The following is a 72,089-nucleotide window of genomic DNA, read 5'->3' as shown; positions in this document are numbered from 1 at the left end:
CCGACGCGTTTCAGGTTCGAGTATTCAATTTTCGAACCCTCATCAGGGCTTTGTTATTCGTCTGTGTTTTTCAGGCAGGGCATCTTTTCATCTATGACTCTTTAGGACGTGGCTTCAAGCTTATATTTCTCACTGCACAGCGTCTGATGCCTTGTGAAGGGAGGGGATTGTGGTCACACGGTCTGCCTTGGAACAGCTTGTTCGAGTTCTGCAAAGGGTGTTTCTTTCTGTTGCTCGCACGCCGTTTTTATGTATAAATGACCTGCACTGCTCGGTCAACGCCGGTGTTCTTTCCGGATTTTTCGCTGAGTCTCTGTCTAATCGTTGCGCACTTGGGGAGTACGCAGTCCGCCTTCACTCACTGCCACTGCCACAATCCCAGTTTCAATCAGCAAATCTCTTGCCCCACACCTTCTCCCCATATGGACCATCTTGGTGAACTCGTCTCTCAAACAAGGCCTCTTCCCAGAACGACTGAAAAGGGTCAAATCACCCATCTCTTGAAAAAAACAGCCTCTTGATCCAGAGAACCTGAACAACTACCGCCCAGTCTCCACACTCCCATTTTTAGGCAGAGTCACTGAAAGTTGAGAAGCATCCCAACTGGCTTCACATATTTGAATTAACAACCTCCTAGATTCTCTCCAATCAGGTTTCCGCCACAGTCACAATACTGAAACTGTGATCCTCCAAATAGTCAATGATTCCCTCAGAATCCTCGACTCCTGCAACTCCTGCATCCTGGTCCTCATGGATTTATCCACTGCATTCAACACTGTAAACCATCTGGACCTCCTTTGTGCTCTCGAACTTCGCATGGCATGTGGAGGCACTGTCCTCAACTGGTTCTCCTCATACCTATCCAATCATTCCCAAATTGTGAAAATGGCCAACTCACTCTTGAGACAAGTCAGCGAATTCTTCTCCACCTCTTTGCCGATGACATCCAAATATACTTGAAAATCTCTTCCCCAAAAAATGTTTCCCTGCTTTCAAAAACTCTCTTTAAAATTCAAAACTGGATGTCAGACCACCATTTAATCCCTTCCAGGCTGATGACGAGCTCAGCTCGTCATGAGTGTAACCTGCCGTGCGCTCATGACGAGCTGAGCTCGTCATGTAACGCGCTATTTTTGAAATTACCACGCACAGCGGGAAAAGCCGCCGCAGCGATGCGGTTAAAACTCAACACAACTAAAACAGAATTTCTTTGGATCTCACCTCTGAAAGTTAAAATGCCAGTACAGAAATGACTGTTGAACCTTCTTGCCCTGGATGGTTGCCCCATCATTGTGCACGATCACTCAGCATCAGTCTTGAAAATCATTTCATTCTTCACAGCCACATCACAGCCATGGCCAACAGCGCACAACTCCAACTTAGGCAGCTCTAGGGCATCAGACAATTGATTCCGGAACAAGACCTCCAAATAGGGGTGCAGTCACTCGTTCTCTCTTGACTAGACTATGGAATTTCCCTTCTCCCAGGCATTCCTAAAGTTCACCTAGGGCTATTGAGAGCACCACTGCATGCTGCAGCGCGATTCGTCTAAGGTCTCAAGAGATTTTATCACATTTCCTCGGTCATGCTAATTCTCCACTGGCTACCCATTGAAGCGCGGGCCCAGTTCACAATTGCTCTCCTTGCCCTCGGAATGCTGCACTCTTCCTCACTCTCCTATCTAAATGAGAAACTAAAAATCTCCAGAGCAAATAAGGGTTCCAGAAATGCTGAATCCCTGTTACTGGAACCCCCCCACCTTCAGTCAAAATGATACATGAACCAGTCCATCTTTGGTAGTGTCACTAGATTTTGGAACTCTTTGCCCCCCTCCATCCGTCAGACCACCTGCCTGGTAACTTTAAAAAAGAACCTCAATCCCCTCCTTTTTGACAGACATCTTAGTTAATTCACCCTCGACCAGACTTATGTTCTCACTTCACGGCATTCTGATCTGCCTTTGTTGATTGACCCCACCATCTAAATTGTTGCTGTGACTATGTATTTCCTCTGCCTAGTTGCTGTTGCTTAATCTTGTGGTTACTCATGCACACATTCACTGAAGTAACCATTGAGTTTAATTACTAGTAATGTAATCCGCTGGTACACTTATATCCTGCTTGTTGTAAAACGCTCTGATGCCTTTGGGCCGTGTCTGCAATTACATAAATAAATAAATAATAAATGTCTCCATTCTTTGCCAATCACGTTGTTCATCCACGTTTCTTACCATCATTGACGCCAAAAAACGAAACTCAGATTCCGAAATTAAACTCTGGGCTACAAGAGATGACCAAACTGATAAAATGCCTGTGTCAAAACGTATCAAAAGCAAAGGGATCTACAAGAAATGTGGTGACTGGATGCGAAAACCATGCCCTGCTTATCAACCAGGGGATAAGCAGTGCCCTGCAGGACCAATATGGCAATATGTTTTCTTCTCAGTTTTTTGCGTTTGCAGCCCAAATGGCTGCCGCCTAACATTGACCTCTCTTAGTTTTCAGTGCCCATTGAGACCACCATCTTTGTTACGGCTCCTGCTATAAACAAGCATTTGCAATGCAATAGGTCTCGCATTGACGCGAGTTTGAGCTTTTGACATTGATGAAACAATGCCTTTTATTTTTGTTTTCTTTTTAAAAACATAAATAATAGGCTTTGTTATTTACAATGCCAATAGGTTAAACTCGCGTAACTGCGAGACCTAGTGCATCGCAAATGCTTGTTTTCATTGGAGTCTCTAAATGAGCATCTTAATCATCTGTAGCTGCACGTTTATTCTGACCTAATTTCAATTATTCCTCAGCATTTCAGGCTTTTTGTTTCTTTGGCCCCCTCACACTTTTACTCATGCTGCATTTTCACACCCTACAACTGCATTTTGTTTCTCACTGGTTCCAATGAAGGAGTAACAACGAGCGTGTCGAACCAGCAACATGAGAAGAGGGACAATAATGTCAACGAGGGAGGCCGAGACGAGGGGCGAGAATAAAGGAGCGGACCCGGTTCCCTCTTAAGACTTGAGGTTCAGCAGAGGAGAGGACAAGGGAAGGAACACTAGGGGGTGTGCTGCGATGCAAGGGAGTGCTTGAGACCGTGGAGTAGTGGATCGAGCTGAGAGAGCGCAAACTGACCTAAATGTATGAGTGCATCACACTTACCTGTAGTAAGCACAAATCATGAGGAGAAATGCCATGAGTGCTAATAGTATCTGTAATTATATTCTGAATGTATAGCTAATGTAGAGATTTAAGTAGAAGTGGAACTAATACAGAAATGTGTGACATTATATGATTTTAGTAGATGTGATTATTTCTGAATCCATGTCGTGTAGCTGTTAAAATGTAAGATGGTATGTGGTTAAACGCAGAATGTGGTAGGCCTCAGGGCCAGAGCTAAAAGGGAAGGTGTTTCTTTTCACGACACAGATTGTATTAATGTTTTGGTCATTGCATTAAATGGGCCATGATTTATAGAGATGTTTACTGAATAATAGAATAAGAATATTAACATGCTTTGATTAATGAAGAAGTTGAATGCTATAATCATGATGAGAAATATTGTAGGCCTGAAATGTTTTAACATCGATTTGCACGTACATGTCTGGGCTGAGAAATGTTGCAAGCCTTTTTTGGAAGTCTATGAGAGTTGGGTTCTTGGCTGCAGATATCTGTCTGCAAAGGAAAAGGGGGAATCCAATTATAAATGAATGAATAGAGGTCTGTTCAGTAGACGGCCCAGACATGGAGGAGGGTTCCGGAATGTTTAAGGGGTATCAGCGGGCCGGAGAAGAGTCTGAGAAGCAAGGTCAACTCTAACGTATGAGGCCCAATACAAAGCATCATGGAAAAAGCCAGAAGCTACACCACGTGAGGGGCGTCTCGCAAGGGGCGTCTCAAATGTTGTTGACTGTTTTGTATTAGGGACAGCACCCCTGGGTGGAGTTAGAGCAGATACCTGAGGACCCTTTGGAGAGCGGATGGGTAGGCAGAGAGGGGTCATGACTGGAGAACTATAGGTTTTCACCAAGAGACTTAGAGTGAGTGACTTCCCTTGGGGGTCATTCACTGCTGACACCTTTGTTAGGTTGGGACTTGGTTAAGTAGGGATACCATCTAGAGCAGGGTAGGGACAGCCTAACCTGTGCGTTTTCCTCCAACTTAAATGAAGGAGAGATATGCGTCAATGCTGATAGCTTTATTATTCTTAGAACTTGTGTTAGTAATTTCCGTTGCTCGTCTGAGGGCTTTCCGAGAGCACATGTATGTAATTGGACCTGTGTATCTCGTGAATCTCATTCTGAGATGCCTGTATTTGCAGCTTATCATATCCTTACAATAAACTTTTGAAAGCTAGAAGTTGTTTGTGATCTTTGGGAGCAGAGTCCTTTATTGGGTGAACTAGCTTGCAGAGAGGGGCACTTTCTTCCTCCAAGACAGGCAACAAAGGTTCAGTCGACCAGATCGAGGTTTGGATCAATAGTGATGAGGTATCGATCAAAATCTCGCCCTTCCAGTTGGTAGCTATAGAGGATGGTTGCCTTCTTGAGGACGGTGACCTAGGCCAGGTTAGCTTACCCCAAGGCCCCTAGAGATCGATGATCGGAAGAACAGCCCGCTGAAGAAGATCCGGATGACGTGAGACAGAAAAGGCAGCAGTATCGGTCGAGAGTGAGTATAAAGGGTTATGCGTGTTAGATTGCGGTGTTTTGTATTGTATCTATGTTGTAATGTCTGGCGGAGTTGAATGTCTGTAGAGTGACTGTGGAACAGGTTGTGAGCGCGCGCAACCGGTGGAAATCTTAAGTTCAAGGAGAGCTTAAGTGGTTCGGGTGTATCGGACACCCAGAGTAATCGTCAACTAGTGTGAAGGGGGTCATGAGGTACCATTGATCACCCGAAAGACCGAGATAGGGGGAACGTAAGAGTGAGTGCGTGAGTAACGGACGCTGGTCGGAAGTTACTGTGTGTGTAAGCAACCTATCAGAGAGACGATAGACATTTCGTCAGTTGTGTTGACAATTACATATAGACTGTGGACGTACAGTCGAGAGAAGTGACCGCTTGGTCGGAAGTAGTCATTTTTCGGTGTATGAATGGGACGCATGCATAACCGGGAGACGAGTTGAGAAAGGAGGGGTGCTGCTGCGAAGCGGAGAAAAAGTGACGTCAGAAAGGGTCGCGACGTGATTGGCCGACCGGAGAAAGACCGCGCTGCGATAGGCCAAGCTAGCAAAGCCGCGACAGGATTGGTGGATTGTCATCAGGAAGTAAACAGAGTAGCGAGGCTGGATATTGTGCGCATAATTATGAAGTGTTTTAAATGGCTGAGAGCGGTGTTTAAAAAAGAGAAGCGGGGATCGTATGAAGGGGAAGAAGCCCCGCCGGAGGGTACGCCGGCTCGTTATATGGCAGTGAATGTTGGGCTGCATACGATCCTTTGGATATCAGAGTGGAGTAAGATTACTGAAGGAAATGAGGAACTGACGTTCCCGAAGTACGGGACGTTCAGATTAGAGGTGTTACATCGATTAAAATCAGTCATGACCTCAATGAGACCCTTGCCTAGACCGACCCAGTTTGAAGCTCTTGAAGCATGGATTAGGGCAGCGCATGAAAAGAATATGAACAGACGACAAGAAAGGGTGAAACGATCGGTAAGGGCAGTGCAGGATGCCAGGTGGGATGCGGATGCTAAAAGATGGAGAGTGCATAACCTGGAAATAAATAAACTGTACCCAGTGTTAGAGGTGCCCGTAAATAAAAGCCCCCTAGAAGAAGATGATGAGAGCGAAACAGAGGACAGCCTGATAAACAGATTACTGACAGACAGGCCACCCCCGTATAATAGAGCAGGGGGAGAGGTCGAGCATACAGAAGGAGAAAAGGGGAGCAATGCAGGAGAGCATAGACCGCTTCCCAGTTCAGAGTGGGATCCTGAGGCAAAGAAAGAGCTGTCCCAGCCTAGTCAGGTGCAACAGGTAGTCGGGAGGTTTGTGGTACAAAGAGCGCCGGAAACGGAAAGCGCCACATCCTACGCATTACCAGATGCACTACAGGTACCTGTTACCATAGGTCCTATAATATCGATATATGACCAAGAGAGAGCAAGAGGGGAAGAACGGGTACGGAAGGACAGAGAAAGAGCAGAGAAGGCAAGAAGGAACGATACGATCAATTCCCCAAGTCAGATGCCGATACCGAGAGAGTGGAGCACCCCGATGCACACAGCAGGGGACCCAGGAGGAGATCCTGGGGGCCCTAGATGGCCAGTGGATCTGAGGGGATCTGGACGAAAATCCTTTCAAGAGCTAAATGAGTACATGAAGCAGTGGGATGAGGCAGTGAAGGCTCAAAAGAGCATCATAGCTGCGGAAGCTGAAAGGGAAAGTCAGGACAGCCGAGCTCGGACTCACTGCGGGGCTGGGGAGAGCAGCCCGGAGTGGGATTGTAGAGAGAGAGATAGTAGGGGAGTCACCCATTGGGCCCGGAGTGGAGATAGAACGGACCTGGAAAACGGGGGCCCCGGGAGTGGAGGGGTGGCGCGCCCAATACTCAGTGAAGGGGAGAGGAGAGCGCAAGAGTACAGAAACAGCTTTAAGTGTCCACACTGTGTGCCCGGCACCAGAGAACTGAATGGGAGTTGTGAGAGGTCGCGCCATAGTCCCTGTGATGACGGAAATGAGCGCAGCCCAGGGAATATGGGGAACCAGGAAGGATCGTATCAGATACTGAGCGATACTAGGCAAAGAGAGAGTAGAGACCAGAGGGAAAATAACAGAGAGGTGTGCGGTGAGAGGAGAGAAGAAGAAGAGAGTGGGCAGAGCAAGAGTAGGGGTAACAGGCCCGTGTTCCATCACCTTCCAAGATCGGATGGCCGAGCATGGGACCTGGAGAGATGGGAGCAAGGGAGGGCACCCATTAACTCTCCCGAGCCCAAACGTAGAGCTCGAAGTTGGGATGGTAGGGAGACCAGTGAGCCCCCTTCGAAAGACATATTGCGAGCTGAGATAAAAGCCAAGAGACTCGATGTCGCCAGTTTAAGGTCAGACCTGGATGATATGGTAGATGGTACCCTGCCTTTAGAAAGAATGGAAATGTACGAACAGGATGAAATACTGTATATGGCAAAGGACATTACTCGAAAAGCGAGAGCAGTCCATGAGAAGTTAGTCGAACTAGCAGGCAAATATATGGTGGACTTGTCAAGAACCAAAGCATTACAGGGTAACCACAGGCTACATTATACAGATCGAGACCTAGATGAGAGGAGAACGATTGGGCTGAAAACGCACATAAGGGAACTGATCGCTGGAATAAGGACATGGAGGGCACTAGATAAGTGGGAAGAGAGGTGGTCCAAGAAAGGGACCGGCAGGAGAAGCACGCTTGGTATGACACCAGGAGGACAGCAGGGAATAGAAGCTTACCCTTTGCGTGAAGTCGCAAATGGGAACTATGTACATGTTCCTTGGAGTAGGGGAGATTTAGCTGCTTTTACCACCTCCTTCCCCAAATTACGGGAAAACCCAGTGGAGTGGTACAAGCAAGTGGAGAGATTTGTAAAAATCTCAAAGGTCCTATGGATAGATCTGAACACGCTGTTTGACATTGTAGTACCAGGAGATCTGTGGACAGCATGCAAGGTTAGCGCTGAGTGGCCCACAACGGAGCCAGAGAGAGATGCTAAGACTAATGGGCCGTCCGAGATTGTGATGGCAAAATTCGAGAGAGTGATGACTTGGCTGAAAGAGAAAGTGCCAATGCAAGACATAGATTGGGTCAGAATAGACCGAACAAGACAGGAACCCAAAGAGACAGTCCACGAATATTACGAGAGATTGCTGAAGGCGTTTAAACAGTATAGCGGCTTGGATGTAATGGATCCAAAAGACATAGGGCAATTTGTGTCCAAGTTCGTCCTGGGACTGAGACCGGATATTAGTTTAATGATTCAGCAACACTCGATTTGTTGGCAAAGTAAACCCCTAGACGAAATACTGAGATATGCCAGGTACTGCTGTGATGAGATAGACTCCAAGGCTAAGAAACTAAAAGAAAAGTTGATGGTGGTACAGATGCAGGCAGCAGGAAAGGGGGGACAGCAGCAACAGCAGCAAGGGACAGGTACAGGAGGAAAGAAGCAGTACAGTCAGAACAAGGGCAATGAGGAGAGTTCCACCTTTAGACCCAGAATAGATATAGCTGCCTTGAAGAAAACGACTAGGTGCCACCAGTGTAACGAGGTGGGGCATTGGAAACGCGAGTGCCCCTACAATGTAGAGATAGGAGAGCAAGAGATAGAGGAGGAAGAGGTCCAGAGCGCGCCTACAAGAGGGGTGACGCCATACCAAGGAAAGGTGCTCAAAGGGGGGGGGGCTCCTCCCCGAGCCCAGTTCCCGCAACCTCCTCGAGTAGGGACTATGGGTAAGACCTATAGACAAATGCCCCTGTTTGTAGAAGGGGAAGAGTGCTATTATGTGGACCCATTAACCGGACAGAGAGTGGAAAGAGAAGACTGCACCCTCGGGGCAGCATTGGAGGTGGACCAAAGGGGACCCTATGTGGAAGCAGAAGTAGCAGGGTGCCCTACGACATTTCTGGTGGACACAGGAGCCACTAGATCCACGATCAGATCAGCTGCAGTTCCAGACCTGCCCATGTCTGGAGAGACCATACAGGTGGTGGGGGTCGCAAACAGGAGAATAACCAGCCAATTGACAGAACCGGTACAGGTGAAAATAGGGAAGTACAGCGATGAGCACCAGTTTGTGGTTTGCGATTCAAGTCCTGTGTGTCTGCTAGGAAGAGACCTGTTGTGTAAATTGAATTGTACTATATATTGTACACCTCAGGGAGTGGAGGTATTGACCAATGATGATGATGCAGACTTCAAAGTTGCAAACTCAAGAATATGCGTGGAGCTGTATCCTACTTTAACAGTAGATGAGCTCCCCTGGGACTTGAGAGAGACAGTGGCACCAGAAGTATGGGATTTCACTGGGGAAGAGATAGGATTGGTAAAAGGGGTGGACCCAGTGAAAATTGTAGTGAAACCGCATGCTGAGTTCCCAAGAACACCCCAATATAAATTGACTCCAGAAACGATTGCAGGCATAAAACCCGTGATCGAGTCCATGATTAAACAGGGAATACTGAAAGAAATCGTGGGTAGTCCATGCAACTCCCCGATTATGGGTCTGCAGAAACCAAATGGGAAATTTCGGATAGTACAGGACCTTCGAAAGATTAATAACATAGTCGTTTCGTGTTGTCCAGTGGTACCGAATCCATCAGTGATACTGTTTCAGATTCCATTCCAAGCTGAGTGGTTCACTGTGATCGATCTTTGTCAGGCTTTCTTTTCGATCCCTCTGGACGAAGAAAGCCATTTTCTTTTCGCATTTAAGCTGGAAAATCGCGTCCTAACATGGTGTCGTATCCCTCAAGGGTATACAGAGAGCCCATCGATCTTTAACCAGCTTTTGAAGAAAAATCTTGAAAGTCTAGTACTGCCCCAGAAGTCAGTTCTGGTCCAGTACATAGACGACCTCCTCGTGGCGTCAGAAACAGAAGAAGCTTGCAGGGAGGACTCCATTGCTTTGTTAAATCACCTAGCTGCCAATGGGCACAAGGTGTCCCCGGGAAAATTGCAGTACTGCCTGACAGAAGTGCAGTACTTGGGACACAGAATAGAGAAAGGCAAACGAAAGGTGTCACCAGACAGGATAGAGGCGATCATGAAAATGAATGCGCCTAAGACACAGAGAGAGGTCAGGATGTTACTAGGGATGGTGGGTTATTGCCGACAGTGGATCGTGAACTTTTCACTGAAAGCAAAGCCCTTGCAAAAACTGACGCACAAGGAGGTGAGCGATCCGGTACCATGGGACAAAGACTGTTTGATGGCATTCCTACAGCTGCGAGAGGACCTGTGTCGTGCTCCGGCATTGGGAATGCCTGATTACAATAAACCATTTTTTCTTTACTGTTGTGAGAGAGAAGGTTGCGCGTTGTCTGTGTTAGTCCAAATCCATGGGAATGCCCGTAGACCAGTTGCTTATTTCTCGGCTACTTTAGACCCAGTAGCCGCAGCGTTGCCCGGATGTCTCAAATCCGTTGCTGCAACGGGTGTCAGCATTGAGAGATGTGAAAATATCGTCATGGGGCACCCGTTAGAGGTGTGCGTGCCCCATTCTGTTGAACTGTTGATGACCAGGACCAAAACACAGCATCTGACCAACAGCAGGCTCACGCGATATGAGCAAGTTATTCTTGCTGCAGAGAATGTGACCCTCAAGAGATGCTCTGTTTTGAACCCTGCTACCTTGATGCCACTCCCAAATGATATCGAGGATGATGATGAATGTACAGACCATGACTGCCTCGATGTGACTGAACTATGCACCAAACCCAGACCCGACATCGTAGATGAGCCACTGACCGACCCAGACGAAATTTTCTTTGTCGATGGCTCATGTGTAAGAGACGAAGTTGGGCAGTTGAGAGCAGCTTATGCTGTTTGTACAATTGCTGGAGTTGTGGAAGCTGGGTGCCTGGAAGGAGTACACTCCGCTCAGGTAGCCGAGATTGTTGCCTTGACACGTGCGTGCTTGGCCAGCAATCAAATTCGAGTCACCATATACACCGACAGCCAATATGGTTATGGGGTAGTTCATGATTACGGGCAGTTATGGTCTCAAAGAGGCTTCATGACCTCTTCAGGCTCTCCCATTCGCAATGGAGAGTTTGTGCGCCTGTTGTTAGAGGCGTTGCAATGCCCAGCAGGTATCGCAGTTGTAAAGTGCACCGCACATACCAGAAATGAGGACTTCGTTTCGAAAGGCAATAGATATGCTGATGAAGTTGCGCGGTATTGCGCGGAACAAGGGTACTCATTCACAGAGGTGGAAGTGGGTGGAATAAATGTAAGGTCTGAATTAGCCATGATACTGGAAACTGTTGATACTTGGGATGAACTGTCAAACATGCAAGAAAATGCTCCTGATATTGAAAAAGAAACATGGGAAAAGGCAGGATGTGTAATGGGTGAGTCCCATTTTTGGGTCTCAGCAGACGGCAGAGCAGTGTTGCCCAATGAGATGGTGAGTCCAATGGCTAGACTCATACATGGTCCCGTACACTTAGGGAGAGATGCTATGCTGAGAGTGTTTAGACAGACTTGGTACAATCCTAAGTTTAGAATAGCAGCAGAAGCAGTGTGCCAGCGTTGTGTAACCTGCCAGCAGCTGAACGTAGGAAAAAGAACACCAGTTGCACTGAGCCACATAGGAAGGTCTGGAGGTCCGTTCAATAGAATGCAGATAGATTTCATTGAAATGCCAAGGTGCAACCGCCTCCGCTATGTCCTGGTGGTTGTTTGTGTGTTCTCCAGATGGGTTGAGGCATACCCTACACGTAGGTGCGACACCCTCACAGTGGCCAAGTTACTGCTTAGGGAACTCATTCCGCGCTTCGGGGTGCCGGCCTTTTTGGAATCAGATAGGGGAACACATTTTAACAGCGAGCTTGTGAAAATGATTTGCGCAGCTCTGAATATCGATCAGAAGTTGCATTGCAGTTACCGACCAGAAGCCTCAGGAATTGTGGAGCAGATCAATGGCACGATCAAGGCCAGAATAGCCAAAGTTTGTTCCTCAACGACCCTGAGTTGGCCTGACGCCCTGCCATTGGTTCTCATGAGCCTTCGTAGTACCCCAGACAGAAGAACGGGGTTATCACCACATGAGGTGTTAATGGGGAGAGCAATGAGGCTGCCATCTGTCCCAACTACTGCACTGTTAAATATCACAGATGATATGATCCTGGACTATTGTAAGGGGCTGTCTGACGCCATTCGTTCTGTGTCCCTTCAGGTGCAGGCTGCCGAGGTTCCATCGTGCCAGGGCCCGTGCCATGACCTGTACCCTGGGGACTGGGTCCTGGTGAAAAAACATGTGAGAAGAAGCTGCTTGGATATTCGTTGGCGTGGGCCCTTCCAGATCATCCTGATCACGAACACAGCTGTGAAGGTGGGAGGCCTGCCCAATTGGATCCACGCGTCACATACGCGAAGGGTTCCAGCACCTCGGGAAGAAACAGCTCCTCTCTCGGATAGACGTCCAGAAGAGGACCGAGAAGCCATAGAGGGGGCTAGCCAAGCTGTAGAGGTGCCAGCGGAAGCAGGGAACGAGTCTGACCAAGCTGAGGACGGTCAGTACAACAGCGAAACGGAAGACGCTACAGAAGGGGAAAGTAGCTGGGAGTACGAGTCAGACACTGACAGGTCTGACAGAGAGCGAGAACAGACAAGAAGGAGAAGGAGTAGAAGGGCACGTGGAGAAGCTAATTGGCCGCAAAGAAGGAGCTCTAGCCTGAGGTCAACTCCAGAGGTAACCCTTCCTCCGATATCAGAAGACTCAGACCCAGAAGAAGGTGCTCAGGGCGCTGAAGCACCCGACCGAAGAAGGTCAAGAAGAGTGCGTGTGCCTAACAGAAGATACTCCACACCTGAGTGGACATATCTGGCGACAAATGTCTGTGAAACCGGAGACGGGGAGGATCCGAGCGGTGGTGGTGTCCAGTTCTGAGCCCATTGTCACCGTGGAAATACGACTGTTGGTACCCGGAGTCGAACAAGAAGGGTCACTAACATTCATGCTCCCCAGACCTCCCCGCCTCAGTAAGTTAAAACACATGTTCCTTTCAGAATTGCAATTCCCCGACTTTGGTACAACGATAACAGCACATGAAGAGCACAATCTTCGTTTGGAAATACTGAACTATGCTATTGAAGCTACAGGCACAAACCTGATAGTAGACTGTTAAAAGACTTTGTAAATAAAACAAGCAGAAAAAGAAGATTACCTAGCGCCCAGGAAGCAGAGAATTTTAGGGAACTTCCCTTGAGTTGATGGAGAAGGGCTAGGGTTGTCTTTATTGAACTGTTAAAGGACTTTTGCGAAGAAGGTTGTCAGCTTCCAGTTGTGTGGATTCTAAAGACAAAAGGATTAAAAGAGACTGTAAAGGAACGAGAGGAAAAGAACTTTTGCTAAGATAAGAGAGAGCCATATTGTCTGACGAAATGGAAGCCGGCACCCAGAACCGCAGAGCTAAATGTATAATAGGTACACTAATAGTAGGAGTGATAATATTAATAGCTTTAGTGGTAACAATTTCTTATGTAAAGGGACATGAGGAAGAGGCAAAGGTAACTGATGTGAATTCTGTAGAAACGCTTACACCTACTGTTGCTGGTGAGAAAAGGGAAAACACTCAAGAGAAAGCGTTATTAGCTGCAGAAGCCCGCAGGTTACACGTAGATGAGTCCCAAGGAGACTTTAGGTCAAATGCTTATGCTAAACTCTTATATGAATACGTGGATGCCATGGAGGTTAAGGATTGTTACGTCTGCATGCAGTTGCCGGCGTCTGTAGATGAAGGCATTAGATACCATCACCTCCCGCTGACATATGGCATTACATGTAGCTTATTGCTTAGTATATTTTATGAGAGAGATAGTTTCGAATACTATTTCTCCAATTATGATTCAGTGTTGCCAGAAGTCCCAAATTATAAGCAGATGAACAAATGGGACTACTGGAAGAGTGAAGACAGATTGGCCAAGTTCTTCATTCCTTGGATTACCTTAGATACTTCACATGCCCGTAGAAATAACCTGACATGCAAGGTGTCAGAAGTCGAGAAGAAGTTCATAGGGCAGGTGGATGATCGTTACAGGAGACAAAAGATTTTGAAAAAATCAGGACAATGGAAAACAGATTGGACCGAGGAAGAGAAGGCACACAAGAGAAAGGGTAGTAGTGGTCCAATAGCTTTAGATAAGACGCAGAGAGGAAAGCTATGTCTTCACCGAGCCAAAACGTATTATGAAAATGTATACGTGGGAGAAGTCGACTGTGAACATGCTTTCAATATAGAGTACTATACTAAAGATTTCCTGAAGGGAATGCAAGTGATTCCAAATGTGTATTTTGTATGTGGAAGAAATGCCTACGTGAGACTACCTGACAACTGGTATGGATCATGTTACTTAGCAATTGTCTTCCCCAAAATATATCATGCACAAGACTTAGTGATCATTGAGGGCAAGACATCATCGAGGGGAAGGAGAGATATAGGAGATGCAGAAATGGTTGGAGATGTCTTTGGAGCTATGTTCCCTCTTTTGGGAGTAATCCTTAATGATGTTAAAATTAGACGACTGGCAACAGTTGTCGACAGGTTGTCTGCCAGCACTGCTCAGTCCTTAATGCTGGTAGAAGGAGAGATGCAATCGATAAGGGCTATGGTTCTTCAGAACCGTCTTGCGTTAGATGTCCTACTAGCAAAAGAGGGCGGAGTCTGTAAGGCTTTGAAGGTCCAGGAATGTTGTACTTACATTCCAGACAATTCGAAGCCCCTTGAGAAAGTTATTAGGAACATAACTAATATTCACAAGGAGATCGAAGACTTGAGTAGAGAAAATGTCTGGGAAAAGGTGGGCCACGGAATGAGTGAAGTTGGAGGGTGGATTTCCACCTTAGGCAAAAGCTTTGTGTGGTATATACTAAAACCTATCATCATAATATTGATCTGTGGGATTATATTGTGGGGATTGGTGAGGGTATTCAAATGGTACAGAGCAAGAAGGTCAGAAAGGGCCCAAAGAGAACAGCTGCAGAGATTGGCTGCCATACAAGATAATCAGTACAGGAGCCTGAGGGCTCTGGAAGCGCAGAGACAAGTTATGCTACCAATAACTGCAGTTTAAATGTTAGTGATGACCCCGAGAGGTCATCAAAGGGGGGAACTGAGAGAGCGCAAACTGACCTAAATGTATGAGTGCATCACACTTACCTGTAGTAAGCACAAATCATGAGGAGAAATGCCATGAGTGCTAATAGTATCTGTAATTATATTCTGAATGTATAGCTAATGTAGAGATTTAAGTAGAAGTGGAACTAATACAGAAATGTGTGACATTATATGATTTTAGTAGATGTGATTATTTCTGAATCCATGTCGTGTAGCTGTTAAAATGTAAGATGGTATGTGGTTAAACGCAGAATGTGGTAGGCCTCAGGGCCAGAGCTAAAAGGGAAGGTGTTTCTTTTCACGACACAGATTGTATTAATGTTTTGGTCATTGCATTAAATGGGCCATGATTTATAGAGATGTTTACTGAATAATAGAATAAGAATATTAACATGCTTTGATTAATGAAGAAGTTGAATGCTATAATCATGATGAGAAATATTGTAGGCCTGAAATGTTTTAACATCGATTTGCACGTACATGTCTGGGCTGAGAAATGTTGCAAGCCTTTTTTGGAAGTCTATGAGAGTTGGGTTCTTGGCTGCAGATATCTGTCTGCAAAGGAAAAGGGGGAATCCAATTATAAATGAATGAATAGAGGTCTGTTCAGTAGACGGCCCAGACATGGAGGAGGGTTCCGGAATGTTTAAGGGGTATCAGCGGGCCGGAGAAGAGTCTGAGAAGCAAGGTCAACTCTAACGTATGAGGCCCAATACAAAGCATCATGGAAAAAGCCAGAAGCTACACCACGTGAGGGGCGTCTCGCAAGGGGCGTCTCAAATGTTGTTGACTGTTTTGTATTAGGGACAGCACCCCTGGGTGGAGTTAGAGCAGATACCTGAGGACCCTTTGGAGAGCGGATGGGTAGGCAGAGAGGGGTCATGACTGGAGAACTATAGGTTTTCACCAAGAGACTTAGAGTGAGTGACTTCCCTTGGGGGTCATTCACTGCTGACACCTTTGTTAGGTTGGGACTTGGTTAAGTAGGGATACCATCTAGAGCAGGGTAGGGACAGCCTAACCTGTGCGTTTTCCTCCAACTTAAATGAAGGAGAGATATGCGTCAATGCTGATAGCTTTATTATTCTTAGAACTTGTGTTAGTAATTTCCGTTGCTCGTCTGAGGGCTTTCCGAGAGCACATGTATGTAATTGGACCTGTGTATCTCGTGAATCTCATTCTGAGATGCCTGTATTTGCAGCTTATCATATCCTTACAATAAACTTTTGAAAGCTAGAAGTTGTTTGTGATCTTTGGGAGCAGAGTCCTTTATTGGGTGAACTAGCTTGCAGAGAGGGGCACTTTCTTCCTCCAAGACAGGCAACAAAGGTTCAGTCGACCAGATCGAGGTTTGGATCAATAGTGATGAGGTATCGATCAAAATCTCGCCCTTCCAGAGCAGATTGCTGTGAGAAATGAGGCAGACCGGGGAGTAGTGGATCGAGCAGATTGCTGTGAGAAATGAGGCACACATTAATGTAGGCGGGGTTGTAATTGATGTTAACAGGGAGACCGTGGGAGAGGTAGATGGTGAAGGGGATCGACTGATGAAAGTAAATTATGAGATCTGTGTAGGAAAAGGAGGGACAGTGCAAGGGGAGAAAACTATGTTAATACAGGGGGAGAGATGGGGAGAGGCCGCATAAGGGAGGAGGGACTGTCAGACAGCTAATCCCATTGAGCCCTGGGAGAGAGGAGAAGAGCACACCATACTACAGCAGGCCCTGGGGGACTAACGGGTGAGGGAAGAGGAGAGCCATCCACTGAAGGCAGCCAGAGGATGACCCAATGGAGCAAAGAGACAGACATCAGATCATCGACAGCCACACGATAAGACCGAGATGGAAGGAGGGGAGGACAGAGATCGATAGAGAAGGATGGGGCCGACAGCTCGAGGAGCGAAGGATAGTGAGATACAGACAAACAGATACAAGAACATGAGGGCGGAGGGGGGGATTGGCAGAGTAGGATTGGGATCTAAAATAGTGTTGGGCACCCAAGAAAATTGTGTCCCACATGCGGATTGTGCTATGCCGCAAAACACTGCTATTGTGTTTTAAGTATTATGAAGTTCTCTAAAAAAAGGCGTGATTTCTTAACTTCGCTGATACTTAGAAAAAAATGCAAATATTTCTTGGACTCTATGTACATGGAGGAGTTCACAGTTGGGAGACACACCTGAATATACATAGGGTCACTTCTGCTCAGGCCCCAGCCCGCTAAATCTGCATACATTAATGGGTGGAACAGCCAGAGTCCGGGAGCGAGATCTCCACCCCCTTGGTAACCAGCCTGGCCATGGCCTGTTCAGACGAAACAAAGCCTTAGGACCGGCCCCCTAGCGACCCATGATTGACGCACAGTAACCACGTGATGTTTCTTTAGGGTGTTTCTGAGAGCAGCAACGGGCACGACCAGCGGCGGCGGAGCGGTCTGTGAGGGGGAGCCGCGGGGCCGGGCGCAGAGGCAGCGGCAGCCAGACCGACTCTGACGTTCCAGCGCTCCGCCTGACTTCTAGACTCTGCGAGCCGGGCGCGCTGTGCCTCGCGGGCTACTTCCTTCCTGCTGCCCCGCTGATGATACGGGACGGCCCTACCGGTGGCAGTAGCCCCCGGCTTCCCGGCGACATGGCAGAACTACCGAGCTCATCGGGGCTTCAGAATTTATTAAAGGTGTGTGTATGCGCGGCGGCGGCGGGGGGGTGGTGGTGTTCTCTATGTGTGTGTGTGCGCGGCGGCGGGGGGGATTCTGTATGTGTGTGTATGTACGTGCGTGCGTGTCTGCTTACAAGGAGCCATGGGAGACAGGAAGCGCGCGCAACCTGATCCGTTTACGCGCGCGTGCACATCTCTTGTCTCCTGTCTCCCTTGGCTCGTTGTAAGCAGAAATGATTGCAATAGAGTCTTGCAGCGACGATCGCTTCGCGATCGGTTCGCAGGTGCGAGACCTAAAAAGGACACACCCAACCCCTGAGCGCTGATTATTTAGTGCAGGAGTGCGGAGGCAGTCGTCCCGCACGCATTGAAGTCGGCCTCAAGGAACGGTCATCTGTTTGTTTGCTGAGCGCTCCTGAGAAGTTATGGGGACGCTCGTCCTGCTTCATTTTGTATTTTGGAAAAACAACCAAGTATTTAGAGGCAAAGGGCGAGCAATGTTGGAACTCTTGGGAACTCATTGAACTACCCAGTGTGTGGTTCTGCTGTGATTGATTGAATAAAATTTATAACGCGCAGACAGTAACCCGAAGGCATCAAGGCGCCTAACAATACATATCTTGAATCTATAGACCTGACACCATTACAAGTATGCCTGCACAAAAAGATGTGTCTTCAAAGCACTTCTGAAGGCCTGGAGGGTTGATAGGGATCTTAGTTCCAATGGGAGGACATTCCACCACTTGGGCGCCAAGGAGGAAAAAGCCCTGCCACCCCATTTTGCTCTTCTAGAGCGAGGGACGGACAGAAGAGATTTACCAGAGGAACGTAAGTCTCTAGAAGGAAGGTAGCGGGACAGGATGGATCCTATGCCAGTGGAACTATTTTTTTAAAGAGCCCTGTAGGTCATACATAGGATCTTGAAACGCTGTATGTGGTAAAAGCATAATGTAGAGTTTATGAAGAATGAAACCTGTTTATTATAACAATCCTGAGACTGGATATAGGCCCACATGCATCAAAGGAAAAAAAGTGGTTGCAAACAGACAGATTCTCAGAATCTGCCCCTTTGCGACCGGTATTTTTGCATTTGGGATGCATCATCCCAAATGCAAAAATCGCAATCTAAGAAATCGCAAAATTGCGATTACTTAAATTGCAATTGCATTTAAGGAATCGCAAATTGAGATACCTTAATGCATTAAAGTAAAAAATGTAGCAATTTCGCTAATAGGAGTCGCAAATTACCATCAATTTGTACTTGATGGTAATTTGCAAAAACTTTAAAAAATGCACTAAAGTGCATTTTTCAAAGTTCCATTTTACACACACACATGCCCTTGGGGCATGTGTGTATGCAACATGTACTCATATGCAGATTTTAGGGGTGCTACAGGGAATCCTTTTGGAACCCTTGCACCCTTGAAATTGCATGCGCAATTTGCGAGTACCTATTGGGTATTTGCAAATTGCGAATGCAATTCCAATTCATTCCTCTGGGCCTCTGGGCCCATAGGAATGAATGGGAAGACATTCCTTATTTACGACTCGCAATTTGCGACTCGCAATTAAGGAATGTTTAGAAATTGCTATATTTTTAGCAAATTCTACATGCATAGCCTTTTGCGATTCCTTAATTGCGATTCCTTAATAATCGCAAGTAAGGAATCGCAGAAGTCTACCTTGATGCATGTGCCCCATAGTGACTAACGGTGCATTCGGTTGCATAGCAATTTGAGAAAGACGCAAGGCATGTATAACAAGCATTTGCAATGCAATAGGTCTCGCAATTGCGAGATTTTGAGCTATTGGCATTGACAATGCCATTTATTTATGGGTTTCATAAACAACACATAAATAAAAGGCATTGTAATTTACAATACCAATAGATCAAAGTTTCTAGAAATGCAAGACCTTTTGCATTGCAAATGCTTGTTGTCCACAAGCTACCTGTGCTGCACTTTCATGTTAATAGAGGCCACGCCCTGTCCTTTAGACTAGCCGTGTCTATAGAAAGGCCCGCAGCCGCTATTAAAGTGAAAGTGTGGTTGGGACACTTCTACCAAAAAAAGCATTTGTTTGTCAAGTTGACAAACATGCTTTTTTTTGTAAAAGTGCCCCATGAAAGCGCTGAATGCTGCAGGAAAGTATATAGTGCCTGCAGTAGGAGAAACGCATGCTCATGTGCAAGACATACAATGTAGTATTTTTTTCATAGAAGAAAGATGGCGAGGAACCGGAAGGACAGCAACAAGGCAGAGAAGGAGGCAGCCACGCATAGAAGTGCCTTCTTTTTAAAAAAAATTATTAATTTGGGAGGGGGGAGGGAGCAGAGCAGAGTTTTTTCAAACTCTGTGGAACTGCGCGTAGAGGCACTACACCAGCTCTGCCCACACTTAATATTAATATAGAGAGATAGATAGGTATCTAGATAGATAGATAGATAGATAGATAGATAGATAGATAGATAGATAGATAGGTAGATAGATAGATAGATAGATAGATAGATAGATAGATAGATAGATAGATAGATAGATAGATAGATAGATAGATAGATAGATAGATAGATAGATAGATAGATAGATAGATAGATAGATAGATAGATAGATGTATTTTTACTGAAAAACCAAAGGTTACACAGCCTTTATACTTAAGTTCAGATTTTACAAATACAAAACCATAGAAATTCTGCATTTTTAGTTACCCGAGATAACTATAACTTATGCCCCCCACAATGCACTGCTTATGACATCACATATTACATCACTCATGACATGGTTAGTGACATCACTCACGACCTATCAAATGACATCACTGATGACATAATCTAGTGAGTGTTTCAGAAAAGTTTCTGACATTGAAAGATGGATACTGACCTACTGCATCAGTTAAATTACTATTCTTTCTGTACTACTAATAAGTGTTAGTATTTCTAACATAGATCATCTGAAATATAATACCATTCATAAAGCGAGTGTACTATTTATGAGTGAAGTAGCTGACACATGTCTACGCTGGCACATGTCCCCTGCTGATGTGTGTGTACAGTAGCGCGGTGCAACAATCTAATGTGTTCATTGAGACTTCACTCCACAGTGATGGCTAAGTATAGTGGCGTTTTACGACATACTCGCCAATTTGCTTAGACTTCTGTCCTTTGTGATGCATGAGTGCGGTAGGAGTTTACAATACATTCATCTGTTCACTAAGACCTCTCTTTAGGGTGATTGCTCAGTGTAGTAGTGGTTTGCAGCAGGCTGACCTCTCTGCTGACACCTTTCTCCAGGAAGGATGAGAATAATTCTACTAGTGGTTTGTGACGCAGTAGCCTGTTCACTTGAAATATAATACCATTCATAAAGCGAGTGTACTATTTATGAGTGAAGTAGCTGACACATGTCTACGCTGGCACATGTCCCCTGCTGATGTGTGTGTACAGTAGCGCGGTGCAACAATCTAATGTGTTCATTGAGACTTCACTCCACAGTGATGGCTAAGTATAGTTGCGTTTTACGACATACTCGCCAATTTGCTTAGACTTCTGTCCTTTGTGATGCATGAGTGCGGTAGGAGTTTACAATACATTCATCTGTTCACTAAGACCTCTCTTTAGGGTGATTGCTCAGTGTAGTAGTGGTTTGCAGCAAGTTGACCTCTCTGCTGACACCTTTCTCCAGGAAGGATGAGAATAATTCTACTAGTGGTTTGTGACGCAGTAGCCTGTTCACTTAGAACTCTCTACTGGGTGTGTATTGTGGTGGCTTGTGTTTTACGACATACTCGCCAATTTGCTTAGGCCTCTCTCCTTTGTGATGCAGGAGTGCGGTAGGTGTTTACAATACATTCATATGTTCACTAAGACCTCTCTTTAGGGTGATTGCTCAGTGTAGTAGTGGTTTGCAGCAGGCTGACCTCTCTACTGACACCTTACTCCAGGAAGGATGAGAATAATTCTACTAGTGGTTTGTGACGCAGTGGCCTGTTCACTTAGAACTCTCTACTGGGTGTGTATTGTGGTGGCTTGTGTAAAACTGATGTCTGTACTAAACCTCTTTCCAGTCTGACAGATGGTGTTGTTGTGGTTTGTGATAGACTAGCCTGTACTGGTAGATTTCTTACTTTGGTCATTAGCATTTAGATTCGTGCTTTAGAAAAGACAGGACTATCATCTGAGAACTATCTCCAAGGTGACAAGTGAGTGTAAAAGTTGACAGGCATTATTACAGTGAGCTCTCTGCTGTACGTCTCTCACCTAACTCCTTATTCTTATTTAAAAAAATAATACATTATATTTTATGAAGTATATTGAAGTTTACTTTGCTGGATGCTGTCATCAGTGATGTCATTTGAGATGTCATCAGTGATGTCACTGACCATGTCATGAGTGATGTAATATGTGAGGTCGTAAGCAATGCATTGCTGGGGACGTAATTTATAGTAACTGCTCGATTTCCATTGTTTTGTGTATGTAAAATCTGGACCTAACTATAACGTCACTGGACCCGTTGTTTTTTTTTTTCAGTAAATTTATGAGTTATTTTAAAGTTCTATTTCCTAGCTATAATGTCCCTGTAACCTTTATTTTTCTCAGAGAACTTCTACTTTTCTAATGATATTTTCTAATTATATTGTCCCTGTAACCTTAGTTTTTTTGTGAATTTCACTTTTTTAAATATAAATTATACTGAAATTTGACCCATAAGTTCAGTTTACTAATATACACTTTCACAAGTTTATATATACATTTTATTCACACATCCATTCTTAATATATATTATTAAACCATTTTTTTAAAAACTAATGTAAGGCAATTTATGTATCTTTCTATGAATGCAACGCACCAAGCCTTTCTTTGTTCTAAATTAATTTTATGAATCTGCAGATCTGTTCCCAACCAAAAGCACACATTCAATACTAAAACAACAAAACATTTAATGCAAACATATGCTATTGTAATTTCTATAAGTGTATCACTGCCCATGTGTGTGCGTATGAGTAGCTGAGTGAGGGCGTGAGTGGGTGTGTGAGTGGGTGTGTGAGTGGTTGTGTGGGTGTGTGACTGTGTGTGTGTGTGTGACTGTGTGAATGTGTATAGGAATCTGAGAGTGTGTGTAAATGGTTTTGTGGGTCTGTAAGAGAGTTGTGTAAGTGAGTGTAAGTGAGAGTATAAGTGAGTGGCTCTGTGAATGCCTTTGTGATTGGTTTTGTCGGTCTGTGAGTGGGTGTGTGAATGGTTTTGTCGGTCTGTGAGTGGGTGTGTGAGTGGTTGTATAAATGGGTGTGTGAGTGGTTGTGTGGGTATGTAGGTGTGTGACTGCACATATGAGTGGCTGTGTGTATATGTGAGTAGATGTGTGAGTAAATTTGTGGGTCTGTGAGTGGGTGTGTGAGTTAATCAATCAATTAATCAGGATTTATAAATCATGGCTAATCATTCATTCAAAAACTTTATTTCGGTTTGTTTATGAACCATAAAAGTACAGAACACATTTTAGACATTTAATAAATACACATATTACATCCCAGTTGATATACATAGACTACAAATTTCCATTTGGTGGCGGAGTCCCATTAAAATTCCTAAGACAATAAGTTATATATTTACAAATTTAAAAAGTTAAAATACAGTAGAAGCTCAAAGTCTTCCTGGATGTGTTATCCAACAACAGCCCAGGAGCTTTGTTACTTCCGAAGCATTCTCCGTCTTATTAGCCACATAGAGAACAGAAACTTGGCAACGGCTGTAACTATTAGTGCATTAGTATCGGATTTTAGAATTCTAAAAAACTCTAGATAATTCCTAACTCCCAAGTGCAGACATAGCTGTATAATCCATTTATTCCTGCTATTACTATAGGCAGGACAGAACAAGATTACATGCATTAGGGTCTCATTAGAGTTTCCACATCCTGGGCAGGGGCGAGCTGGGCCCTCTTTCCATTTGTCTGTATATGAATGCAGGGGCAGTGTGCCATATCTAAACTGTAGATAGAACTTCTTTGCTAGAACCGGTTCAATCATATCTAGTTCCTTCTCAAATCTGTAAACATTCTTGTGATCTAAAAAGCTATCGGTGAGACTAGAGGGCCTGGCTGATTGAAGAGCTTCCTGTAGATTATGATGTTTTATGGTCTCAGCCAGGGTTTGTCTCGAGATAACTTGGCATGCAGCCTCAGGATTGGACCACAAGTTCTCCAGTCCAATCTTGGTCGCTAACCCCCTTATAAATGATAGCCACTGTATCCTGCCTGCACCCTGACAGGCCATTACGGTTTTCAATTCTTCTCTATAGCTCTCATGCTCCGGGACACTCCACAATCTTCGCCAATAAAGGAGCGGGCGAGAGGCAATTACTTCTGCAATTGGCCTCAGATTTAAATCCAGCCTTAATGGTATTAGCGGTGTGCTTTTTGGTAGAGTGAGCAGCTGCCTAATAAAGTTATTCTCAGTAACACCGATCTCATTTACTGGTCGGTGCCCCCAAAGTTCCGCCCCATAGAGGGTGGAAGATCTGGCTTGAACTTTATATATTTCTAGCGGGGCACTCACTAGTTTATGCACACAAGTTTTCTGCACTTTTAAGATTCCCCCCGCGGCCTGTGACAGCCCTAGGTTAGCCTTAAACATTTGAGTATCCCACCCCATTTTGTCGTTCAATGTCAAACCAAGGTAGACAAAGTTATTTACCCTTTCCAGGGGTCGACCATCCATTTTCGGGTGGGGGCAATTAATTGTGCTGGCGTTAAGCACCATGTACTTTGTTTTATCTATGTTAATCACCAGGTTCCTTTTCTTACAGAATTCGGTAAATTGGTCTAACACCCGCTGCATCCCCATTGGTGTTTTTGAAAGCAGCAGGGTGTCGTCCGCAAACATTAGTGCAGGGAATTTAGCGCCAGCTAAATTAGGGGCATCAATATATTTTGCGCTGGTCAGATCTTCTATGAGGCCATTTAGAAAGAGGGAAAATAGTGTGGGGGCAAGTACACACCCCTGCCTAACCCCTTTCTCAATTGGAAATGCCCTAGACAGCTGGCCAAATTTACCAAAGCGTACCTTCGCGCAGGTTCCTTCATGGAGTCTTTTAAGTTGATGGCACAGGTAAAGAGGGATCCCCATGTTGGTTAATATGCTCCACAATACGTTCCTATCCACCATATCAAAGGCGGATTTGAGGTCCACAAATGTTAGATACAGGCTACCCCATCCAAGACCACATGCTTCCAATAAAGTACCTGGAGCCGTAGTAATTGGTCGATGGTCGATGTTTTGGCTCTAAATCCTGCTTGCAGGTGGGAGAGAATATTATTCTCTGTAATCCAGTCCTGCAGGCGTTGTAAAAGGAGTCTGGCATACATTTTTTTTGTGACATCAATAAGGCTAATTGGCCTGTAGTTTGATGGTACCAGCGGGGAGCCCTTTTTATAAACCGGGATAATTTCGGCCCCCAGCCAGGTGCTAGGGAGTTCTTGTCCGTCCAAAATGGCATTAAATAGGACAGTCAAGTAGGGGACCCATATCTTCAACTCATCTCTATAAAGATCACCAGGAATCCTGTCAAACCCCGGGGCCTTATTAGGTTTCAATGCTAATACCGCTAGTGTCACTTCCGACGAAGTAAATAAAGGCGGGCACCAGCTAGGATCCAACCACAGAGGAAAACTTGGTAGGTCAAGAGTTAGGGAAGCAGGACTAGAGTAAAGATCTTTGAAGTAAGCACACCAAACTTCCTCAGCAATGTTGGGGTCGATCTTAGACTTACCCTCTGCCTTCCCGGTGTGAACCAGATTCCAAAAGGATCGTGCATCTTTCACAATCAGTGCCTGTTTGATTCCCTGCCATCTCTCGGTTTCCCATTCAGATTTTGCATGGAACAGGAGATCCTTATAAGCCTTCCTTGTAGTCATAATGGAAGTCTTACTGCCTGTTTTAAGAGCAGATACTAAAATAGTTTTTGCCCTCCTACATGACTGGTCATACCAGGGATTAGAGTCCCGTGGCTGCCGTTGGCTCTGGTTGGAGGATTTGTAAAAATTGCCTGCCAGGGTCTTCATTAATTCTTTATGAATTTCTACAGCCTTTGTGCCTTCGCAGAATTTGAGGCACTCTCATTCAATGCTAGCACCCGCTATAGCTGGGGAATTACACTATTGTACAGGAAAGCCAGATTTTCTAGTTAGGACTTAATAGTGGCCCAACGGATTCTTTTCCCACCCTGTATAATTCTAATATTACTTGATACAGCGTCAGCCTCTTGTGGCACCGCCTCAGGCTGTGGCAGATCCAACTCTACTACCAAAGGGTTGTGATCACTTTCCGAGCGTTCATGTACCTGGAAGTTACAAATCATTGGCCATAAGGACAAGCTAGCCATAAAATAGTCAATTATTGACGAATGGCCCATTCCATTATAAGTACACTTTCCTGGGCTATCCCCTGGAAAGCGGCCGTTACATGCTCTAAGTGAATGTGTATACGTTAGGGATGTGAGCTGCATGACCATAGGTGACCAGGATTTAGTTTGGTAGACATTAGGGAATGGAATCTGGCAGACGTCATCCTCGTCTGATGATATCTGAATGGCCCCCCCAAGTGGTTCATAGTGGCAGTTAAAGTCTCCCCCTATTAGCACCTTAGTCTCGCTAGGGAGACTATTCAGTAAATTAGTTAAGGCCTCTAGAGTCTGTGAGGTCCCTCCCACACGAACAGGACGTAAGTAAATGTTAATGATTGCCAATTTAGGTGTTTTTGGGCGAGCTAAGAGAATGCATAATAAGTCACAGCTATTAGTGCTAATCCTTTTAACAGAAAACCCAAGATGGACACCCACCCATATAGTCAGACCACCAGATGGCCTGCCTCTAGCACCCTTTATGGCGAGTTCAGTGTAGGTAACATACCCCATTCTATGGAGGGCGGTCGTAGCCCATGTTTCCTGAAATATACAGAGTCCATGAGTATCCACAAAATCACATCAATCAGTGCTGTCTAATTTTGTAGCCAAACCCGCCACATTCCATGATAGGGCCGCTAAATGTTTGCTTTGTCGGCTAGATGGCTCATTTGACTGGTTGGAAGATGTGGCAATTCCTATGATTGGGTCGCCTAAATCAGGGCACAATTGTCCCTTAAAGGAGTCATGGCTAAATGTGGGGGATTTGGCCATTTGGGAAATAGAGAGAGCAGTGGTAGATTTGGGTACTATAGACATCAACCTAGTCCCACTCTGTGCGTCCACCCACGCTAGCTCCCCTTTACCCACCTTTGAACTAGTTAAGGGAGGGGTGGTGGAAACGGGGAGTCAATCACAGCCATCGAAACAGGAAAGAACACCATATCTGTTAGAGATTTCCAATGGGGTAAAAGGGATCAAGTGCTCCATACTCCTGTTCCCAAGCAAATGGTCCGACCCCCCTGGAAGCATGCTGTGGCCACCAACAGGGACTGTATTCCAACCCGATATGTTCCCGGTAGGCAAGGGCCTAGGCGGTTGGCCCGTGTATCTATTATAGGGAGGCATGTACGCATTCTTATTGCGATGAGGATCAGCAAGCCCTACGGGGAAAAAAGTGGGAGTCACAAACGATCTTGGATAAAAATATGTTAGATCGAGTGGGACTATGGCAGTTTTCAAATTCCCCGAGGGCCCTGTTAATATACATCTAACTGCCTCTGGGTCCCTAAAGTTTATTACTACAATATCTCCATTGAGGTTTTTTTCCCTGCTGCCCAACCAAGGGACTATAAACCAAAACAAGCACCAGTATTGCCAACTGAGTAGAAAAGAGGGCCTGAAATGTGCCACACAACTTACTCAAATGATCAGTAAGTCTTTGGAACCATTATTTATTCCAGAATGAATCAGTAATTTTTATTTGCAATTTATATCAAACCATCATAGAACATTATTCACATATTTATATACATCATTATTTATACTCCACATAACATACGACAATTCTCATACTTGGTACCACTTTCAACCATACATACACAGCCTCGCATACATGAAAACAATTTTTTGACTTCAATTGCCACAAAACGAATAACCAAAAATTTGATTCAAAGAAAACACAACACAGGAAATCAGATAAAACAGTCTAGACTGACCGTGTTTTGTCTTTTTAATCCACAGCTACGTGGTCCTGATGAGAAACCCCGCTAATCCAATGGGTTTTCGAAACGCGTAGACCGTGTTATAGTGTAGACTGACCGTGTTTTGTCTTTTTAATCCACAGCTACGTGGTCCTGATGAGAAACCCCGCTAATCCAATGGGTTTTCGAAACGCGTAGACCGTGTTATACAACACGAGGATATTTTCTAAAAACAACAATTAATTTTCTAAATGTTTTATCTGATTTCCTGTGTTGTGTTTTCTTTGAATCAAATTTTTGGTTATTCGTTTTGTGGCAATTGAAGTCAAAAAATTGTTTTCATGTATGCGAGGCTGTGTATGTATGGTTGAAAGTGGTACCAAGTATGAGAATTGTCGTATGTTATGTGGAGTGTAAATAATGATGTATATAAATATGTGAATAATGTTCTATGATGGTTTGATATAAATTGCAAATAAAAATTACTGATTCATTCTGGAATAAATAATGGTTCCAAAGACTTACTGATCATTTGAGTAAGTTGTGTGGCACATTTCAGGCCCTCTTTTCTACTCAGTTGGCAATACTGGTGCTTGTTTTGGTTTATAGTTTATAGTGAGGCTTGTCCTTATTGCCCGTGAGCCCAGACCCAGTTTTGGTTACGGCCCAACCAAGGGAGGCGCCTGACGTGGACTATCTCTCCGTTAATGTAGTATGGGAGTGGTCTATTTAGTCCTAGCCAGTGGAGAATTTAATTTTTTAGCTGGGGATGCCCCTCCCTTTTACCTGCCTCTAAAGTAGGGACTCCTGTGAGTACAACTACGAAAGGCACAGCCTCGGGGGGTAATTCAACATTATGGCCCTGTAGTTTATCATTAATGGGCAAGCTCTACCTTCCCCTTCCCAATTGCTGGTTCGTGACACTGGGGTTTTCCCCTCCCTTCTGTGGTTCTCTAGCAGCCAGGGCTATAGATTTTGCCACTGTTGCCACAGGCACCTGGGCATGCTGAGATGCCGGAGTTTTCCGTTGGATATTACTGGGGGGATTATTAGCTGTATTATTATCCTTACTTGAGCTCTTGAGAACAACTGCTGCTCTCGGTTTGTTATTACCAGAAGGTTTATTGGCTCCAATATTGCCATTGTTAGGACCCTTAGAGGCAACCAGAGTAAGGGCAGGGGCAGTTGGAGTCTGAGATGGAATCGTCGATGAAGTGGTGGGCCTTAGGATGTTCGTAGAAGGCCCTACCCCAACTTTATCAACATACAATGCCTCTAAATTACCAAGTCGTTGTTCCACCCTCTTTAAAATGTCCAATATAGGATACTTAAAGGACCTAAATAGCTGATCTATGGAATCCCACGGGGTGCCAGAGAGTGGTAAAGCTTCTTGACAAAGGGGGAAACTACCCCAGCTCCACTTAATATGTTAGTATCGGGCAATATAACATTTGTGTCTAGAGGTGCTATTGCCGCTGGCACTATGTCAGATGGTGCTGGGGCCTTAGTCATAGTTACAACAGTGGTCTTACTTTTCAGTGATTTACCGAACTCAGAATGGCTAAGCTTACCCCTCTGAGGAGCACCCCCCGCCCCTTCTCCTTTTAGATGGTGGTGGGCCAGGGGGTTTGATCATGTGTAACATCTTGCCCTTCCTTTTAGTCAACTCCCTAGCTGGAGCACAAGACACATTTTCAACATCTGGACCTGTACAAGGAGCGCATAAAGACAACATATTAGGTGAAGGACCGATGATTGCTGTACCAGGAAGCGGTGGAGTGTCTCTGAGGAGTAGGGGAAAATTGTCCAAGGGCGGTGGATCTTCACTGTAGATATCAGTGTCACTATCCGGCAGGAGAAATATAGGCGCCAAATCAGTAAATGGTCTATTTTTCAGGAGCTCGATAGAGCGGCGACGTTCAATCCTGCGCTCAGTCAACAGGTTATCCGTCTCCAAATCCACAGAGGCCCTGGTAAAGTAGTTCTCCAAAGTACCTTTGCTGCCCCCCGCGGATATCGGTTTGTCACAGTTTGTAGACATACTGATGTAATCCTACCTTCCCCTTGAGAATGAAGACGTAAGAGGGGTGGCCCGTCCCGCTCGCGTCCCGCGAAGCGTGGAGAGTGACTGACAGAAATAGAAGAAATGGCAGTCCGGGGCCGAGCAGGGACTCCTGGGAGAGTGAGTCCCTGCAGCGCTACAATGCCCGTCCTGTGAGCAGCCCACACGCCTCGTGACAGAACGCCACAGAGATCAGTGCTGCCACCAGGCAGCGCGAGGAGTGGGGGCTACAACAATGCCCAGGCGAAGAACAGGAGCTGAAGCCGATCCCAGCAGGTACGGGCGGCAAGCACACACACGAACATGGCTAATCACCTAATAGGTAATCCAGTGTGTGAGGGGTTTTGTGGGTCTATAGGTGTGTGAATGGTTGTGTAAGTGGGTATGTGAGTGCATATATGAGTGGCTGTATGGGTCTGTGAGTATGTGTGTGTGCCTGTTTGGATGTGTGAGTAGGTGTGTGAGTGGTTGCGTGGGTGTGTAAGTGGGTGTCCGAGTGGGTGTATAGGTGGATTTGTAAGTGGCTGTGTGGGTCTGTGAGTGGGTGTGTGAATGGTTGTGTAAGTGGGTATGTGAGTGCATGTGTGAGTATATGAGTGGCTGTATAGGTCTGTGAGAGTGTGTGTGGGGGTTCTTGTATGGCTGTGTGAGTAGGTGTGTGAGTGGTTGCATGGGTGTGTAAGTGGGTGTCTGAGTGGGTGTATTGGTGGATGTATAAATGGCTGTGTGGGTCTGGGAGTGGGTGTGTGAGTGGTTATGTGGGTCTGTGAGTAGGTAATTGAGTAGCTGTATGGGTGTGAGAGTGGCTGTGTACACTGACTCAAAGACCAAGCAAAACACTCAAACACCCACTCTGTCACCCATACAGCCACTCACACCTAATCAGAGATCAAGAAACCACTCACACCCCCATTTAAACACACATATAGCCACTCACAGACTCTCAGAACCACTTATAAACCCACACAACCACTGACACACCTACTCATACACCTATACAGCTACTTATACACCTACTCACACATCCAGAAAACCACTCACACACCCACACAGCCACCAGACAGTTACTCACATGCCAACACAGTCAGTCTTACACACACTTACACACCCACACATCCACTAACACACCCACTCACACACCCATATAGCCACTCACACCCCCATACAGCTACTTACACGGCTACTCACACACAGACTGCAAAACACTTACATAAATTATAATAGGGTATATTTGTATTAAATGTGTTCTTATTTTGTATTGAGCCAGTGTTTTTGGGTTGAGACTGGATCCGTCATGGATCCACCTTCAACATAACTGACAGTCCCCTTATTGGGTTAAGGGTCCATAGTGGATTAGAAAAAAGGATTTGAAAACAAAAAGAATCAGTGTTTGGGAAAAGGGTTGGCTCTGAAAAGAGCCTTTGTGTTTATGGTGTGTAGATGAAAATTACATATAGAACAGTATGTAGTCTTTTAAGTTGTTGAGAATCATCCTGTTGGCTGGGAAATAGACTCCGGATTTTCAATATATTTAGTCCATGTCCAAGCTTAAGTTGTTATGGTATATAGAGCTCATTTTGTGGTCTTGGAGAAATGCAGAAACAGCTTTTTTGACAGGTTTGCTGGTTTTCTCTATCTGCGGACAGATTGGGTTGACAATGCTATTTCTGTCTTTGTCAAATATTGGAGAACAAAAAGGCAGTATGTGAGAAAAGTGACATTCATTTACCAAATGTATCCTTCATTAGGATTTCCAGTCCTACCCAAGTAATTGTACCTAGGTCATTGCCACCATAGTGCACAATCATGAGGTCTGGAGGTTGGCAAGCCACAATGCTTTCAACAAAAGGCAGAGATTGATGCCACTTTAACACTCTGGAGGTGTGTGTAGACCGGAGCAGTAGCATGCCACTACTGCTCCAGTCTACACACACCGTGAGCGTTCAGTGAGATTACAGGGATTGACAGCTTGGATATTGAAATAGGACAAGGATATTCGGCCAATGTGGCAATAAATCGAGTGTTGGAGGATATGGATTTATGGTAATTGAAGTGAATAACTCAGGTTTCTCAAATAATTGGTGTACAGCAGCGGAAAGGATAAGAGAAATTAGTTGTTTTAGCCCTGATGAAGTCATTTGGACAACTTTTCCATTGACAAAACACGCATGCTGGCTGTGTTGTGTACACTATTTGGAAAACTCTACTGATTTATCTGGAAGTGAAAGGAATGTTGAACAAGTCTTCGTGGAAAATTACGGAAATAAGAACACAATAAAAACCACAGACTTATATTTAATGCTATCTAACTCCTGTTTGATTTTGTGATTGGAAATCTTATTGTATATTATAGAGATACACAGTATGCCCAGGGAATCTTAACTAAAATTGTATTAATGCAATTGCTAGCAATTGCAATTTGACAGTCGGGGTGGTGGCTGTTAAGATTTCCTTTGATGCAAATTACAAAAATAGAACTAGAGGTACTTATCTATCAGAACTTGTGCAATTTAGACCTCATCGCCCATCTGTAGAAATCATGTTAATTATGTTGTACGATAAAAAAAGTATATTTAAAAAAACAAAACTATGAGAGTATATAAGCTGAAAGATATGTATAGCTTCTAGACACTACAGTAACAGGCAAAATAGAAGAGAAGTTAGATGAGAACATTAACTAAAAATATAGTGAGCAGCAAAAAAGAAATAACAATTGCTATACTGAAAATATAGTTATTATATTGAGCCTGTATGAATGAATGTGTTTGAAATTAGATGTGGCTGGTTGCTTATAGTATGTAATTCAATAATATATCATTCTCACCCTCTCACACAGTCAGACAGGCACTTACACACCTAGTTACAAGCCCACAAAAGCACTTATATGCCCATCATTCATATAGCCAGGCAGTGACTGATACTGACACTGTCACACATCAATAAAAAGCATTCAACCATATACTCGACATATAATTCAACCATATACCTAAACATCCACTTACATAGTCATTCACACACACATATACAGGCACTGTCACACCCACTCACACCTATACCACCATTCATGTAACCCACAATCAGACAGTCAGTTACACATGCACGTACACACCCATACACCGTTATATGCCCAGTCACCCACCCAGCCACTCACATCCCTATTTATAAAATCATACAGCCACTCACACACACACACAGTCAGACAGTGACAAAGGGAATAACATATCCACTCTCACACCCAAACAGCACTTATGTATCCACTACTAACAGAGCCACTTGCACACACAGTTACAAACCCAAACAACCAGTAACACAGCCATTTACCAATCCATACAGCAACTTACATACTCATATAGAAACCCATACAGTCACAAACACACCCAGTACACATCCAGTGACACACCCACAGAGGCACTGATACACTCACTCATATATCCATTATAACATATTTCCGAATGGCTGAGGACTTCTTTGGACGTGATAAGTCTTCTTCTTCTTCGTCCTGCTCTTCCCCTTCTCTTCTGTCCTCAGTAGAAGACATCCTGACTTTAGAACTATGTACTTTTGAAGGAAAGCCAAAAAAAGGATGCTAGTCTGTCTGCAGAGAGATGTGAAACCCAAATAAGTCATTTAGGGTGTGTGATTGCTGTGTGCATGGGTGAACATTTACTGTATCCAATGAGAAGTTGAGCTTGGATGTGCTCCTGAAATAGAGGCGGATCCCCGGTGGCATCACAGCCCATCCACGGAGTCGCCAAACTTATAAAATAAATATGTTGTGAAACCAGATAGGCTTCCAAATATTAATGTATGGCTATGGTTCTATGATGTAAATGTTAACATTTGTAGGGCCTGTATATGATATTTTTAACATTTTATCGACTCCTTAGATTGACCACGATTGTGTCACAGGAACTTATAACAATAGAGTACTCATATAGGCTCCCTTCTCAAAATTGCAGTGGCTCAGCTGAGCCACAAAATGAATTTAAAAAAAAGAAAACTTGGTTTATTACATTTATAGAAAGACTTCATAAGTTACCTTACCTTAATTTAATTGCTATTTTTAAAATGTATAATATTATTAAATGTGAAAATAAAATGTATTTATAAACTTCTGAAAATATATATTACTAAATCAAACTTATAGGTGAAATTGTAGTATAATTAATATTTTAAAAAATGGGAAATTCACAAAAAAATAAGGTTTAAAGGGACATTATAGTTAGGTAATGGCATTAAAAAAGGTAAAAATTCACTGAAAAAACAAAGGTTACAGGGAAGTTATAGTTAGGAAATACAAATAAAAAAACTGAAAAAGTAACTAAAAAAACAAAAGTTACAGGGACGAGATAGTTAGATTCAGAACAAAACCATAGACCACAGACCATGACATGAGTGATGTAAACTGTGAGGTCATAAGGAGTGCATTGCGGGGACATAGGTTATAGTTAGCTCAGGTAATTATAACTGCTGAATTTCTATGGTTTTGTGTGGGTAAAATCAAAGCCGAAATTTATCATTCCTGTAAACTTTTCTTTTTGTTGCAGGGAATTTCTAAGTTTTTTGTAATTCTGTTTCCTAACTACAAAAGTCATGTAACCTTTGTTCTTTTCAGTGAATATGTATGTTTGTATATGTATATATACAGATATATATATATATATATATATATATATATATATATATATATATATATATATATATGTGTGTATGTGTGTGTATATATATATATATATATATATATATATATATATGCACAAAACCAAAGTGTCCCCACTTAGGAAGTCGCACCTGGAGGGGTTTGGCCGCACTCACACCAAAGGTCATGGCAGTCAGCAAAGTACACAGCTTTCAACTTGCACAGAAAGCCCGCTATTGCGATCCTGAAGAGGAACGAGGGGGACCGGAGCCTCAGGTACATATTGGGATGTACCACAGCGAGCCTACTCAGCGTGTTCATCTACTTTAGAATTATCATGAACTTTTTACTCATTTGTGCTTATAGTTATGGATTATGCAAACACCCAACCGGGTAATTATGGGACTACAAGCATGGCGAATAACAAATGGACTACAACATCCAGATAGCCACGAGGCGCCCAGTGGGGCGGTGCTTATTGATTTAATAAATGATGTCCCACTAAAGTTTTGCTGCTCCTGTGCATCATTGAGTTGTTAGCCTACCAGTGAACAAGGGCGCAGAGACGCTTGAAACGCGTATGGTTAATGGGCTGAAACTAAGATGCGCGAGTGACACGCTGTGACTACTTCCACCTGGGGCATCAGTGTGCTTACCCCCTCGTGAGTGATGGCTTCAGTAGGGCAACCTTCATGTGTTTTATATATATATATATATATATATATATATATTTTTTTTTTTTTGTTTTTTGTTTTTAAGACCATTGACAGAAGGGACTTTGTGAAATGCACAATTGAATATCACAAGCTATTGGAGGGGTGGAGGGATGAAGGGATGCTAAATAAAAATGAGTTTGACTACTTGCATTGTGAGCACCCGATCATTCCAACATTCTACCACCTCCCAAAGGTGCATAAGAACACTAAAAATCCCCCAGGCAGGCCTATAGTGTCTTCTATAGGCAGCCTCCTGGAGAACACATCAAGATTTATTGATACATATCTGTCCCCCTTTGTCAAAGACTTGCCTTCCTACGTCAGGGATACTCAGGACTTTATAAGACAAATTGATGGCATCAAGTGGGAACCTGATATGCTTCTCATTACTCTAGATGCCACCAGCTTATATACCTGTACAGGACACCAGGAGGGTATCTCTGCAGTAAAGTGGTTTTTGGGCAAGAAAAATTTGAAATACCATCAACACAATCGCATGCTACTGAGGATGATGGAATTTTGTCTCCATAACAATATCTTTTTGTTTGCAGGAAATATGTACCGCCAGTTGAGAGGGACCGCCATGGGCACGTGCTTCGCCCCCAGCTATGCGAACCTGTTCGTAGGCTGGTGGGAGAAGCACGTGGCCTGGGGTGGGACCAATGAAATATGGCTGGATCGCATTATGATTTGGGCCAGATATATCGACGATCTGTTTGTCGTTTGGCGTGGGGACAGGGCCTCGGCTGAGGAGTATGTCGCCGGGCTAAACGACAACGATCTTAATTTAAGATTCACGAGCACCATCATACTACCTTGACCTAGAGGTCTTTGTAACCGGAAGCTCCCTACAGACCAGACTCTACCGGAAACCAACAGCGGGCAATACCGTATTACATGCGGCAAGCCACCATCCCAAGAACATGATAAAGAATATCCCATTTGGGGAATTATTACGCCTGAAGAGAAACTGTTCAGATCCCCTAGATTTCTCACAGGCACGGGATGAGGCGCTAGCAAGGTTCCAGGATAGAGGGTACTCCAAGCCACTCCTAACAAGTGCAGTGAGTAGAGTGGAGCTAATAGAGAGAAAGGATCTCATTAGAACTAAAGTCAGGGATGAAGAGCCCGAAGGGGTAGCTAAAATGATCACTGGCTACAACATGAGATCCAACGAACTGGTACATATATTCAATAAGAACTGGCATATCCTAGGGACGGACACCATCATGAAGAACAAACTACCACCTAGGCCATCTATAACTTACAGACGCTGCCAGTCTCTTAGTGATTACCTAACTAGGAGCCACTTTGAGGAAACCCCCAGAATTTCGAAATCTAAACCCATCCAGGGCTTTTTTCCGTGCATGCAGTGCAAAGCGTGCAAGTACAGTAAAAAGCGGACGAAATATGAAGGGAGACCTAACGATCCACGACCCGCCAGAGAGATTACAAAGTTCCTGAATTGCAACTCGGACTTTGTGGTCTACTGCCTGGAGTGCCCGTGCTCCAAAAGATACATCGGGAGTACAATTAACCCTGCAAAAAAACTTATCTTGGAGCACATGCGAGCCATCACGAACATGGATAAAAACTACCCGGTGGCACGCCACTTTGAAACCCACCATAAGAGCAATAGGGATCTACTGTCCTTTTACCTCATTGACCAACTGGGGAAAAGGGAGCGGGGTGGAGACAAAGTAAGGGCACTGAGGGCACTAGAATCCAGGTATATCATCGACCTCCAGAGTATTCAACCTAGAGGACTCAACAATGACGAGGAACTGTGGGTCCATCTAGAGTAACAAGTCTCATCTGTATCGGGTGGTGCCAACAGGTACACAAATACACTCCTGCTAAACCAAAGGAACTCATGTAGGGGATGCATTGTTTATCTCACTGTCATCCGAACTCCTCTCCCTCCTAGAACTGATATATTTTTTTATACATGATGAAAAACAACGTCAGGCTATATGCCCATAGTGAGTGGTAAAATAGGATGATGGGATTGATAACAGTGATTGTAAGCCCATACAGGGCATAATAAGTTGTGCAAGTGCAACAGAGAATAAATCAACAAAAAAAGTTTTATAGATGGAGGAGGGTGCCACAGGATGGTGTTCAGGAATGAACAAGAGACAATGATGTGGTATATACAATGAAAAGTACATAGGATTAATTATCATACCGGTTTAACTGTATACATTGTTGTAACAGGGATACTGGGAATAACAGAAGACATCAATGTAAATAATTTACCTGACTGTTTGCCCCCCCTTTTTCCTCCATCTCATTCTCCAAATATGAGAGCACTTAGACGCACGAATGAGGATTGTTCTTAGAGAACATTGGGTAACTCCATGTTGTCTTTTTAAATGTGCACATTCACTTGAAGCTCACTATTTCCCCAGTATTGTTTTTTAATACTTGTACAAGAATTACAACATTGCACGTTTAAAGATGGCCACCACAAAACTGGTGGCGAAGTTAGTCCTTTCTCTATGCCTAGGGAATGGTTGGGGATTTAATGGTGGCGCAAACGAAACTGTAACTGACACTGACGAAGCCTAAACGGTGAAACGCGTCTGTCGAGGGGGCACGGGGGTCTGCCAATAAAAACTATTGTGGTGAAACATCGACTTGGAGTGCCGTCTATTCTTCACTTGGGGATTCGAGTGTGTGTCAGGCATATATATATATATACATATATATATATATATATATATATATATATATATGCTAATCCTATGCTTAAAGATTTTGCTGATAAATGGCAAAATACTTTGTCCCTTTCTATCTTGGCGTGGATGGCACTGTGCTAATCCTATGCTTAAAAACTTTTGATAGAAAAGCAGACATTTAAGGTGAGCACACTTAGAGCGTCGCTGGTGTTAAGGGTGCTCTATATAGGAGCTGCTTTCCCCCTAAACTTGAGAACTACCCAGAGTTCTCTGCATAATTTATTCGTCATTCTATGCCTGATTTTATATATATATATATATATATATCAAAACAAAACCGTATCAGGCATAGAATGACGAATAAATTGTGCGAAAAAGAAGCAGGGAACTCTGGGTAGTTCTCAAGTTTAGGTGGAAATATTATTTATATATATATATTTTTTTCTTTGAGTTTTATATAGCATGAACTAGACCCGAAGATATCTGGTATCAGAGCGCTTTACATAGCACCAGTTTCATTACATGAGGACGATTTCATTTTTGCTAAGCACTGGGAGGGCAAGGGGAGATTAAGCGAGTTGCACAGAATCACAGGATGTTGAGCATCGTTGCTGAGACTCGAACACGGTTCCCCAGCTTCGACGTTGAACACTCTAGCTGTATGGCTACATCCTCTCCCAATGGTATATATCCATACTAATATTATAAAGAGAGAGCCCAAACCTTTGAGGCGGGTAATCTCAGTAACCACAGCACCAATCACAACACCCAATACAGCGTTGGAAAGGGCAGTTGCAGCAGAAGGACATAGGCTATGCAGACGGCCACCATATATATTTTTTTTTTGCAGAGTTTTATATAGCACAAACTTGACCCGAACTGAATCAGGTATCAGAGCGCTTTACAGAGCACCAGTAACGTTACATGAGGACACACATTAATTTTTGTTAGGCACGGGAAGATTAAGTGATTTGCCCAGAATCACAGGCTGTTTGGCGTCGTTACCAAGACTCGAACCCAGATCCCCATGTCCCAGGTCAAGCGCCTTAGCCGTTAGGCCAACTCCTCTATACATTTAAAAGGTAAAAGAACCGGGCCAGCCAAGTAGTCCCTTGTGGGCGTGTCTGTGTTGTGTTGTGGGCGTGAGCTGGGGGCGTGACTAATGCTGGGGGCGTGTTGTATGGCCATCACATCGTGGGCTGTGGGCGTGTGCTGGGGGCGTGACAAACGCTGGGGGCGTGTGTCCGCCCTTGCCATGTGAACGCAATTGCGCCGCATCAAGGGGCATGCTGGTGGTGTGAGAAACGCTGCGGGCGTGTGCTACGTTCCGCCCTTCATGCCATGTGGGTCGTATATTAATCAGAAGATCGTCTACTGTGGCCGCGTGCTGGGGGCGTGACAAACGTGTTCACCTGGAGGCCTGGTAAGTAACGTTACTGCAGCCTCTCCTGCGCGCTGTTACTGAACTCTCTCATTCAACGAAATTACACGCGCCTGCTACCATCAACCAGGGCTCCAGCCGGGCTCAGGCGGCGGATCAGTACACTAATTACACGCGCCTGATAACATCAACCAGGGCTGCACCTGGGCCTCAAGCGGGAGAACACGCAAATGAGCGTGTCTGCGGGGACAATTACTGCAGCCTCTCCTACTCGCTGTCACTCGAATCTCTCATTAAACGGATTTACCCGCGGCTGATAACTCTCTCATTCAACGACATTACACGCGCCTGCTAACATCAACCAGGGCTGTAGCCGGGCTCAGGCGGCGGATCACTACACCAATTACACGCGCCTGCTAACATCAACCAGGGCTGCAGCTGGGCCTTCTCCGTCCCTATTCTAATGAAACTAAATTTTTTGTCTACCGCGAGATTTTAAAATAAATTGCCCTTGCCAAATAAACACATTACACACATTCTATTTCATACCCGGACAAAGTCGGGACTGGCTGCTAGTAGATATATATAAAAAGAATAATTTAAAAACACAATGTTAGTGCATTCCAATTACTCGTGAGCAAGGAACGGACGCTCCGAAACGCGTAGAGTGGTATTGCCTAATAAATTATCACGCTGAAAGAAGATTAGGCAGAGGTGTTGTTTTACGGATTTTGAAACTACGCATTGGTGGATATATATATATACATATCCTATTGGTGGAGAAAAATAATTTTTTGACTTACCTATATCTTTTGTTCGACAAATCTTCACAAAGTGTTCCCAAAAAAGTGTCATAGTGAGTCTTGTTGTGCATGAAAAGTTTGGATGATCCATCAAGTGGGGGCCGAGAAAAAGGGGATGAAAATAAATACTATTTCCCATGTTAATTCCCATAGGAGCTTTGTACACTACTGCACCCACCCAAACCTCTGGACGGAATTTCCAAATTTGGAAGGAAGGTAGAATTTGGTTCGCAGATCACTCTTTCAGTTTTCCGATGTAAATACGTTTAGTAGTTGTTGGGAAATTTAAGAGAAAGCAAATAAGGATATCTGGGCAGAGCCTAAGCACAGATCTCATGGTGAGATCTGATTGGCTGTGAGTTCATCAACCAGAAATTAATGGCAGCCATCTTGGGACATCTGCTTCAGCTGTGTCTCACAAAAAAATCTTTGAAAAAATGAAAAGGGGGGCAGGGTAGCAAAAAACAAACGGCTTGCAGAAAGTGGATGTTGGACTTGGCCCTTTTTGCAGAGTCATCCCTGAAATTTGTGCCTCCCTACTGTATTTTGTCTGACCTGTTGTTGGCTGTTTTATGACTCCTGGTCAGTGCTAAAGTGCATATGCTCTACCTATTGTAAATTGATGTATGGATTAGTGATTCCATGATTGGCTGGTTTGGTTTGCTTGTCAGACCCTAGAACAGTGCACTGAGTGTGACCAGGGCTTGTAAACCAAATACTGCTGGTGGGCCTGTAAACGTGTGTCTCAGGTCTGCCATTGCAGAGCCTGTGTGCAGTCTGGTACTGCCATGTTGACTGGGCAAGTGCACCCACTTGCTAGTCCCTAAACCTTCCCTTTTCTGCATATTATTCACCCCTATGGTAGGCCCAAGGGCAGGGTGTCTTGTAGGTAAAAGGTAGGACATGCCCTGGTGTGTGTGGCATGTCCTAAGAGTGAATTACAACCATTTTTGATTTTCACTATTGCAAGGCTATCTGTTCCCCATAGGCCAGAAAGGGCAGTTTGGTTATAACAGCTTATAATCCCAACTGACTCAGGGAACCAGGTAGAAATTCGAGTTTGGTATGCCTGAACTCAGAATGATAAATTACATATTTTAGTGAAGTTGGATTTAACATTCTGTGTTTGAAAATACCACTTTTAGAAAGTAGGCATTTTCTTGGCTAACTGTCCAAGCCTGCCTCTGCTAGGTTGTGTATTCCTTGTCTGGAGTTTGAGTGACAGGGGCTGGGGGGTTCCAGGAGACAGGGTGAGTCAGGACAGTTCAAAGGAAAGAAGGAGTCTTGTCAACACAGTGCTCCAGGACTGGGTACAGGACCTTCTGCCTTCAGAGGACAAAGGATTTGCTAGTTTAAATATTGTGACCCAGACACAAGAACTTTAGATTACTTTTGGGAAACAAGAAGAACCTTTGCTGAGGAGAGGAACTAGAGATAAACTGAAGGAGGAGACTGTCCCTAAGCTGAGTGCTGTTAGGGGGACTGGCCTGCAGTGGTTGCCTGACTGCCAAAGAAAGGAGAAAGGACTTTGTGCTACTTTCAAATCAACTTGTAAAGGATCTCCAAGGGCTTGAGATAGAGCTTGCCTCCAACCCGCTCCCCTGCCTTCCCTTGCTGGGAATTGAAGTGCATGCTGTTGAGCTGGGCCTTCTGAGAGACTGCATGTTGCTTCGAGCTGGAAGCGCGACTCAAGACTAAGACTAAGAAGCGCGTCGCCGCCGCGGCCGTTCTTGTCGCATCACTGGACAAGAGTGTCGCCATCGCAGCAGACGATGTTGCATCACAGGAAAAGCGTGCGGCCGCCATCGCATCACCCAAAGCACCTCGCATTACCGGAGAAGAGTGTCACCATCGCAGCAGACGCCATTGCATCACCAGAGAAGCGTGTCCCAGGGCCTGTCGCTGCTCAGAAGATTTGTTGGGTCGCCGCACGGCCGTCGGGCGTGCACGCATTGTGTCACATCAAGGAGAAGATGCCATTTTGTTTTCATTGCACCAGATCTTCATCGCATCACGGCGCTACTGGTCGCATCGCCACGGAAGCGCAGTAAGAAACCGACGCATCACCTCCATACGCGGAGAAGAACCGACCCATCCCCTACACAGTAGTAGGGACCCAAAGCATCACCGTTCTTGCATGTAAGGAACCAACGCATCACCTTCTCTGCAACACTTTCGTTGTATATATAGCGTTACGCATCCAAAGGTACATTGAACTCAAAGTGTCGCATTTTACATCTAAAGAGAACTGAGCTATTTCTACCATTTTTTTTAAGTACAGTATTGTGGAATTTTGTCATTTGTGCTCTTGTGTTAAGTCTATTTAAAAATACTTTTTTTATACTACAACTTGTGTGGTGTCCATCTGTAGTGTGGTCACTGGGTTACTGTATGTGTTCACAAATGCTTTACACACTGCCTCTGAGATAAGCCAGTCTGCTCGTGCCAAGCTACCAAGGGGGTGAGCAGGGGTTATTTTAGGAGTGTACCCCCTTACCCTGACTAGAAGCAAGGGTGCCTATTTGGTCAAAGGTACCTACCTCCGCCAACTAGAGACCCCCAAATCTAACAGTGGAGTTTTCGTCTGTTTCCCGGCATGCAATTATGAGTGCAGGGAAACAGATTAAAACATTGCTCCAGCACGCAGGGAGCTGCATTTCCAGCAGCTTCCTGCGCACAAGAGCAAAGCCGGCTCACACAGGTGGCAGAGAGCCGGCTAGCATCGCAGGGGCCTTGTGGCTCCCCAGCGATCCTATTGAGAAGATATGGCAGGGCCCTGTGGGATGGGGTCCCTAGGACTGAAATCGGCCCAGGGAGAGTGTCCGCACGGCCCCTCTCCCCAATTAAAACAATAGTTCCCCAGAGCGCGTTTCCTCCCAATTTTGGAGACAAATACGATCACATCTCCACCAAAGAAAAAAACACTCACTTCCGTAAAGTACAAATCATCCAAGTGAGTTTTTTGCTGCATTTCCTTCATGAAAAGTTATCTGTTGGCATCCTTGCTTTTCTCAAGGGCAATATCTGTGATGGGGGTTCTTTCTTGACATCTGCTGCAGAGACCAGAATCGTATTGTAAACTTTTAAAAACTAGAAGTATGTAAACTTGCCTAGAAACCCCAGCCATTTGGCCCTGCCACATATACATTAGCTGTATACATCTTCCCACCATTTTCCCAGGATGATAGACATCTTACTAAAAGGCCCCTGAGGCCTTTTCCCACTGATTTTAGAGACCGGATCTTGAGACCTAGGAATACGATCGCATCTCCACCAAACAAAGAAGCACTTATGTCTGTAAAGTACAAATCATCCTAATGTGTTTTCTCTTCAGTTCCACCTTGTAAAGTTATGTGTTGAAGATGCTCAAGCAACGATCACATTGGCAAAGTTACAGATACATAAGGTCACTGGAGAAATTTCCTCAGCATTTATTTCACTATTGTAGTGTAAGAAATGCACTATTCATTTACCCAACGGGGTAGCACTAACTAATTAGCCAGTAGAAAGTACTCCATTTGGTGTCAGATGTGTTGCACAAAACGGTGGCGTCTTCTTAGAAAAATACGAAGGGCAGGATTAATTCTAGCATGATGCTCACAGAAGTTAAACCTCAAGAGGTTACAGTTAGGAAATACAACATTTAAAACTCTGAAATTCACTGAAATAAACAAAGGTTACAGAAATGTTATAGTTAGAAAATAGAATTTAGAAAATGTTAGAAATTCAATGATGAAACCAAAGGTTACAGGGAGGGACATTATAGTTAGGAAATAGAATTTTAAAAAACTTAGAAATTCACTGAAAAAAACAATGGTTACAGGGATGTTATAGTTAGGCACGCATTTCAATCACACAAACTAGAGAAATTCAGCAGTTGCAGCTAGATGAGCTAACTATAATGTATGTCCCCGCAATCCACTGCTTATGACCTCACATATTACATCACTCATTACATGGTCAGTGACATCTCTGATGACATCATCCAGTGTTTGTTATCTAAAAGTTACAGAGTGTTAACCTTATATATAAACATATATACTAAGGTAAGTTGCTGTGGTAGTGCCTGTATCGGTGAGTGAGTGGGTGTGTAAGTAGTGTATAGAAGAGTGAGTGGGTATGTGAGAGACTGTATACATTAGTGAGTGGGTGTGTGACTTGTAGGTTTTCATTTCATGAAACACCTATTAAGCATTTTCCTGTTTTTTTTGTTTTCTACTAAGTTTTCCAATGGTGCTGAACTCAATGTTGCTCCAGACACTGTTCCTCCTTCTCAGCCTGCTATCATAATTTCAGGACCAACGTTTTGTCCTTTGGTCCTGATGGAACAAAGAGTTGAAAACAGCAGAGATGTAGTGGTTGAAGCCTTGCTGCCAGTTGCACTGATCCTCCCTTATGCCCCTGATCTTGGATATGGGAGCAATTTGAGGTCTCAACTTCCTTACATCAGTCTTTGGTCAGAACAGCACAGTGCAAACACTAATAGGCTTTCCTCATGCATGAAAAGCCAAGAAAGTGTCATGTGTTCCTTGCATGGCCCATTGTAGTTTTCCCAAGGCTAGCCTAATTGTCCACATTTTATGCAGCATTTTCAATTAAACATGTTACTACATAAACATATTTGCTTTATGCCACACTGTACTTTCACACGGAACCTTGCATATGTTTTTGCTTTCTGTTCTTTTCCTAGAATTTAGTCTGAACACCCTAGACAAGGTAAAAAAACAATGCCCCTTGTTATTCTCTCTGGTCAGGCACTAGCATGTAGACATAACATGTGAACACAGCTGTTTTTTATGAGCACATATGTCTTATCATATATCTGAGTACAAGTGTGTAAGAAAACGCACAGACCGAGAGTTATGAGACAAGATCATTGGTGCAGTTAGGATGTAGATCGTCCATCTGTTTATGCTAAGGTAAGGGGTCGGCTACTAATCCCAGAGATCGTTGATATATAATCATTTAGCTACAATAGAAACGGGGATGGGGCTTTAGGATAATCTGTCTTATACCATGAAAGGATTTTTTATAGTGTATGTTCCAATAGCCATGCTAACTGTATTTTTTATATGAACTTGTCTTCTAATTATGGCACATACACCTCATTTTAGGACACTATAGTTTGAATAAATATTCTAAACTTCCTTTGTGTCTTTTGTTTAGTGCATTGTGGACAAGTACAATTGAGAGAGAGAAAGGGGTGTCCCGTTACCGCGATCCCTGAGAGGGTTGACAGTGTTGTGTTCTGCTGTGCTAACTCACTTGTTTCTCTTGTAAGGTTAGGAGGGCAAGTGAGGCACTATTGCTAGTCGGACTCGGGCTCATAGGTACTAAGGTAGTATGGTGACTCAGTCCCTACATGTCGATGTTCTATGGTCCAAAGAATAGTTCTGTTCCTGAGCAGAATCCCTGCACCAAAAGTATTCTTTCCCAGTTACCATGCAGGGCAACCACCTACACAAAATCCACCTACATGTACTTGTGAGATAAGCAAGGGTCCACTGTGGCACCTATTCCGCTTACACGCAAGAACAATATGCTACCATCAACTCACAGTATTGCAACTATGGTACCAAATGTGTGCATTGTGGGCAGATAGAGTGCTTGGCCAAAATTTTAAGGTTAAGTCATGATGGCACAGCAGAAGCACTTAACCAGATTTTTCTCAATTCTCTTTATTTGGCTATTTTGTATTGTTTTTATTTGCTCTGTGTCTATCAAATTGTTTGCCATTGTTTTGTTGTTGTGGCTCAGTCTTGCTACTTTTGTGTTATTGTTTATTTTTGGCCCACACTCCTCCCCCCAACAATTGTTTTGTCAGAGCGATCATATTCTCCCAAAGAACTTTCTGTGCAGTTATTCTTTTGCAGAAATCCTAAAACAATAAATAACTTTTCTAAAATAATTTTTCTTCAATTACTTTTCTAGCTTTCTTTCACTTCTTCATTCTTTTTTCAGTACTTTTTCCCATCCTACTTTTTCACTCTTTCTTTTTGTGTTTGTATTCAGGCCTAGGTATCGACAATTCACAAGCACCTAAACACCTCTACCTCTAACCCGCCAAGTGGACAGATGAAGGCTGTGTGTCACTATGGATGTATGGCCTTGAGTTCAGATAAGCCCTGTGCTCAGTCTCTGTTCATTCTACCATTGAGATGCAGGATCTGGCTAGTAGTAAGGTCCTGCCTCCAGCCACTAATGCAGCCAAAACCACTACGCACACCCTTCAACCATGCCACCTGTCGGTCTTACAGGCTGGTTGCAGGGGCAGAACCCACCATCTATTTGTTCTTATGAGTGGGCATAGGGCCAGTGTCCAATGACCAATGTGTTCTACTGAAGGCGTGCCCCAACAGTTATCTGCCTCTATGTTGTGGTGTACAATCTTTGGCAGTGCAAGGTTGTTCAACTTAGGCCAAAACCCTGCACCCATGGGCCTCAAATAGTCTGCTAAATTAGGAGATATATTGCTAGCCTGTATGGAGAAGAGAAACCTTGGCTTCAAGTCCTCCACTCCAACTTCAGTAATAGGTGAATGTGCAGCTCTTGTTGCAGACCTTCAACAGATGCTCGGGAATGGGCAACGCAAACGTTTGAGCAATATCCCCGCAATGGCATCATACATTCTCCATTGTCCTAAGGACTTAATCAACTGTAAATGCACTCTTCAAAGGGCCTTGGATGCCAGGAAAAGAGGTGGGAAATCAGCAGACTGCCATTCCATCACTACTCTGAGGATAGCCTACAAAAAGAAAGCGTGGGAGCTCAAAAGAGAGCACATCATAGCGGAGTGGCTCAACGTCTTTACTCTACTTGAAGAAAGGAACCACTACTGTCTTTAGAGGCATATAAATTTGTTCTGCAATCCAGGAATAATAAAAGAGAATGGAATTGCCGAACAAGTCTGGATGTGGTTTGTCGAACAGCTATACTCATCGGATTCATTGGTAGTGGAAGCTGCTTCAACGCCCGGCTCGGAACTAGACACAAGAGTGCAAAGTTTTGCATAATTCTTTTCAGATGAGGTTACTATTCACTGCTGTACTACTGTTCACTGCTTTTCTCCAGGCAGGAAGTGGAATGCCAGGCAATTGGAAACCTGCCTTGGATCTTCAGGCTGCTTATTGCCTGTTCAAGCCCAGTTTGCCAGGGGATCCCTCCTCATAGATTGTCCTCAGTGGGTGTTTGAGTGAATCTTCTGGTGCTCGCCGGACCCTGATGAAAAAAGTTTATTAGGTTCCACTGGCTCACCATGTCTGGTCTCCCATGTCCTAACTCCAACCGGGTCCTGGTTCTTCAGACTTGCCGCTGGGCTAACAGCACTGCCTTACATGCCTTAATCTGAGCGACTGTTAGGATCCTGTCCAGGACACCTGGAAAGGCCAAATGGCCATAGTTGAGGGTCTGGATTATTTTTGCTTTCAGGACTGTCAGCATGGATTCTGCTGTTAAGCCTTGAGAGTTAGGCCAGCAGGAAAATCCTTGTTATTGCAGAGCATGCTCCCTTTCCCGCTAGAAGGAACTTATAGCAAGGGCTTCTATGGACAACCTGTTTTAATTGGTCTGGAACACCAGGTTTTTACTTATTTATTGGTTTTAGAATGTGACATGCTCGTATCCATGGTATACAACTGACTGTTTTTGAGAATACACCCATAATAACAAAAAGTGGGTATCCCCATTCATTGACTCTTGCACTTTCAAGTGCAATGCCCACCGCCTTGTGGTGACGATTGAATCAGGACTGGTGCCCTCAAGTGATGCAAACAAGTATAGTGCAAAATTGGGATTAGTGCAATTTTCATGAAGATTCTCCCTCGAAGCATTGTAATGGTGAAGAAATGAATATACCTTAATAGAGACGATGACAATGTGTACAGGTAAGAACTGGAAAATGCCCCAAGGCGCTATAGAAGTACAGTGCAATAATGGGCTCGGTGCAACACTTACTGAAATTTAACTTTTAGGTAAAATTTAGTGCAATATAGGAATTAGTGAAATCATTATCATCGGCTTAACTTTGATATCACCGAGGCATGACGAAAGAGAGCTTGTAAATGAAGTGTGGAAAATCCATGGATTTGCATGTACTTTATACTTTTTTATCTGTGAAGATGGAAGGTGAGGGATGCATGGTTGTATATATTTTACTGTAAGGATTTTAATTAATCAAACAGTTAATAAATAGATTGCAAACTGCCTCTGTATCCTACTCACTGTAACATGAGTCTGGGCCATGTTTAAGTTTATACAGATAAGAGAGAGTGCATATAAAATCTGCTATATGTAGTTTCTAACTCCAACTAGGGGATCACCATGTTTCCCAATGCCCACCCAATATATTATGTGTTGTCCATTGCCCAATCCTTAAGAACTCAACCACTTCATTTACTGGAAAGAACTACATTTGCATACTGACAGGCACCACCTCACCTGGAGGGCGTGGTGCCTTTAGTGGCATCAAGTGGGCAGGAACACAGACAAGAAGAACCCCTTCCGGGTCAAGAGACCAGGAAGAGGGTGCGTGCCTCAAGCACAAGATCCTCTCCCCCCTCCCCCGGAAACACATCACGCGGGGTCCCCGAAAGCCGAAAAGTCGTGGGGGGTTTAAAAGCCACTAGGGCAATAGTGTCGCCCTCTTTTTTTCCACCCGCCTGCGGAGGGAGCACATCGCAGCGTCGGAAGAAATTTGCAGCAGCGGGCGCTAGTGCTTCCTGCAGGGGAGTGGGCCTCACGATAGCGTAGCATTCTATAGGTAAGGTTGAGCACGAATTATGCGGGGCGGCAATAGCTGGGGGGGGCACCTGGAGGAATACAACGGTGGGCATTGTCCGAGTCAATACTGTGGTCAGCAATAGCGTCGGGAGTTTATTTATTTATTTTATTTATTTTTTGCATTTGTAATGCGCACAGATACCCACAAAGGGTTTCCCGGCGCCAACGGGGGTGGCGGAAGCCACGGCGAGAAGCCACGGCGAGCCCCCTGTCTCCCTCCATTTCACTTTTAAATGTGAGCCCGAAGCCAAATGAAACATACGCTTCCACTGGGGTTGATGGAACGAACTGAGCCGCAGTGAGGGGTGGGGCCACCACGCGTCACGAGGTCGAGTCCGCCAGTGGGCAGGAGATCCTCCCTTTCACCTTGGATAGTAAGCAAGATATGCAGAATAAATTAAATCGGCCCTTCTATCAGCGGTTGCGGAGGATCGTAAATGCTTAGGATGGGAAAGTCAAGTCAAGTCAAGTTAGGATATTTATATTGCGCACATATCACATCCAAAGAGTCTCATGGCGCATGCAGATGGTTCTGAAAAAAGGTGAGCAGCTGAATTTAGCAGAAAAGCCAGGTTTTAAGCTTCTTTCGGAAACTGGTGTGTTCAGAGATTGTGCGAAGGCTCAAGGGAATATTATTCCAAAGGGATGGGGCCAAAAAGGAGAAGGCGAGGCCTCCATTCCTGGTAGTTTGGATTCTCAACGGAGTGAGCAGTGAGCACCGTGCTACGGCAGGAAGACAGCGAGAGCATAACGGAGGGTGGCGTTAGCCAAGCGCTGGCAAGGATCTTTAACGCAACACCTCCACCAGTCATCATACCGTAATTGCTCACTTTTACCACAATAAGAGTTGGGGCAAGTCAGTAGGAATAATAAAGCCCACTCAGACCCACTCACCCGTGTCTAGCCACCACATAAATAAACAGATGATGGCTCTTTCCCCATTTCTGAAAGGCATTATTAGCAGCGATCATGTTAAAAAAACATTCATTAAGGGGAGGATAGCCGAGCAGCGAAAGGGGCTATAGCGCCCACAAGTGAACACAATGTTACCTAGCTGGGGGTTATTAAAAGCTCTGGGGCGGCGGCAAGGCATGTAACGCTTCAGATTCATGGCGCAATTTAGAACATGCATATTTGAATGACGTGGCAGGTATCATGGCATATCCAGTACCTTGTTTCAAGCAGGATGGTTTTCTGGGGGAAGTGCACGCATGTATGCGGTGTTAAAGTCGTCATGTTGGTTCAATGGGGGTATGCTGGTGTAGTAAGTATGGCCAGCGTCTGATCACTGCATGTGAGTGACAAAAGCATGCTGTTGTAGGTTGGTGTATGTGGGATTCGTGCGAAATGGGGGTACGCTGGCGCAGTAAATATGGTCAAAGACCCGGTCCATGCATGGGGTAAAACAAGAGCATGATTTGGAGGTGTGGCTATTACTCTGGGGCTTAAGGGCCTAAGAGTGTCACCAGGGCCCGAGGCAACAGGAGACAAGGCGTAAGAAGAGCAATGTCTAACTGTGATTCGTTTCAACCCTCTTGTACGGAATGCTTCCTAAACGGGCTCGAAAGGGCAATGCCGCCCCGGCCACAAATGATAATTTCTGCTCGCTGGCAGAACTATTAGAGGTCACCAAGGAAAGGGGCATCGATTGAGCCCTGCGGACGTTGTCGCAAGGGGCTGAGACGAGCGCGCAACAAGACACAACACGGGCCAAGTGGGCACGGCGGACGCCGGAGAGGTTTAAAGACGTGCAACCAGACAAGTGCAGCAAACCCAGGGACACTCAGGCCAGTACCTCAGGTGAGGCAGGGGTGGTAGGCGAAACGGCCATGGTGACGGACACTGCACAGCTGGGAAACGCCCCCCTCCCCCACCGGGGCCAGTCTGGCGGCCCAAGTACGTCTGCAGGCTCCTCGCCGTTACCCAATGTATCACAGGCCATGGAGCCCCCAGTCACAATGGGGCTGAGGCTACAATTGCCAATCAATGTACAAGCTGGTCTACCGGTGGTAGCACACCAGGGAAGTGGGATAGCACAAGTGTGGGTTCAGTCAGGCGGAGTGGCGCAAGCACCAGTGGTAGCGGCGGCAATGTCTCAGGGGCCAGCAAATAGTAATGGGACAGCAGGTTCGGTGGTCCCCTTAGCAGCACCTCCCTTAGCCATAGGGTCAGTACTCCCAGGGCAGCCACTCCTTGCACATAGCCCGCGGATGGATGGGGTGGCAATGTCTCAGGGGCCAGCAAATAGTAATGGGACAGCAGGGTCGGTGGTCCCCTTAGCAGCGCCTCCCTTAGCCATAGGTTCAGTAGTCTCAGGGCAGCCACTCCTTGCACATAGCCCACTGATGTATGGGCTGTCATCTATGGAGGTGGCCCGGTCGGCGGGGATCACTTGGCATGTTCCAGTGGAGACCAAAAAAATAATATTCAGGGGAGAGGTTGTGGATGTCTTTAACCTCATTAACGCCGGGGTAGTCCCGGGAAAAAGCAGGACGGGGAAGGAGGGGGAGCTGAAACAAAAAAGAGTATGGGTGGAAGGGTCACAGGGTTCGCTATTTATGCGGCAATCATGGTAGAAAGGTATCCCACAGTGGCAGCCCAATTGATCAGTTACTTGTCTATGATCCATGGGGCAGCATTTGAATTCCCAGGGACAGGGTGGCTCCAGTATGACAACAAATTCCGTAAGATGAAAGCAGTTCATCCCGCGGTAGCATGGGATCAGCGGGAAGTAAACATGTGGCATGCAGTGTTCTATTCAACAGTGCCAGTGAATAAGACGAATCAGCCCTTTCGGGGGGACAGAGGGGTAGGGGATAAAAAACAGGTTTGCTGGCAATTCAATAAGAATGAGTTCAGTCGGGGCGCAGCATGCAAGTTTAAACATGTGTGTTCCTTTTGTGGCATCCAAGGACACCCAGAGAGTAGGTGCTTCAAAAAGTTGGGAAGACCAAAAGAGCAGTCTGCACATGCCCAACCCCAGGGCAAGGGGCGCAACACTCAAGCACCCTAGAAATGTACCCACTCCCATTCAGCTTCATGTCCTGACACATCTCCTTAGCAAATATGACAAGGTACAGGAGGCTCAGTTTTTCCACCTTGGTTTTAGTTTTGGCTTTTGCATCCCATCTGCTGCTGCCCCGTCCACGATTCCACTGCGCAATCAACGCTCAATACTCCAAAGCCCAGAGGTGACTAGACAAAAGATCATGAAGGAAGTATCATTGGGGAGGGTGGTAGGCCCCTTCCAACAGTTGCCGAGGCCCGACTTAGGGGCCGATTAGGATTGCGGTTTTTCCGCATCCTCCGGGCTGGCGGAAGTGTCCGCCGGCCTGGAGGATGCGGAAAAACCGCTGCAGAGCCTTCAAAGACCCCCCGCCAGATTAGAATGGCTGGGGGGGTCAGGAAGACCGTCCGCAGCTTTTCCGCCGCGGTCGCCTTCCGACCGCGGCGGAAAAGCTCTAACATGGCTGGCGGTGTCTATCAGACACCGCCAGGCATATTAGGATGTTGATGGTCCCATGCCTTTCGAAAGGCATACGGTCTTTTCTTTGGGGGCCCATTGCGTGCCCCCAGGGGTGAAGGGGGTGTGGGGGGTGCACATGGGACCTTTGCGTGCCTTTGCGTGCATGAAGCGGCAGGCACCGTGCGGTGCCTGCCGTTTTGTGCATGCAAATGCACTGCTTTCATTTTTAACATTGCGGCGGGTGCTGCTTCAAGCAGCACCCGCCGCAATGTTAAAAATACAGGATGTCGCATTTTCGGAGAGGCATCGGGCCTTCACCTGAACCTGCGCAAGTCAATACTATGGGTGCTAGGGGAGCGCCGGGATTTAGGGTCTTGGGCCGGGGCACTACAGGAAGCGATAGGGGGACTTAAGTATTTGGGGATATTTCTGACAGACGTTCGTGGAGTCTCCTGGGCGCGCAATGTGGTGCCGGTATGGGAGCGTATCCGCTCAGATATGACTACGTGGTCCCGCATGCCCCTGAACGTCTATGGCCGCTCGGCCATTTTTAAGATGGTGGCCCTCCCGCGCCTGATATATCAACTACAAAACCACCCATACCCTATCTCACCGCGTGGTTCAGGTTGGTGAACTCAGCACTTAGTAATTTCCTTTGGGCTGGGGGAGTGGCGAGAGTGGCGCTCCGCACGTGCTTTTTGTCCACATACTGTGGCGGCCTGGCAACGTCAGATATCCTGTCTTATTACCAGGCTTCCCACCTGTTAATACTGAATGAATGGTGGTATGGGGACCGAGGCGACCCTGCCTACGCCCTAGAGCAATTTCTGATGGATCCCGACACGCTTCACAATATACTGTATTCGGCGGCTAAGAAGAAGAGGCTTCCTGAGGTCACTCAGACCGTGTTCCGAATATGGTGCGGCGCACTCCGTAGAATGGGATGGTGGAATAGGTTGACGAGGGAGACCCCGCTGTGGCAGAATGGGCAGTTGCCGGAGTTGCTGTCCCTGCAGGGCTTCCGTGGCTGGGACGCGATCGGCATCTCGGCCGTGGGTCATGTGGTCAAGGGCACGACCCTCAAGTCGTTCCAGGAGCTACGTGAGGAATATGACATGCCCCAGACCCAATTTTTTAAATACCTGCAGCTCCGCCACGCTATCGCCCCGGCCCTAGAGGGCCTCGACTCGCTGCCTGAGTTCAGCCCCATGGAGGCGAAGGTATTTATGGGGAAATTGGAGAGCAAAAAGATATCATCTATCTATCAAACACTAGTTACACATTGCTCAACTTCCCTAGACACGCTGCGGGCCAAGTGGGAGCGCGACCTGGGTGCATTTGAGGAGAAAGACTGGAGAGAGGCACTTGAAGCTCCCAGAGGGGTGGCCATTGCAGTACGGCTGCGCTTTATTCAGTTCAAATACTTACACAGGGCCTACTATACAAGGGAACGGCTATGGAAGGCAGGCTTGATTGCGTCCCCTGATTGTTTGAGGTGTGGCAGAGAGACGGGCACATTCCTACATACAGTTTGGGCATGTGATGGTCTACAGAGGTTCTGGACGGGAGTATGGAACTGCTTGTCGGAGGTGCTGGGCTGGGACCTCCCCCGTACACCACAGTTAGGCCTCCTTCATGTCCTAGAACAGGTGGGAGGTAATGTCTATAAACGCCATTTATTATTGTTGGGTCTTGTGGTGGCCAAGAGGGACGTGGCCCGTGCCTGGAAAGACCCCAGAGCCTCCCTGTTGGGTGTGTGGAAAAGGGGACTAGACTTTTATATGGGCCTGGAACGCCCAATCTTTGAGGCCCGGGGTTGCCCCCGGAAACATTACAAAATTTGGAAGAGGTGGGCAGAGTACAGTGGGTTATGGCTGGAGCCGCCGGCACGTGATGAACCGGCTGAAAGACCTTTGGACACGGAGCCCGTGTGAAGAGGGCTACACACTTTATTTACCTTGCGATGTTTCTGCATATGGACTGTTTCGACGCTGTGCTTGGGGTGGGGGGAAAGGAGGGTGCCGGGTGGGAGATATGGGGGGTGTGATGGGAGGGGGGAACTTAAGGTACGTTTAAAATGACTGTTTGAATTGTTTGCTATGTGATTGTTGCTTTCATGCTCACAGCCTCTCCGGGATCGGTACGCTGTATGTCTTATGTAACTCTTCAACAGCACGAATAAAATTTTGTTCTGAAAAAAAAAAATACAGGATGTGACCGCCAGGGTGGCGGTCACATCCTAATTTGCACGGAGGGACCGCCGCTGCCCCTGCGGACGGTCCCTCCTACTCTGGGGTGGCGGACGGACGCCATCCTAATCGGCCTCTTAGTATGCTCACCACTTGGGTTAGTACCAAAGAAGGAGAAAGGGAAATTCCAGCTGATACACAACCTGACGAGCCCACTAGGGTTGTCAGTTAATGGCAAACTTGACCCAGAACTGTGCTCGGTGCGTTACACCTCCTTTGATATGGCAATACAGAAGCTGTAAAGGCTAGGAGAGGGAGCACTGATGGCAAAATCGGACATTAAAGCGGCTTTTTGCCTCCTGCCAGTCCACCCTGATGACACGAGGCTGCTATGTTTCTCCTTTGAAGGAGAGTACTTCATTGATCTCTGCATGCCAATGGGGTGCTCGATAGCATGCGCGGTCTTTGAGACATTCAGCAGGTTTCTGGAGTGGGCAGTACGACAAGTCCTAACATCAGCTGAGGTGGCACATTATTTAGACGACTTTCTTTTTCTGGGACCACAGGGATGCTCGACGTGCAGCAAGCCCCTGCTGGGCTTCCAACATCTGGCAAGAGAACTGGGCATACCCTTGGCCGCAGAAAAGACGGAAGGGCCAACAACACTGTTAATGTTCCTAGGCATCAAAATTGACACCAAGGAGGGGATGTGCAGACTTCCCCAGGAGAAAGTAGCTGCCTTTGGGGCGGCCATAGAGGCCTGTTTATCAGCACGCAAGGTGACGCTTCACCAATTGCAAGTCCTGGTAGGGCAGCTGAATTTTACGCTTAGGGTAATACCTATGGGCAGGGCTTTCTCTAGAAGCATCGTGAGAGCAATGTCGGGCTTGAGGGCCAAACATCATCACACCAGGCTCTCGGTGGAAGTCAGGAATGACTTAGCCATATGGAGAGAATTTCTGAAAGAGTTCAATGGAACGGTATTATGGCAACCACCCAGTCTACCAAATGTGGAGTTGGAGTTGTATACAGACGCAGCAGGCAGCGTGGGCTTTGGGGCGGTGTTGGGCACCAGGTGGTGCATGCAGAATTGGCCGGAAGAGTGGGTGATGTCAGGACTCACCCGCAATATTACCTACTTAGAGCTTTTCCCAATTGTTGTGGCACTGCATTTGTGGGGTGACATGTTGAGCAACAGGCACATTGTATTTTGGTCGGATAGCATGTCAGTAGTAATGGCGATCAACAACCAGAGGGCAAAATGCACCTGGGTTCTGCGCTTATTGAAAGAACTAGTGTTGAGGTGCTTGCAGCGTAATGTATACTTTACTGCCAAACATGTGCCGGGGGTGGACAATGCTGTTGCTGACGCCTTGTCCCGTTTTAAGTTGACAGAGTTTTGCACACGATGGCTGCAAGCGGACAAACAGATGACGAACTTCCCGGAAGGCCTATGGAAGCTTGGTGCCCCACAGCCCCAGAGTTGATAACTGCGTCATTGGCCCCCAAGACCAAGATTATGTATGAGAGGTTGTGGCAGTCACACCTGACTATCACTGGGGGGGCGGAGGCTACAGAGAGGTTATCACCACAAAGTGTCCTAGTATTTATAGTTCATCAGAGAGGAAGCAGCAAATCACTGCCCATGGTTAGAAGACAGCTGCCTGCAATAGCATTTTATGCGGGTCTACGGGAGGTGGTGGACCCCACAAAAGACCCAAGAATAAAAAGAGCGATGAGGGGATGGGAGCGCTTAGCACCAGGGGTCTAAGACAATAGGAGGCCTATCGATGCTAGCAGACTTGCAACAATCTTGGAAGTATTGCCCCAAATCTGCTTCTCACCTTACAAAACACAGTTGCTGAGATTAGCATACACATTGGCCTTCTTTGGGGCCTTCAGAGTCTCGTAGCTGCTACCAGCGTCAAAGTCAGACAAGGAGGGGGGCATACGCCTGGAAGATTTCATTTTGAGTAGTGAAGCCCTTCAGGTCTGAGTAGGGAAGTCTATGACAGATCCGTTGGGTAAAGGGGCTTGGGTCCAGCTAGGTTCAGTGGCAGGGGCCTCTTTTTGCCCAGTAAACCTGGCTAAGATCTTTTTCCAGATTAGACCAGGGGGAGGGGACAGCAGAGTACTATTGCATGCCAATGGCATTCCTCTCAACAGATTCCAGTTCACTAGGATATGCAAGCGTGATCTGGAATGCTTAGGGGTGGAGACAGCACATTTCACATCCCATTCATTCCACATCGGGGCAGCCACGACGGCTGCAGCATTGGGCCTTCCCGCAGAAACTATTAAGAGAGTAGAGCGATGGAAGTCAACATGTTTTGAATGCTACATATGCCCCCAATTAGCATGAGTCACCAGGCAGTTTCTACCCCCTTCCCTACCACACCTGCTGATTGTAATCATTTCTAAATTTGATCTAGGTGGCCCGAGTCATAGAACGCACGTATGCTGGTGCGGCCATTCATTCATATGCAGAGCAGGGCACGTCTTCAACAAGGCACGGGAGGACAGAATTTGGAGTGCAAAGGGAATCAATCATTGGCTAGGGATAGGCGGACAGCATTTGGCGGATGTGCCAAGCAATCTGCGGGGCGCATTGAGCAGGAGCATGCCCGTGCCCGAAGTACTGGTGATCCATTCAGGTGGCAACGATATGATTCCAGCGGGAAGAAGGGGGGGTAAAAGAAGCACTGTTTTCGGCGCTATCAGTGGTTAGGAACATGTTACCCACCACAAAAATACTATAGTCAGAAGTGATACCGCGCCAAGTATGGGCGAACGGGGTGCCGGCGAAGGCGGTGAACAAATCAGTAAAGAGATTGAACCAGTCAGTGGCTGAAATTTTAAAAAAGTCTTGCATCCGTACCATCAGGCACAAGCTAATACAGGTGGCTAGGGCAGAGTTGTACGTGCCGGATGGGGTACATCTGTCCAATGCAGGATTGAAGTTGTTTATACAGACCATTTTAGGAGACCTGGGGGTGGAGGCCACCAGTGAGCGCCTCGTCCTGTGGTGGGGCACTGGGCAAGAGAAATTACAGGGACTCCGTTTGGCGGCGGCTGCTTGGCCACAGAACCGGGTGGGCAGCCAGTATTTTGGGGGCTCCGGGCTTGCGGGAGAGGGGGCTGACCTGCTGGTGGCCCTGGACTCTCCAGCCCTAGCCAGGAAGCCGGTGCTTGTGAGCACAAAAAGAGCAGGGTATCTTGGTTGTGGCCTGCTGGAACAGCCCGAAGACAAGGCAAAGGACCTGTGGAGAGACAATTGTAAATACAATGCCAAAATGTATAACCTTGATATCTTATTTGTGTGTTGTGGTGTGTTAAATAAAGCAATAGTAAAAGTTGGTCAAGAGAATAACAGTAGTGAGGCCAATGCTGAAATTGGCAGTACCTAAAGCTAATAAAGACTACGCTGTGAAGACCAACTACCGTTTCAGGTGTTTCACTGGGGGAAGCGGGGATGTTGGGAATGGGAAGGTGAATTGCACTTTGTATGCCAACTATGACGGGTACCACCCAACCTAGGGGGGCGTGGTGCCTTTAGTGGCATCAAGTGGGCAGGAACACAGACAGGAAGAACCCCTTCCGGGTCAAGAGCCCCGGAAGAGGGTGCGTGCCTCAAGCACAAGATCCCCTCACCCCGCACCCGGAAACGCATCACGCGGGGTGCCCGGAAGCCGAAAAGTCACGGGGTTTAAAAGCCACTAGGGCAATAGTGTTGCCCTCTTTTGTCCACTCACCTGCAGAGGGAGCACATCAGAGCGTCAGAAGAAGTTTCCCACCCACCCATCCCTGAGTTCAGTGTTTTTAGGTTTCGTCCTGGCGTTGCAACTGCGTAGCAGTTGCTCCGCCCAGGCGAAATCTAATCTTATCTCTATACTGGGGACTTGATACCGCCCCTTCTTCCATTGGCTAGCTCCATAAATGGAGGCTAGCCATTGGAAGAGATTGGCCGTCAATCACGTTTTCCAGAGAAAACGCGATTCGGGGGCGTTTCTGGGTCTTTTTTTAAGCCCCGCCCCTTGTTGCCGTGTGTCCCGGGCCGCGCTGTGATTGGTTGCAGGCCCGGGACACCCCAGTGACGTCATTTCCCGGGCCGCGCTGTGATTGGCTGCCGGCCCGGGACACCCCGTGACGTCAGCCAATCACAGCACGGCCCGGGACCTGACTTGTTTTGTTGTTGTTTTTGCTATTACCCTTGATCTAGTTTCCTGTATGCTTAGACGGCGACTTTCAGAGAGAAGCCTCTACCAACCCTACCTACTTTTGATTACCTCCTTATATGTATATGTTGTTTTTTATAAAAGTTCCTGAAACCAACCTGTCACCAATAATTGGAGAATCTGGCAACTTGTCCAGTCTTTCCATTGGTTGGAACAAATCAATGTTCCCACTCACACCAAATACACCAGCACGTTTATTAGAAATTCCCCTCCAACGGAGTACCACACCTCTTAATACTGAGGCATTTGGGTGAGCTCTGACAAAGACGCAATGTTCCAACTAAATTATAGTACAGCAACGGTAAGAATTGAGGTGAATGTCCAGCACTGGTATTTTCCACCCACTCACCACGGCTTGCAGTATAGCCTTGATAAAGAAGGTCATACTTCCCATATGCGCTACTGATTTTTAAATGTCCCTTTCACCAAACTTTTTTTCCCAAACTCCTCCTGCCCCCCGTTCCCCTCCCCCATGCTTCCCCGTTCGGCAGTTGAATAGGACAGCACTGCTCCCACTCCTCTCCCATCCATTGCAGGATATACGATTGTCTGAAAACTCTACAATTAAAAAGAGTTACCTGTATTATGCAAGCCTGGGAACTGTGCAGCTTAAACAATACTGTCCAAAATTGCGAGTGGTACATTACCCCCATTACCTGTGATTGCTCAACCATAGTCTGACAGCGTGTTTAAGGTGTGCCTGAAATTGGCAGTCTTTTTCCAGATGGTTCATACAAATCCACGATATCCGTGGCGAAACGAACCACTCTGGTTTCTTTTACTACAGGCTGCGCATACTAAGCTGGGAGGTATGCCCCTCCGGAACTAACCACTCTAAGACGTTTACTTTTTTATTTGCCTCCAGTAAGCGCATAGGTGCACGTATCTATATCTGCGCTCAAGATGCTGCGCCGAAGCAGCTACCTCAACGAAAACTGAAGGGCCTGCATTTACAGTAGCAAATCGGAGAAAGAATGGAAATTCTGATGTACACAAACTACGCTTGCTCCAAGCAGTAGATTGAGTTTAATCCAACTAAAATGTTTACACGACGTGTACACTAACCCTGGGCGAAGCACTACGCTCCGCTCGCGGAGTTTGCGAAGTTTTTGCAACTTCGCACTACGCGAGCGGCACGTAGCACAGTGCGAACATGCGTAGTGCAGCGTAGCGTAGCGCAGCGCTCATTTTTTGCTTGTTCGCGGTCCTGAACGTCATGTTCGCGACCGCGAGCAAGCAAAATGACATCCCGGCGAGATTCTCAACGCGAGGAGGTCAGGTTTCTCATTGTGAGTGGTTGCACATGCTCGCGACCGCTCTCAATGAGAAACTACCTGTTCGCGTTGAGAAAGCTGCCGCTCGAGTAATAATCTCCTCGAGCAGAAGAAAACTACAGCTTGCACTGTGCAAGATGCCGTTTTCAATGCTTGCACAGTGCCGGATGCTTGTCCGCACTGTGCAATCATTGAAAACGCATCTTGCACAGTGCGAACATGCTACTACGCAGCTCGCGTAGTGCTACGTGAAGTTCGCGTAGTGCGAAGTGCACTTCGCGTAGCTTCGCGTAGCGCTACTCCGCGAACTACGCCCACCCTTAGCTGTATACCAATCTTGAAACGAGGCCTCAGGGTGAGCTCAGCCTGTATGCAAATTCTGTAAAGATATTTTTAATGATGTAGCCAGTGTGATGGACTGTCTGAAACTTCTCCATCTCCGCTCTTCTAGGCTAAATCAACCCCCCACCCCTCCCCGCAAATAGGAAGTTTACAGCATTGTACTCCATCCAAATAACCAAACGGCAGGTCACCTGATTATGAGGCCGTAGCTACTAAACCCTGACTAGAAAACGTGGTCTATGTAATCTGTTTTCTGTTTATTATTTTGTTGCCTTTCTGCAGATGCTGTTGATGAGCCGATTTACCTACATGCCCTAGTTTCGACAGCACGACATGTACTAATTTATTGCCTTCCAGTACACGTGCATCTTATTTTTTTTTTTGTCTCCCTTATTCTGTATTCTCACTAGGTAAGAAAACAACAAAGAAACAAAAAGATTTTAAGCAAAGGTAGAAAAATTCAGACAATCCAAAACTTTTTCCGTGATGTGTATAATAGATTATGGTGCATATCTTTTAGTAAATTTGTTCTGCAGGCGGGCTTATGTGAATAGTGTTTTGTTTTTATTATAAAGCTGTTTTGTACCTCAGTTCACTCAGTCATTGTGGATTTGCGCAGTTGCCACATTTGCTTGAGAGATTAGTGCAACAATCTCTATTTAACCTTTCTCTACCAAATGATCTTCTAGTCCAGGGGTCTCCAACCTTTTCAGTGATACGAGCTACTTATGTTCAAGGACAATCGTCCCAAGCTACTAATAATATAACTGCCATACACATAAGAAAAGGATATATTAGCGGCCACCCTATGCAAGATTACCAGCTGTGATCACCACAGTTCAGGATTATCAACAGTAATTTTAAAAACGCTTTTTTAATTTTGAATGCCTCTACAAGTGTGATGCATGACCACCACAGTTGCAATGCCCCTGGCACCAATTTAATAATAGCAATGTAATAATAACTCTCCCAAAGCTGCATAATTTATTAATCAAATATCAGCTTTAAATGTAGTATGGGAATTATGGATTTTGAAAATACACACATTTTCATCTTGAATATTCACTTTTCAATTTTGGGTCATATATATTAATTCAACCAAGCAAAAAGCTTCTAGTTTAGTAGGCTGGACTTCACACAGGAGAGCTACTTGCAGGTAGCTGGAGAGCTACCAGTAGCTCACTAGCTATTCGTTGTAGAATCCTGCCCTAAACCATTTACATGTTTTACTTGTGTTAAGTAGCTGTGACACCATTTTTTCGTGAATAACTGCAAAGCAGTCTCATTTTCAAAATTGCTGATGTGTACAGATTGTCCTGTCTAGTAATGCTTTGTGTTGTTAGCATAAGATAATTGCATGCCCCAAAAACATCTTCTCAATGGAGACAAAGGTTGCACCTAGATATTGAATAACAGTGGGGACAGTGATGATCCTCGACACCTTAAAAGTGATAGTGGCATTAGCTGATTTGACAGACGAGTATATCAATGAATGAGGGCACTCGGTCAGAAATGATCCTGCTGAATTCACACCTGTTCCCTTGCCAGCATGACGGAAAATTGGGGAAACCATTTTGCAGAAAGGGGAAGTGATTGCTGATCCTAGCTCCCAGCTCCTCCACTAACCATGACAAGTTGCTAAAATCAATGGAGAGCCTGATATGGAGTGTAGAATCCTTTTTCAGGTTATCCCAATAATGTTTTTTGAGTGGGTCGGTGAGTGTCCTCCTCAGGTCTCTCAATATCATACTGTCATCACCGTGATGATATCCTCATTAATTTGGTGATCCAGAATTGAGACACCTAGTATGTATGGAGTTTATCTCTGTCCATTCTTAGGCTATGAAAGCAATAAGGCATTGGGTAAACTTTATTCCCACCACCAAAATGCTATTTTTTGAAGGAGGATGAGGCTGCACCTGTCTTTCTGTGATCATCACATCACCCTCATTTTGATGGAACTCTTTTGCCCACCGTTGCCGACCTCCACTTACCTCACCAATCAGCTGCGTAATTTACAAAGCGTTTTCAACAAGCACCCTCTTATTTTGCAGACAAGCGCACCATCTTTGGTGGTTCTTTGCACACCGGAAACAGGACACAATCAGGCTGGAGTCTAATAAGTAAAAAAAAAAGGCAGCAGGCCTTCTCCATCTATGCACCCATGATCTGATACAAAATCTACATATCCATCCGGACTGCTCCAGTGCTGATCCAATTTAGGAGACTGTTGAAGTCGCACTTCTTTAACGAACACTACATCACAATATTTTAACAGTATATAAACCAGCAACCTCCACTTTCATATTCTGAAATTATTCTTGGATTTGACCCTGTACAGCGCTCTGCCCTCCTTTTGGCTAGATTCACTCTGTAGAAATATCACATTAATAAATGAGAGATTGGAATGGAATCTGCACCCGTATGAGAATACCAGACTCTGTAACTAAATTGCAGTCCATAGAGAATGCAATGTCAGTCCCCCACTCTTAAGACTAGAATATGTATATGCATTAAGGGCACTGAGAAATGGGATTAAAATGAGCAGCTTTTGAAGGAGCTCCCGCATAAGAATAAACTTTTAGCTCTAGAATTAGCAGACTGGTTAGCATTAAGGTTCTACAAGTTCCGAACGGAAAAGGACTGCTCACAAAAAAATATCACACAGCAGCACCTAACCATATTTCAAACATTTGGTGCAGACTGGTTAGCACTAAGGTTCTACAAGTTCCGAACGAAAAAGGACTACTCACAATAAAATATCATCACACAGCAGCACCTAACCATATTTCAAACATTTGGTGCAGACTGGTTAGCACTTAGGTTCTACAAGTTCCGAACGGAAAAGGACTACTCACAATAAAATATCACACAGCAGCAGCTAACCATATTTCAAACATTTGGTGCCCACCAGAGCTCTTGACTGAAAATAGTTGGCTGAGATTATTTACCAGATACCCATGTGCGTAACTTCTACCAGCTAAACCAACATTTGGGACTCGATAAATAAACAACCATTGGCAAAGCCTATCAGTCTTTAAAAAGCAGTGTAGAACTGCTGGCTTTCCTGTTGACAAAAAAAAAGTGCAGTTCTGTGTACACTTGCTTGTGTCATGAAGCTGCTTCAGCCCACTTGATTAAGAATTTGTGGCGCTATGTATGCAGCATGACCCACCTGACGTTTTTATTAATGTTGTTTACGTTTCCAAGATTGCAACTCCCATGTTCTCTTAACATTTTTTTTTTAATGAACTCCTTAGGAATGGGTGGCGGAGCAGTGCTGCTGAGCAGTGCTGCTGAGCAGGGGTGGGTGGTTAAAGTTAAAAAATAATCCATTGGGGGAAACAGTGGAATAGCGCTAGGGAGAGTGCTGTGTTTTTTTTTTATGGAGAAAGCAACACACGAGAGAAGAGTAGAAAAAACACATGCCTTCCGATAAAGTGCTAGTAGAAAAACGTAGTTTCCTGGATGCTAACAAGGAAATAAGCTATTAAATTTGGAGACAGTAAAGAAGTAACGCCTATTGCATATTCCTATTTTAAATGTATTTGAGACAATAGGACTTTGATAACTGAAGGTCAAAGGTCTTTGTAGGCAAGACCAAAAAACCGGAGAAACTCTTCAATGCCGACCGTTGTGAACTACCTGATATGGATATTCCGGTCAGTCATGACATTTGCGATAGCATTTTGAGTTTGTATTTTTAATCAAAAAGGGAAGGCTGCTTATCATATCGATCATATCGGTCTAGTTTTCTATTGATGTAAGCAAAAGTATGGAGTGGCCTATAAAGAGGCGGCGAGCACATGGAAAAGATGGCGAATCCAGTAGTGGCCGACTACATGTTTTTTTTTAGTTTCCTGCCACATTGATTTGGTGCAGAACACTATGCACCGATTGACATATTCTGATGAAATATAATTCGACTCTGCCTACATCTTCTGTTTTAAAAAAAAATATCATTGTTTTGGCGTGGAGCTCCATCCACCAGTACACAAAAGCTGCTCCTATGTAATTTGAATTGTTTATCTTTCTGTTTAGATCGTTCTAGCGATGATTAGATGATTGGCCTAACGAACTTTGCTGATATTCCACAATTGTGACAGCACCTGCCATCATCACCATCAAAATGATCTTCAGCAACATTTCTGTGGCTTAAACCTTTCGGGTTGTAAGCATACCACTTTCTTCCTCCTAGGAGGCAAAAAGCCTTATGGCTCGTGGTGGCAAATTGGTGTATTCATCAGATCCAAGCTGTGTACTCTCTATGAGTAGTGGTTTAATGACACTGGTGCTCTGAAACTAGTCCATCTGTGATTTGGGCCGACGTTAGTGTATCTCTGCCATTTGGCTTCCAGTCCTAACCTTTGATTTCTGTCTGTCTCCTGCATTTATGTTTTATGCTACATGTCTGGTCCATATTTTCCCTTTTTGTGTGAGTTTATGACTTTATCACGGCAAGGTTATTTTTTTCTACATAAATTTTGCCCTTCCTTCTTCCTGCCGCTTGTTTTTCCAAACACTGTTGGACTTCAGACTGCAGGCCCTTCACACAGTTTGGATTCCACCACAGATCTGTCTATCCTATACAGGCAGGGTGCCTTTTTGTGCTGAAATTAGATGTCGATGTGTGCTTGAACTACATTGACAGTCAGACTTTTCTTGTGAATGTTAATATTTAGTTTAGTCACTCCTCTGGGTCTTTCAGCATTTTCTAGCTTGGGTGTGGGATGATACTTACACATAATTCTGCTTAAGGATGGTGCTCGGTGATTTGGAGCTGTGGCTAGTATTAGTCTTGAAAAACCTCTGTACATTACCAGTTTCCTGTGCCATAATGTTGCTTGTAACCAGGGTCACTGGAATTATGTAATTTTGCCGAGCCTGCGTTTTCAATGTAATTATGGATTTGCCACATAACGCCTGCATGATCGACAGATTTAAAAAATAAAAGTTTCTAGTTTAAACAGATCGAAAGTTACTAAAGCGTGGCTACATTTGTTTCTGGGAAGTGGAAGACCTTTGCAAAAGATGACTGGTCACGTTTATGTTGCTTATTGCTTTATTTTAAACTGTTACTAATGAGGGGATATCTTTTTATGAACAGTGTTTAGTATTACTTCATTGTTTTATAATTTTTAAACATGCTATCACACAATGTGCCTCCGAGAGGCCGGCTGATGAAATGCGGAGCCGCTCTCTGGAGGAATCCCTCAAGGACATAATCCCTCAATGGACCCGCTAATTGGCAGTCTCGGCGGAGAGGTGAGGGCTTCCCACGCCCCCCAGTCCTCCAAGCGGACATCTGCCTCACACCGAGAAAGGGGGGCTTCAAGCCGCACCTGCCCGCGCGGTACCCCCGGGGCCCAGGAGCGAAGCAATCCCCGTCCCTGCCACACAGCAGGTAACACGGGGCTACCCCAGGCCAAGCCGGGGACCGCTCCGATGAGGGCAATAATACCGAGGCTCAGCCACATTCAAAGCCCGAGGGGCGCTAGTAGCCGGCCCGAAGCTGCAAAGCGAGGCAGCTTGCTGCACAAGTAAGGTGGGGCTGGGGAGGCGGGCGGATCGAGGCGCTTTGCTATTGCCATGACTCACCGCCATCACGGGCCCGGCACTTCGTGTGCTGATGTGTCTTAGCATTGCGTCCAGGTCAGGAAGCTGGAAAATGGAGCTGGGTCTCCCCGCCTCAGGCTCCTCCCTGTGTTCGCTCTCGGAGCTGTAACTCAATCGCTGGCTCCCTAATGGCCTCGCGTTTGTCATCCGGTACAAAATGTGCTCTGCATATCGGCGCTGTAGTTTTAGCCATCGTCACGACTGATAACGGAGGGAAGGGGGGGGGCAGAAAAGCACGCGGCTCACACAGCACCACGTTTCTCCGAGGCAAGCACAAGAATGCCTCGGAGAAACCAGTCTCATTTTCGCATTCGGGGGCGTGTTTACTTTCTCTACTCTTCCCATTGGCTGGAAGGTAAAATTCCAGCCAATGGGAAGAGGAGAGAAAGTAAATAGAAAGAAGCTTAGAAAAACACCCCCGAATCTGAAAAAGACGGGGCTTGATTGGAGTGATGCCCCTCTCCAATGGCTGGCCTCCGTTTAGGAAGCCAGCCAATGGAGGCGAGATGGAGGAGAGAGGCGGGTTCAAGCCCCGTCTAAAAAACATTAATTCTCCGACCAAAGACTGCGCAAGCGCAGCCTTTAGGTCCTCGACCTAAAAATGTTGTCATTTACAATGCCAATAGCTCTAACTTTTGTAAAGGCGAAACCGTTGCATTGTAAATGCTTGTTGGCTATGTGGCAGGGTCCTGGGCAAGTGAAATTACAGGGACTCCGTTTGGAGGCGGCTGCTTGGCCACAGAACAGGGCAGCTAGCCAGTCTTTTGGGGGCTCCGGGCTGGCGGGAGAGGGGGCTAACCTGCTGGTGGCCCTGGACTCTTCGGCCCTACCCAGGAAGCCGGTGCTTGTCACGAGCAGTGGAAAATCATTTACCTGCGGGACTGGGATCCGGGGGGCGGTCAGCACGAAGAGAGCAGGGTATCTTGGTTGTGGCCTGCTGGCACAGCTCGAAGGCAAGGCAAAGGAACTGTGGAGAGACAATTGTAAATACAATGCCAAAATGTATAACCTTGATATCTTATTTGTGTGTTATGGTGTGTTAAATAAAGCAGTAATGAAAGTTGGTCAAGAAAATAACAGTAGTGAGGCCAATGCTGACATTGGCAGGACCTAAAGCTAATAAAGACTACGCTGTGAAGAGCTACTACCGTTTCAGGTGTTTAACTGGGGGAAGCGGGGAAGTTGGGAATGGGAAGGTGAATTGCACTTTGTATACCAACTATAAAGATTTGACGTTTTTCGTCCTGTATTACCCGTTTAGCAGGCGCTTGGGGGGTGTCGAACCAAATGACCTTTGGGCTCTCAACTCTGATAGTGGAACAGCACTCATCTCTCAGCATAAGTTTAACCACTGCCCACCAATCAAACAACTCCATGCCTCCCTTCTCCCAACACCGTTGGAATAAGATCTGTAGCATAAATGTTATGGAAAACATTTCTACCATCCAATACGGCCATCACATCAGTTTTGGGGCAATGTGGACTCCACTGTTAAAATATGATAAGTTCTTCTGCCCTTGTCCAGTTCCCGATCGCAAGCAACTGCAGACATTCTCAGACATTTATTTATGAATTCATTTTCCTTAGAGTGATCAGGTAGCCAACATAAAGCACGATACTTTAAATCCAAATTCTGTTATCACTAGCTACAGCCGGCATACACCTTACAATAAACTGCACTACAAGGTTTCTGCTTGTTTAATTCATAGTTGTCCCACATTTGTCAAATCTGCGCTGTTTTGTTCATTTCATTGTAACTTTTTAGGTCTCGCTAGACGTAAGCAAAAGCGAAGCTTTTGCGTCTAGCGAGACAACTTATGTTGTTACTTTTCAGGGAATGAGGACAGCAAAGTGCCATGCGCATTTGCAGGCCGAGATTCGACCTCGTGAGCGCGCACGTCGTCACTCACGCATGCGCACAAAGAAAGCCATACACACACTGCATATACACACACGCACCCCCCCTTAAACATACACACGCGCACACAGACAGACAGACGCACGCACAAACACACTCAAACAGACACACACACACGCGTACACCCCACCCCCACTCACCCCTCCTCTCACTCAACACACTTACCTGTTCTGGCGGTGCTCGGCGGCGGATCAGCATCTCGGGCGGCGGTAGCGCTTTGCGGGGCTCTCTCACCACATGAGAGCCCCGCCTTCCCCATGCGCCCGGCCGCTCTTCACCCGGTCCCCCATCTCGGGACCGGGACTCAATGCGGAGCCTTCGTGGCTCCTCGGGCAGCTCTCTCTGTCTCTCGCCGCGATGGGGCGGGACTTCCGGTTGGGGCCGCGCTGTGATTGGCCGGCTTCCCAACCGCTTCCGGGTCATCGCGGGCAGCGCGGCGGCCCGGCAGGGATTTTTTTAGGAGGGGCACGGTGTCTGGGGAGGTAGCCTGCCTCGCCGGTGTTGGTTCCCTCGCAGCCCCTCTCATCGGCGTGCGAAGTATCCCGCAAGGTTCGGTGCTAGGCGGTACTCCCGGGGCCTCAGTCTTTAAGCCTCTTCCCATCCAAGCCTTGGCCAGTTCATCGAGGAGTGGGGTGAGGGGTATTGGAGTTCTGTCTGGCAACCACTGGGCTGCCGTGCTACTATCGCCCGACCACCCTCGGGTGGGGGGGGCTCCTGACTCCTGTCCCTCTCTGCTCACCGTTGACGGGCGGCCCCAGACAGCCGCGGGCTTCACATTTTCCCCCTGCGATCTGCTGAATGCCAGGTCAGTTGTTTCTTGTTAGGGGGGAAGGGGTGGGGGAGACTCCTCTCTTGCTCCTCGTGTCTTCTCTTTATGGGTTCCACTGGGGTAGGGGGAGACCAGGGGGGGGCACCCAAGCCGTCAGAGCCAGCGTGTGGGCTCGAGCACAGTGTTGTGTGGTTGGACGTATTTGGCACCAGCTTAACTACCCAGTACCTCTTTCACCATCAGGAGGCCCTCTCTCCCCCCGCATCCTTTCAATCCATTAGGGGGCAGATCCTCTTCCCCCGTTTGTGAGGTAGGCTCTGGTGCCTGCGGCCCGCTGGGCCCGAGGCTTCTTATTTGCGGTTTTCCTCTCCGTCTCCACGCCGAGCCAACCAGGTAAAAAGCAAGGTAGCCCTTTCTTTTCTTATACCAGTGCGGCCTCAGACCCTCTCCATATCACAGTATCCTCTCTAGATGGCATCCCACTCTTGAGTCGTTGTTTCTGCCGGGGGGGGGGGGGGTGCTGCCCTAACCCCGCCCGCTCTCATCCACGTGCAGCCCCTCTCACCTGCGTATGGATTTGGGCCTGATGTCATGCGTTCCGATGGATGCAACCCTGTGAACCACAATCTAATGATGGCGCGGGCCGTGCGGTCCGATAAACCTGTGCCCTCTCCACAATCGCTTCCTCGTTTCAAGGGGTGAACCACAATCTAATGATGGTACGGGCCGATGCAATAGGTCTCGCATTTACTAGAGTTTGAGCTATTGGCATTGTAGATTGCAATGCCTTTTATTAATGTGTTGATTTTTCAAACAAATAAATAAAAGGCATTGTCATTTACAATGCCAATAGCATAAACTCTCGCAAATGCGAGACCTATTGCATTGTAAATGCCTGTTTTAACTGATGTAGGGTGTTGAAATGTAGGAGCACGACTTGCTTCTTACATGAATTAGTTTGAAGCACAGCTGCAGAGGTGCAGGCTCTGACACCTTTCTGCAGGATTCTGAGATCGATTGAGCAGATGAAGATGAAGGCTATGTCCGTGTTTGTCCTGACTGTCTCATGGTCACTACTGCCATTTTTAGATATGACCACATATATTGTCTCTCTCCTTCTAGAGTTCCTTCATCTACTCACGGTTCTGTACATAAATCCCAACTTTCTCCTTAGTGAGAGCTCCCTTCGGTTGATAAGATGTAAGCATTTAGGCATACTTGCTCTTTGAGTGTTTTTCATTGTTATCAACATCTGCGTGCTAGCTGATTTTTTCAATAAGAGGCCTGTACCCAAGGGGTGTAGCCCAGCTCATGAGTGTGTACATAATGCAGTGCCATACCGTGTGCCAAAAGCTCAACAATTAAGTCGCATGACATCCATGTTAAGCTATGAAAGAAAACAGCTTGCTTTGTGAAAGACATGTAAACTGAAACATTCCCCCTACAACCCACCCCACCCGCTGAAGCAACCCCAACTTGCCAGAAGTAATCACCCGCCCCCTTCCCCCGACCTCATCAAAAACAAAACAAAAAAACAAACACTGCACAAGCCATACAGTGAGCAATAGCGGGGGAATGCCCAGGCGGGTAACCCTAGGTGACAGCACAGGTACACCTCGCTCGGAGAGTCCACCTCAGATGGAAGGGCTGGACTCTGGGGAGCTGAGGGTGCCCAGGGTGCACGGGAAAGAGCTCAGAGTGACCAGTCAGCTGAACAGGTTATGTGATCCATAAAAATAGTCCTAGCTGTCCAGCGGTCGTTTTCATCTCATTCCGCCTTTCAGAAAGCAGTGATAATCAGCTCAATATTTATTGTGAGTCATCTTCCGCTCCCATTGAGGAGGATTGTTGTGACAATGTTAATGTTCCATTATTGTGACTCATACGTTTCAAGTGTTTGAGGAATTCTTCCACTTATTGTGGCTTAGTAAAAAAGCATTGTTTGCCTTGGTGAGTGACCCTGAGGCATGCTGGGTACAATAGCACATAATCAATTTGGGCAAGCCGTAGTTTGTTCTTAACTTCCGTGAATTTGCGTCTCTCCTCTTGGACCGTGGGGGTAAAGTCTAGATAAATGGAGAATGTATTTCCATCATAGGTCAGTTGTTGTTTATTTCTTGCTACACGGAGTGCAACGTCTTGGTCCCTATAGTTTAAAAGTCTCGCTATGATGGGACGCAGTGTGCTGCCCGGGGGCGGGCGTGGCCCCAGGGTGCGATGCGCACGCTCTATTATAAACTGGTTGGAGAAAGCTTCCGCTCCTATTGAGTATAACAACAGTTTTTCCACATACTCCTCCATCTTCCTGTGCTGGTCGATTCAGGGATTCCTAGGATGCGAATATTATTACACCGACTCCGTGCTTCTAAGTCCTCATTCTTCACAGCGATGAGTTTCAGTAGTTTATCCATTTGGGCGACGTGTGTTGTGAGTTGTGGGTTGTTATGTGCATCTAGTATTGAGTGGGATTGGACTAAGCATAGTCTAAATAATGTGTTTTGTATTTTAGATAAACAAACCCCTGACGAAGGGATGGACAGAAGGCCCGAAATGCATTGGGTAAACAAGTTTTATGGATGTGGATAAAAACTTACGCACACTTTTGTGGCACAGAATAAGGCTTGGATTAGCATTTCTGCCTCATTTAGAATTCAGTGAAGATGTAAGCGTCTCCCTTGTGATTTGCGCAGAAGCATGAAGAAATGATTAAATTTTGATTACTATGATGAAATAAAAGAACTTGGAGAAAACGGATTGAGTTGTTGGCATTTATGGAATGCAATGGACATTAAAGCTGTGCACCCGGCATGGGGTGGAATCCGCCCCTATTCAGTGCAGTATCGTTTTCAGTGCTGCTTCGGGCTGTCCATGCTTTCCGGGGAGCACGCGATAGAAGAGAACATCGTGGAATAAATAAAACAAAAGTTAAGAAAGAAAGGTGTGCACTCTGTCATGTTTACAGTGCAATATGAATACTTTAACCCCTTTGGACAAGGAGCACCCATTGGAAAACTTTAAAAAAAACTCGATAAATGTAAAAACATCACAAGAGGGACAATTGTATAAACATATGTTCACAACACTTTTCATAAGGTTTGTATTTGATGCATCACATATAGAGGATGACTTATGTTTTAAAGTCTGTAATACAACTTGAATACGTAAATATCGGTGCTGCATAATAGTTTGGTTTGGCAAAGATGTTTGGAATATCGTGGCATGTATAAATCAAATAATCGTCGTTAGATTCAACATCTGCGGGAGGGCGGGCTATTAATGATGGGTATCTAGTGAGACCATGTGGATAAAGTTAGTAGTTTAGCTACTAGAAGGATAAATGGTGCCTTACATAGAAGGGATAGGTTTACACACGGAGTGAATTGTGGGTTTTGGAGGCGGTGGTTAAGTGGGGAGGGAGAGAACGAAGTAAGGTGACGGTTGAGCAGGTGATTGATTATGAACAGGTGCATTAGAGGGGCGGATACAAACTGTGGTATAAGAAGCTTGGTTTATCGTGTGAAACACATTAGGCTGATACCGGTTTGGTGAAAGAGGAGTTGAAAGAACGAGAACGCGAACATTTTGAAAGGTATGGACAATTCACAATGACGAAGGAGCTGGGAAGTGTTTACAACTGAAAGTATACAGCCGTTTG

The sequence above is a fragment of the Lissotriton helveticus genome, chromosome 5_1 (assembly GCF_964261635.1).
Source record: "Lissotriton helveticus chromosome 5_1, aLisHel1.1, whole genome shotgun sequence".
In the NCBI taxonomy this organism is placed as follows: domain Eukaryota; kingdom Metazoa; phylum Chordata; class Amphibia; order Caudata; family Salamandridae; genus Lissotriton; species Lissotriton helveticus.
Note: the sequence above shows the minus strand (reverse complement) of the source record.